Below are 70,779 nucleotides of genomic sequence, written 5' to 3' on the forward strand. Positions count from 1 at the left end.
CTTGCTATCCTGTTCCATTGATCCATATTTCTGTTTCTGTGCCAGTACCATACTGTCTTGTTTACTGTAGCTTTGTAGTACAGTCTGAAGTTAGGGAGCCTGATTCCTCCAGCTCCGTTTTTCTCTCTCAAGGTTGCTTTGGCTATTCGGGGTCTTTTCTGTTTCCTTACAAATTGTGAAATTTTTTGTTCTAGTTCTGCGAAAAATGCCAGTGGTAGTTTGATAGGGATTGCATTGAATCTGTAGATTGCTTTGGGTATTATAGTCATTTTCACAATGTTGATTCTTCCAATCTAAGAACATGGTATATCTCTCCATCTATTTGTATCATCTTTAATTTCTTTCATCAGTATCTTATAGTTTTCTGCATACAGGTCTTTTGTCTCCTTAGGTAGGTTTAATCCTAGGTATTTTATTCTTTTTGTTGCAGTGGTAAATGGGAGTGTTTTCTTAATTTCACTATCAGATTTTTCATCATTAGTGTATAGGAATGCCGAAGATTTCTGTGCATTAATTTTGTATCCTGCTACTTTACCAAATTCATTGATTAGCTCTAGTAGATTTCTGGAGGCATCTTTAGGATTCTCTATGTATAGTATCATGTCATCTGCAAACAGTAACAGCTTTACTTATTCTTTTCTGATTTGGATTCCTTTTATTTCTTTTTCTTCTCTGATTGCTGTGGCTAAAACTTCCAAAAGTATGTGGAGTAATAGTGGTGAGAGTGGGCAACCTTGTCTTGTTCCTGATCTTAGTGGAAATGGTTTCAGTTTTTCACCATTGAGGACAATGTTGGCTGTGGGTTTGTCATATATGGCCTTTATTATGTTGAGGAAAGTTCCCTCTATGCCTACTTTCTGGAGGGTTTTTATCATAAATGGGTGTTGAATTTTGTCGAAAGCTTTCCCTGCATCGATTGAGATGATCATATGGTTTTTCTCCTTCAATTTGTTAATGTGGTGTTTCACATTGATTGATTTGTGTATATTGAAGAATCCTTGCATTCCTGGGATAAACCCCACTTGATCATGGAGTATGATCCTTTTAATGTGCTGTTGGATTCTGTTTGCTAGTATTTTGTTGAGGATTTTTGCCTCTATGTTCATCAGTGATATTGGCCTGTAGTTTTCTTTCTTTGTGACATCTTTGTCTGGTTTTGGTATCAGGGTGATGGTTTCCTCGTAGAATGAGTTGGGGAGTGTTCCTCCCTCTGCTATATTTAGGAAGAGTTTGAGAAGGATAGGTGTTAGCTCTTCTCTAAATGTTTGATAGAATTCACCTGTGAAGCCATCGGGTCCTGGGCTTTTGTTTGTTGGAAGATTTTTTATCACAGTTTCAATTTCAGTGCTTGTTATTGGTCTATTCATATTTTCTTTTTCTTCCTGGTTCAGTCTCAGAAGGTTGTGCTTTTCTAAGAATTTGTCCATTTCTTCCCAGTTGGCCATTTTATTGGCATATTGTAGCTTGTAGTAATCTCTCATGATCCTTTGTATTTCTGCAGTGTCAGTTGTTACTTCTCCTTTTTCATTTCTATTTTTATTAATTTGAGTCTTCTCCCTTTTTTCTTGATGTGTATGGCTAATGGTTTTTCAATTTTGTTTATCTTCTCAAAGAACCAGCTTTTAGTTTTATTGATCTTTGCTATCGTTTCCTTCATTTCTTTTTCATTTATTTCTGATCTGATCTTTATGATTTATTTCCTCCTGCTAACTTTGGGGTTTTTTTGTTCTTCTTCCTCTAATTGCTTTAGGTGTAAGTTTAGGTTGTTTATTTGAGATGTTTCTTGTTTCTTAAGTTAGTATTGTATTGCTATAAACTTCACTCTTGCAACTGCTTTTGCTGCATCCCATAGGTTTTGGGTCGTCGTGTTTTCATTGTCATTTGTTTCTAGGTAATTTTTGGTTTCCTCTTTGATTTCTTCAGTGATCTCTTGGTTATTTAGTAGTGTATTGTTTAGTCTCCATGTTTTGTTTGTTTGTTTGTTTTTTTACAGATTTTTTCCTGTAATTGATATCTAGTCTCATAGTGTTGTGGTCGGAAAAAATACTTGATACAATTTCAAATTTCTTAAATTTACCAAGTATTGATTTGTGACCCAAAGTATGATCTATCCTGGAGAATGTTCTAGGAGCACTTGAGAAGAATGTGTATTCTGTTGTTTTTGGATGGAATGTCCTATAAATATCAATTAAGTCCATCTTGTTTAATGTATCATTTAAAGCTTGTGTTTCCTTACTTATTTTCATTTTGAATGATCTGTCCATTGGTGAAAGTGGGGTGTTAAAGTCCCCTACTATGATTGTGTTGCTGTCGATTTCCCCTTTTATGGCTGTTAGTATTTGCCTTATGTATTGATGTGTTCCTATGTTGGGTGCATAAATATTTACAATTGTTATATCTTCTTCTTGGATTGATCCCTTGATCATTATGTAGTGTCCTTCTTTGTCTCTTTTAATAGTCTTTGTTTTAAAGTCTATTTTGTCTGATATGAGAATTGCTACTCCAGCTTTCTTTTGATCTCCATTTGCATGGAATATCTTTTTTCCATCCCCTCACTTTCAGTCTGTATGTGTCCCTAGGTCTGAAGTGGGTCTCTTGTAGAAAGCATATATACGGGTCTTGTTTTTGTATCCATTCAGCCAGTCCATGTCTTTTGGTGGAAGCATTTAATCCATTTACATTTAAGGTAATTATCAATATGTATGTTCCTATTACATTTTCTTAATTGTTTTCAGTTTGTTATTGTAGGTCTTTTCCTTCTTTTCTGTTTCCTGTCTAGAGAATTTCCTTTAGCATTTGTTGTAAAACTGGTTTTGTGGTGCTGAATTCTCTTAGCTTTTGCTTGTCTGTAAAGGTTTTAATTTCTCCATCGAATCTGAATGAGATCCTTGCTGTGTAGAGTAATCTAGGTTGTAGGTTTTCCCCTTTCATCATTTTAAATATGTTCTGCCACTCCCTTCTGGCTTGCAGAGTTTCTGCTGAAAGATCAGCTGTTAACCTTATGGGGATTCCCTTGTATATTATTTGTTGCTTTTCCCTTGCTGCTTTTAATATTTTTTCTTTGTATTGAATTTTTGATTCTTTGATTAGTATGTGTCTTGGCGTGTTTCTCCTTGGATTTTTCCTGTATGGGACTCTCTGTGCTTCCTGGACTTGATTAACTATTTCCTTTCCCACATTAGGGAAGTTTTCAACTATAATCTCTTCAAATATTTTCTCAGTCCCTTTCTTTTACTCTTCTTCTTCTGGGACCCCTATAATTCGAATGTTGGGGCGTTTAATGTTGTTCCAGAGGTCTCTGAGACTGTCCTCAATTCTTTTCATTCGTTTTTCTTTATTCTGCTCTGTGTTAGTTATTTCCACTATTTTATCTTCCCAGTCACTTATCCGTTCTTCTGCCTCATTTATCCTGCTATTGATTCCTTCTAGAGGATTTTTAATTTCATTTATTGTGTTGTTCATCATTGTTTGTTTGCTCTTTAGTTCTTCTAGGTCCTTGTTAAACGTTTCTTGTGTTTTCTGTATTCTATTTCCAAGATTTTGGATCATCTTTACTATCATTACTCTGAATTCTTTTTCAGCTAGACTTCCTATTTCCTCTCCATTTGTTTAGTTTGGTGGGTTTTTACCTTGCTCTTTCGTCTGCTGTGTATTTCTCTGTCTTCTCATTTTGCTTAACTTATTGTGTATTCCTTTGCACAGACTGCAGGTTTGTAGTTCCTGTTGTTTTTTGTCTGCCCCCAGTGGGTAAGGTTGGTTCAGTGGGTTGTGTAGGCTTCCTATTGGAGGGGACTGGTGCCTGTGTTCTGGTGGATGAGGCTGGATCTTGTCTTTCTGGTGGGAGGACTATGTCTGGTGGTGTGTTTTGGGGTGTGTGTTAACTTATTATGATTTTAGCCAGTCTCTCTGCTAATGGGTGTGTTGGTGTTCCTTGCTGGTTGTTTGACATGGGTTGTCCAGCACTGGAGCTTGCTGGTCATTGAGTGGAGCTGTTTCTTAGTGTTGAGACGGAGATCTTTGGGGAACTCTCGGTGATTGATATTACATATGGCTGGGATGTCTCTGCTGGTCCAATGTCCTGAACTCAGCTCTCCCACCTCAGAGGCTCAGGCTTGACATCCTGCCAGAGCACCAAGTCCCTGTCAGCCACACGGCCAGGTACGTGGGGATTTCCTTGCCTTTTGGGAAGTCTGAGGTCTTCTGCCAGTGTTCAGTAAGTGTTCTGTAGGAGTTGTTCCACATATAGATATATTTTTGATGTATTTGTGGGGAGGTGACCTCCATATTTGAGTCCTCCGCCATCTTAAAGGTCCTCTCTTGAGCCACATTTTGATCTGGAATGTATCTCTTGCCGACATCTCCTCCCTTGGCATTGTCTTTTCAGAATGTGAGAAAATCCTTTCTGTCCAACAGTACCATACAGGACCTGACTGTGCTGCAAGATAACAGCAGAGCTGAACAAGGCCAACGTGAGGGAAGGAAGATGGCACTCTAGGTTTGGCACTTATTCATATAGGTATTGTCCCCATTTTATCCCTGAGGAATGGGAGCCACAGATTCATCAATTAATTCACCTGGTGTCCACAGGATTTGAACTCAGAACTGTATACTGTGAAGCACATACTCTTTCTCTTACAACAAAGTGTAAAAGGAAGTAAAAGAATAGAACTGGGAGACAAGAAAGAGGATTCAAGGAAGACTCTACTGCAGGAAAAAAAAAAAAAAAGGAAACCCCATAATCTAACTCTGCCATACAAAAATTTTATGACTGATATTGTATTGGCCAACAATGTTTTAACATACTTTTCCAACATCAAGTTTTTAGATAATAAATATTTTTAAATTTGCAGTACTTATTACTTTTAAGCAAAAATACTGAGTTCCAAAATTTGAAAGTTATAAATAGTAGTGTTCCCACATTAAGAAAAATGGTACTTGAAGAAGTGTGGTTGCAAAAGGAGCCATGTAAGAAATTATTAGTTGTGTCCCTCTCTTGGTACTTGATCACATGCTAACAAGTATTGGTTTACACCTTGTTTTGAGAAATATTAGGTTATTTGGAAGCAATGTCATGTCTCTTTCTTTTTGGTTGAATTATAATCCCATTATACATGTGGTATTTCTGCACAAATATGATATTGGATATACACTGGTAGAATTTAATAAAAAAGTTTTCCTCAAGGTTCTAGTTACTGAATGATAGGTAAACATGTTCTATGAATTCAACATTCAACCAATGTGGAAAGTTTTCTAGTATAAATCACTTTTTCCTCAAGAAAACCATAGGCCATCATTAAAACATCTTTGCTATTATTATTTTTGAAAAGGTATATGGTTATGTTTTTTTAAATGTTATCTAATTATATATGCTGACATTTTTAAAGGTGAAGTGATTTGATGTCTAGCATTTTCTTCAATATAATGTGGGAGCATTGAGAAAATATGATAGATAGGCCTCTAGTTTATAGCTGATAAACTGAGTGATAAACAAATGGAGGTTTATTATTTCATTCTCTCTACTTTTATAGAAGTTAAAATTTTTTTATAATAAAAAGTTACAGCACTAGAAGTAATACTGAGACCATTTTTACTGCTTACTCTATATGGTAAAAAATTTATCACCATGTTTGGGGACAAGCTTTTTCTCCAAGGAAATATTAAATATATTTTTAAGATTTTCTTTTACTTCTTCTTCATTCAGTGTGTTAAACTCTACCAAATCTGTATTGTCCTTATAATTGAATCTCCTGTAGGTGAGGGTGAAGCCCACTAAACAGTGAACACCTTCTGGAGTCTGCAAGGAACAAAATGACTTGCTTGTAAAGACAGATGCTGGAGATTCCTGAAGGTATATATTCACAGACTCAAAGTCTTCAATTGTTCGAGGTTCAAGAGTAAAAGAGTAGATTTTCCGATATTTATTCTTTTCCAGGAGCTCAGAATTAAGAAATTCTTGGTTTGGGATATACTGCTCTCTTCTGATTTGATCCAGGTACCAGATTCCTCTCTCTTCTGTCAAGCAGAAGATGCAAGGCACTTGGGGCTGATCCTTCCCAGAAATTAACTCTAGAGGCTGCCACATCTGGTAAGAGCGTCCAAATCCAGCATCAGCTATGTAGTTCCTGTCATTAATGGTCACCTTCAGCAGGAGGTGAATCATGGCATTGCTGTATTTGTTTGCTGAAGTGTTGTATACATACCCTCCCAATATCGTGGTCTCAAAACCAATTGTGGTCAGAGCCCAGTACAGAAGATGATTGACTTGGAGACACCACCCACCTCGGTTCCTCCTCACAATTTGATCAAAAGTGGCCTCTAAGCCCAATTCCATGGCTTCCCCACAATGGATGTTAAGGTTCTCAAAGGGAATGGCTCGGATCTGGTGCTGAAGAATGTCAGTTAATGTTTCCAAGTCCAATTTGTTCCTACAGTGCTTATAACCAATTCTTTCAAAATATGCTTCAATGTTCATGATTCCTTAAGGCAAGGAAAACAAAACAAAAACAAATAATTACTTTTGTACTTGGATTTCTTTGATTAGCCTAATGATAACAAATGTATTTTAAACATGTAAACACAAACAATGGTTATAAATATCTGTAATTATAAGTCTTTTTTGTGTGTGCTTTGGTGTATTAATGGCTTTCACATGCATAAGTTCACTTAATGGTGCGAGTAACCCTGAAAGAAAAATGTTATGACTTCTTCCATGTTTTGAGCATGAGAAGTTGGAAATCCAGATGAAGTGATGAGTAAAATGATAAACAGCTTACATGTGGTTTTCTTGGTGATGAATAAGGAGAGGTACAAGTTGCTATCAATTAAAATAGAGTTTACAAACAGTTTCTAATACAAACAGGAGAATTATATAATATAGTACTTTCATTCATGGTAGTTGACCAACTCAATATCCTCTTCAGCTGAACCTTACACAAATTTCCCCACTCAAAGATTCATATTCATTCACAAACTGATTTATTGATTTATTCAATAAATAGTTTACTGAAAATCTATTATGTATATGTTACTGACCTAGTGGTTGCTTATCTTAAAGAATCTTACATTTTAGTGGGGTCTGGTATGACACAGATAGTGAATTAAATGAATTTAAAAAACATGCAATTTCTTTTTTTTTTTTAAATGAATAGCCCAGTTTGCTTTTTTTTTTTAAAAAGAAATTCACGTTCTTTTATTTATTTATTTATTATTTATGACTGTATTGAGTCTTCGTTTCTGTGCGAGGGCTTTCTCTAGTTGTGACAAGTGCGGACCACTCTTCATTGCGGTGCGCGGGCCTCTCACCATCGCGGCCTCTCTTGTTGTGGAGCACAGGCTCCAGACGCGCAGGCTCAGTAATTGTGGCCCACGGGCCCAGTTGCTCTGTGGCATGTGGGATTTTCCCAGACCAGGGCTCGAACCCGTGTCCCCTGCATTGGCAGGCAGATTCTCAACCACTGCGCCACCAGGGAAGCCAAAAAACATGCAATTTCTTAGATAGTGATAAGTGTTCTGGGGAAAATAAAGCAAAGAAGGTAGATAAGATGTGCACGGAGAGATCTTCAGTTTCCAATAAGGTGGGCAGAGGAAGCTTCACTATGACTTTAAGGATGTGAGAGAATGAGCCATGTCCACAAGTGTGGGAGGATGATTTAGGAAGAAGGACCAGAGAGTTAAAAAAAAAAAAACCCTAAACTGGAACCTGCCTAGAGTCTCCAAAGAACACTCAAGGAAGACAGGATGAAGGGAGCAGAGGGAGTAAGTGGAAGCATGGATTGAGATGAGATCTGACCTTTTGTCTTTTACTCTGAGATGAGAAATCACTGTGAGAAGGGCAGTAGGGGAAGGCTGCAGTTTGGACAAAATGCACCATCATCAAATTGTTATGTCTGGCTTGTATGGAGAGTGAGCGGTACATATTGAGCTGAATGAATAGACATGTGACCCAGGTAGGCATAATTCAAAGTACATTTGCTCTAGGACCAGTGTTTTGCTCGTGGATGGCATGTGGTCCAAGTCAGTTCAGTAAGATTCTGTTGAGGAACTTTTGCTGAAACCTAAGTAGATGCTTCTACTGCAGGGCCAGAACCTGGTACGATATTTGCTCAAATCTACTAGGAGAACTTGCTGAAGAATAATATCAACAAAGAATGTATTGAGTTGAGGGATGAAAAGCAGGAAAAGGAAAGATGAGAAAAGACAAAAATCAAGTCTTAAGCTATATCTAGACTTTCTGGTAAGGTAAACCAGAAAAAAAAAAAAAAAAAAAAAGAAGCCCTTATTTTGTAAAATCTCATGTAGGAAATGTTTCTGTCCCCTGATACCAGAGTCATAATCCAGTGTGGACACTGATTGTAACAGTGGTGCATTACCATTGGTAAGATGACATGGCCTGAGGTGAGAGGCTACAAAAGGCCCTGCCCCTAGGTTAATGGTGATAAGTTATGTATTCCTGTTGTCCTTCTTAATGTCATTTCTTTCAGATTCACCTAATTCTCTTTTCTGATCAGTTATTCTTCCCATTTTGCTAGTGTTTCAACTTTTTCTATTCTTGATGTCTGCAATCTGATCTCTTCCAAATCTCTTAAGCTTATTTCATTTCTTCTCATCTTTACATGCATCAGTATCCTTTTTCAACATCTGCACAAGCCAAAAACTATACCACTCAGACACCGAGAGAACAACTTAGCCAGACCACCACAGACCCTCTTCTGCTTCTGTATCCAGAATCAGTGCTGGGTAAGTAAGGAGGGCAGGTGATGTGGAACAAAAGAAATATGATTTGGACCTGCCTGGCCATTTCATTTCTGGGTTAACCAACATCTTTTGATTTGGAAATTAATGTATATTTTGTAAAGCTATCTTTTGATTTTAAAGATTTTTCTTTGTTACTTCTGGAGGGGATATGGGGATACATGTGTACATATAGTTGATTCACTTTGTTATACAGCAGAAACTAACACAACAATGTAAGGCAATTATATGCCAATAAAGATGTTTAAAAAAGATATTATGTTAATTTAGAATTTAGTAACTTCAAGTTCATTGAGAAGAAGACAGTATAGGGGTCTGGATGCAAGCAACATGTTATAACCAAATTATACCTGCATATTCCATGACTAAATATAAGAGATTTTGTACTACTGAAGTTATGATAGAAGGTGAAATATGGAGGCACTAGAAAGTAGTTGTCAGGATAAAACTGGGTGAAAACACTGCAAAGTTTATATATTGACTTGTAATTTAGATGTGCACTGATATACCATTTCATTTTGCTTGATCATAAATATAAGAAAAGAGTAAAAGGAGGGAGCATGAACACAGGGAGCCAGCTGAGATGTCTCAGAAAAGCATACCTTTCTGAGGAAGTTCAATGTAGATTGAGTCTCAGTTTTAATTCAGAAGACTTAGGATAGTTCTTCCTAGTTCACACTGTAGAAATAAAAGAAAAAATAGTTTTAAATATATCATATTCTTCCTTGAAAACAAGGACAGTAGTTCTCATTGGGACATGAATATGAAGAATATTTTAAAATCACAAAACAGAAGGAGTAAAATGGCCTTTTGGGTTGCATAGAGAAGAGAGCTGAATGTACAATGATGGGACATGGGAGGAAAACTGGTGGGTTCTAAACCTGGAGACTGTGGAAGTCACCAGCAGGGGGCTCAGACACAACAGACCAGATGAATATTTGTCATACAATCAGCAAGGATGGGTGAACCCTTTCTCAGGTCCCTGATTGTTACTACAAGATTTACCAAACACAGAAAAGACAAGTATGTAATGGTAGCACCTGTCTTCCTTTAGGTGTAAAGTATAATTGGGGATATTGGGGCAGAAAAATAAGGCAATGTTCTTAATGTATGGTGTCACCAGAAAGGAGGAAGAACCATTCGTATGCAGAAGACCAGCCATCAAAATATCTCTTGTCTTCAGTCATCTTCCCTCATCTCCACTGGAAATATTGCAGAGTCCAAGGTCCACTCCAGCCAGACACCTCACCAGTCACATTTCATTCAAAAAACAAATAAAAGATGGAGACAGAACTATACATGCATGAATATGATGAAAAAACAGAATGCAAATATACTACGAGACTGGGATCAGAAGAAAAGGACATAATACACAAAAGATAGGGGAAAAAGACAACCAGCTCAAGAAGAAACATAAACTGAACAACGGAAAGATATTCTTCACAGGTACTTGAAGAGATAGAACATTTAAAATGGACTCATACCAAAAAGCCAAAAAATGAGGTGATAAAATAACACAGTGTTATCAAAAGAACTATTTATAACTTAGGAAACTAATTAAGAATAACAACAAAGATAATATATAAGTAATTATGAACAAAAGGGGAATATATATATAGCATAATATCAAATGACTTATGTAGAAGAAAAACTTAATACTCAATGGTTTTAATGAAGAGATAAAGCCATTAAAGAGTTAGAGAGAAGCTAATAGACATAAAACCAGACAATCCAATATAAAGATAATTGGTATTTCTGAAGAAAAAATAAAACTCTAAAAGGATAATAGAAAAAAAAATGTATATATTCTAATAGTGTTACCTCTCCATCAGTCGTGAAGATGTAAATCAAAATGAAAAACTAAGGAAGAGAAAGGCAGATTTGACTCCTTTTATTATAAGATAGAGTAGAAAAGTTATGAGAATTATGGTTGAAGTAATTTTAAAACATTTAAAAAGTGTGACAAGTGAAAGCCATTAGACCTATTGACCTCTGCCTCAGGTACAGAGGGTAAAGAACAGAGCATGTTCAGTGTACCTTGAGAGGGCACATGACACTGGTGAGGATTAGGCTATCTCTTGACTTTCTGGTAAGGTGAGCACCCCCTCCCCCAAAAGTCTGTATTTTGTAAAATCCCATGTAGAAAAAAATTTCTGTCCCCTGTTACCAGAGTTCTAATCTAGTATGGGCACTAATTGTAACAGTGGTGCATTACTATTGGTAAGATGACATGGCCTGAGGTGACATGGTACAAAGAATCCCACCCATAGGTTAATGGTGATAAGCTATGTATTTCTATTGTCTTTCTTTTTTGTTCAATTAGACAACATTTACTAAATGAGAAAACTACACTTAAAAAGTGCTTTAAAACAAAATGAAATTAGAAAAAAAAGACATGCGCATTTGAAAGAACTTTGCACTCTGCTGAAAACCAAATCTCTTGCAGTAATACAATATGCCGATTCTTAAAATATAAGTTAACAGAATTTTCAATTTAATATTTTCAAAGATGATATTAAGGTCAAGAATTTCACATCTACGGTAGCCCTTATAGAAGGGCATTTATAAGTATGATGTCCATCCCTATGAAGCTTACAAATTTGACAATGCTCAATAAAAGCTTTTGGAATCACATCCAAGTGTCTCATCTAATGAATCACAAATTTGTGTCCTGTAATTTCTCCTTCTAAAATCTTTATGTAGACTTTTCTATTTCCATCATTTGTTAATTTTTTAAAAAAATATTTTGTTTAAAAAAAAAAGGAAAAGAAATGCTGGAATAAACCCTAGATCATGTACAGAAATTATTGCTACTATAGTTCACTACAAAGCATGTCTATACAATATCACATGAATTTTGATCATGAAAAATCAGAATAAAAATCTTTAGTGACATAAGCCTTACAATCATATACAACATTCAAATGGTAATATTAGACAGTTGAGCACCCAATACCCATAGCTGACAAATGTCCTACTGACCAACATTCATTTAAATATATTCTTCATATAGAGGGAGGAAAAAAGAGATAGTGTCAGCTTTCTAAGCCTTGTCAAAAAAAGGATTCTCATGTTCTGTGGATCTAAAAACAAACAACAACAACAACAAACCCCCAAAACAAAACTGGTGCAGGTGAGGGTGTTATCAGAAAGTTAAGCATGCTGAAAGGTGTTTTGTAGGAATTAAAAACCTAATTCTTTCTTAATGTCATGAAGAAAACAATAGCAATGGTCAATAAAATTAAAATCTGGTTCTTTGAGAAGATAAACAAAATTGATAAAACTTTAGCCAGACTCAAGAAAAAAAGGGAGAAGACTCAAATCAACAAAATTAAGAATGAAAAATGAGAAATTACCACTGACACCACAGAAATACAAAGGATTGGAAGAGGCTACTACAAGCAATTATATGCCAATAAAATGGACAACCTGGAAGAAATGGACAAATTCTTAGAAAAGTACAACCTTCCAAGACTGAACCAGAAGAAATAGAAAATATGAACAGACCAATCACAAGTAAAGAAATTGAAACTGTGACTAAAAATCTTCCAACAAACAAAGGTCCAGAACCAGAAGGCTTCACAGGAGAATTCTATCAAACATTTAGAGAAGAGCTAACATCCATCCTTCTCAAACTCTTCCAAAAAAATTGCAGAGAGTGGAACACTTCCAAACTCATTCTACGAGGCCACTATCACCCTGACACCAATACCAGACAAAGATATCACAAAAAAGCTACAGACCAATATCACTGATGAATATAGACACAAAAATCCTCAATATTAGCAAACCAAATCTAACAACACATTAAAAGCATCATACACCGTGATCAAGTGGGATTTATCCGAGGGATGCAAGGATTCTTCAATATACACAAATCACACCATATTAACAACTTGAAGAATAAAAAACATATGATCATTTCAATAGATGCTGAAAAAGCTTTTGACAAAATTCAGCACTCATTTATGATAAAAACTCTCCAGAAAGTGAGCATACAGGGAAACTACCTCAACATAATAAAGATCATATATGACAAACCCACAGCAAACATTATTCTCAATGGTGAAAAACTGAAAGCATTTCCTCTAAGATCAGGGACAAGACAAGGGTGTCCACTCTCGCCACTATTATTCAACATAGTTTTGGAAGTCCTAGCCATGACAATCAGAGAAGAAAAAGAAATTAAAGTAATACAAATTGGAAAAGAAGTAAAATGCTTACTGTTTGCAGATGACATTCTACTATACATAGAAAATCCTAAAGATGCCACCAGAAAGCTTCTAGAGCTAATCAATGAATTTAGTAAAGTTGCAGGATACAAAATTAATACACAGAACTATCTTGCATACCTATACACTAACAATGAAAGATCAGAAAGAGAAATTAAGGAAACAATCCCATTTACCATTGTAACCAAAAGAATAAAATACCTAGGAATAAACCTACCTAAGGAGGCAAAAACCTGTACTCAGAAAACTATAAGATACTGATGAAAGAAATTAAAGATGACACAAACGGATGGAGAGATATACCATGTTCTTGGATTGAAGGAATCAATATTGTGAAAATGACTATACTACCCATAGCAATCTACAGATTCAATGCAATCCCTATCAAATTACCAATGGCATTTTTCACAGAATTAGAACAAACTATTTTACAATTTGTATGGAAACAAAAAGGACTCTGAATAGTCAAAGCAATCTTGAGAGAGAAAAACGGAGCTAGAGGAATCAGGCTCCTGGACTTCAGACTATACTACAAAGCTACAGTAATCAATACAGTATGGTACTGACACACAAACAGAAATATAGAGCAACGGAACAGGATAGCAAGCCCAGAGATAAACTCATGCACCTATGGTCACCTAATCTATGACAAAGGAGGCAAGAGTATACAATGGAGAAAAGGCAATCTCTTCAATAAGTGGTACTGGGAAAACTGGACAGCTACATGTAGAAGAATGAAATTAGAACACTCCCTAACACCATACACCGAAATAAACTCAAAATGGATTAAAGACGTATATATAAGGTCAGAAAGTATAAAACTCTTAGAGGAAAACATAGGCAGAACACTCCATGACATAAATCACAGCAAGATCCTTTTTGACCCACCTCCTAGAGTAATGGAAATAAAATCAAAAATAAACAAATGGGACCTAATTAAACTTAAAAACTTTTGCACAGCAAAGAAAACCATAAATGAGATAAAAAGACAACCCTCAGAATGGGAGAAAATATTTGCAAATGAAGCAACTGACATGGGATTAATCTCCAAAATATACAAAGAGCTCATGTACCTCAATATCCAAAAAAGAAACAACCCAGTCAAAAAATGGGCAGAAGACCTAAGTAGACATTTCTCCAAATAAGACATACAGATGGCCAAGAGGCACATGAAAAGATGCTCAACATCACTAATTTTTAGAGAAATGCAGATCAAAACTACAATGAGGTATCACCTCACAGTGGTCAGAATGGCCATCATCAAAAGAATCTATAAACAATAAATGCTGGAGAGGGTGTGGAGAAAAGGGACACTCTTGCACTGTTGGTGTGAATGTAAATTGATACAGACACTATGGAGAACAGTATCGAGGTTCCTTAAAAAACTAAAAATATAACTACCATATGACCCCGCAGTCCCACTACTGGGCATATACCCTGAGAAAACCATACTTCAAAAGACACAGGCACCCCAATGTTCATTGCAGCGTTATTTACCATAGCCAGGAGATGGAATTAACCTAAATGTCCATCGACAGATGAAGGGATAAAGATGTGGTACATATATACAATGGAGTATTACTCAGCCATAGAAAGGAACAAAATTGGGTCATTTGTAAAGATGTGGATGGACCTAGAGTCTGTCATACAGAGTGAAGTAAATCAGAAAGAGTAACCAAATATTACCTGAGTATTCTGTGATTAAACAGAAGAAATTGCTATGACTAAAGTTGTGATTCACAGTGAAATACTGGCAAAACTTAGAAAACAGTTGCCAGGAAAATAGCTAATTGAAAACACAACTAGCCTTATTTCTTGATATATAGCATTTCTGTGCAGATATGTCCTTTCCTTTCAGCTTCATGATTAATATTAGAGAAGACTCAAGGGATATATAAAGAACACACTTAGAGCATCTACTGAGAACTCCCAGAAAGGCACTTAAAACATTTCTAAGCAAATGGAAGCAAGTTGATGTTCAGTTTTAATTCAGAAGTCTCAGAAATTCCTTTCTCCTGGACCAAACTCTAGAAATAATAGAAGAGATAGTAAAATGTATATTGTGACTTCCTTTGAAAACAGAAAGATAGTTTAGTATTACATGAGTTGTGAAAAGTACCTAAAAATCACAAAAGAGAAGGGAAAGGACTGAAGAGTAAAGGGGGCATCTGAGTTGCATAGGGGAGGGTGTAGCAAGTGAAACCACAGGAAATGACAGCAACACTGATGGGTTCTGGGCCTGGAGGTTGTGGAAGCCAGCACAAGGGGCTCAGAAGGAACCAATCAGATGATTAGTTGCCATAGGATGAGTTAGGACGGGTGAATCATGTTCTATGTCCCTGATTGCTACTACAAGAATTACCAAACATAGCAAAGACCAATATGTAATGGTAGCACACGGTCTTCCTTTATGTGTGAAGTATAATTGGGGATATTGGGGTAGAAAAATAAGGCAGTGTTCTTAATGTATGGTGTCACTGGAAAGGAAGAAGAACCACTGATATACAGAAGATCAGCCATTAAAGTACCTCCTGTCATCAGTCATCTTCCCTCGTATTCACTGGAAAGATTGAGGAGTCCAAGCTCCACTCCAGCCAGACATCTCACCTAAACTATATTCAAGAAAGAAATCAAAGGTGGAGACAGAACTATATATAAGGAATAGTTTCCTTTTAATATAGAACAAAGAGTAGAAATGTTATGAGAATTTGGCTAAAGTAGTTTAAAAACATTTTTAAAGTGTGTTGTAATGGAAGCCATCAGACCTATAGACTTCTGCCTCAGGTACAGAGGGTAAAGAACAGAGCATGCTCAGGATACCTTGAGAGGGCACATGGTATTGGTGAGGATTCAGGACTGAGGCTAATGTGGGTAGAATGCTGTCTGTAAGCCACCCAGAAGCCTTTAGATGTCTTTGACCGCTTTTTCTGTGCCTCTGACTAGCATGGCTTCTGTGTCCTTGTGCTTAAGGAGCTGCATTGTGGACTCTTTGGAAGACTTCTTGGGGGTTCCTGGAGCTGCTTTGCCTTCCTATGTGAAAATTGGAAGTGCCAGGGACTTCATGTCCTGCCAGGGCAGCCCTGTATCAGTGACTTACTGGTGAGATGTTCTGAAAACCCAGCTGCCTTGCCTTCAGTCTGGAAAGACTTTGAGTTATAATTCACATTCAGGCTGACACTGGAGTTCTCCCAGGAGCACATCATAAGCCACTTGCACATGGTCCTGGCCTCAGCTTCTAAATCTGGGGAACCTGACAAGTCGTATCAGTGGTCATTTTGGAGAGCTGTGTGAAAGAAAGGTAAGATGTACAAGATGAGGCAACTTCCAGAGGGCCTTGAAAGTCAGGCAAAAGAGACTTCTTCTGTCACCAAATGAATGCTTGTTATTTTGTTGAATGGTCAATGTTCAATAGTCAACTGGCTGCTGTGATTTACCCCTAAGTGACATGGTACTTCAGTTACAAATTACCTTTTTGATGTAGCGCTGGAGAGCAGGTCAATATGAAGAACTCATTGTCCAGCTCCCAGTCTAGGGTCTCTACCTCTTTCATGAACAGCAGTGTTTTCCTATTTTATTTTATTTTATCTTATTTTATTTCATTTTTATTATTTTATTTTTTATTTTTCAACTAAAGAAACACTTATTCGTTCCCCAAATAAAGTTGTAAGCAAAAGCCTAAAATAGAAGAATTAAAAACAGGTTGATCCAGAGGTAGTTCACCCCTGAGATGCTGCCACCACAAGTACAGTTATGGACTGAGACGAAATCTTCTATACCTACTTCCTGCACTTCTGGCATGACTGAATAAAAGAGCCTTAAGGAGTGCTAGTGAGTGGCTTTTCTTTGTGTGTGTGTGTGTGTGTGTGTGTGTGTGTGTGTGTGTGTTGTGTTTGTGTTTTATTTCCTATCCTTTTCCTTCTTTTTCCTTTTCTCTATCTCAGTGAAGGACATGGCATCACACTGGATTGACACTACAACCCACCCTGACACCAGGGCAGGTGGGCATCTGCTTGATTTCTGGATGGAAAGGGAGCTGTTAGGCTAGCCCTGCTCAGAGGCCACTGGACAACAGGGCTTTATGTACTGAAGGCCTGCAGCTCAGCCAGGGCTCTGAGCTAAATCTTGCAGAGTCAGGCAGGTATTGTGAGGACTACTGAGCAGGCCCAGAGAGACAATCTAAAGGAACACAGCTGCTCAGCTGAAGATAGAAAAGCCAAACAAAATAGGTTTCTGGGACAGAAGTACTAGGAAGTTGATAGTTAAAAAAAAAAACAAAAACCTCCTTTTGAGGGAAGGAATGGAGTCCTCTGTTTTATGCTTCAGGAACTAAAATGAGGGCCCAGGGGAAGGGAGTGAAATGCTGATGTCACACTCAGGGCTACAAGCAGCATAAATACACGTTTGGACAGAGGTGGAACTTTCTGTACCTACCGCCAGCATATCTGTCATGACTGAACAGATTTTTAAAAATTGATGTGAAATTCACGTGACCTAAATAAACCATTTAAAGTGAACAATTCGGAGTCATTTGGTACATTCACAACTTTGTGCAACCACGACTTCTATCTAGTTCCAAAATATCTCACTACCCCTGGTAAAACCCCAGACTCATGAAGCAGTTATTCCCCATTTCCTCCAGCCTCTGGCAACCACCAGTCTACGTCCTGTCTCTATGTTCCGCTCCACCTTCGGCTGTTGTGAACAGTGCTGCTGAGAACATTTGTGGTCAAGTACTTTTTTCTGTATCTGTTCTCAATTCATTGGGTATATGCCTAGCAATAGAACTGGCCAAATGAATAGTAGAATTTTAAGAGGTGCTTCTAAGTGGCTTTTCATTCTATATGCTGTGATTTTCTTTTCCTCTCCTTCCCTTTCCCTTCCCTTCCCATCCCTTCCCTTTACTTACCTTTTTTTGGTGCCGAGGCTCACTGCAAGGACACCACAACCCAACCCACCCCCAGGGGCAAGTGGCCAGCCCAGTGATCTTCTGGATGAAAACAAGAGAAGTTGCCAGGCAAGCCGTGCCCACAGACCGTCCTTCACAGTGCTTAGTGCACAGAAGGCCAATGGAAAACAGCCAAAAAAAAAAAAGTTACACCCAGGCAGCAGGAAGTTCTGAATGTTTCTGTTTCTCTTTTTCCCCCCCTCTTGAGGAGCAGAAGCTCAGAGTTGTGGGTGAAATCTGCCTATTTTTAAAGTTGGCTCTGAACTATTTAAACCTATAAAGGGCAAACAAAATAAGCCTATGGGCAGGATGCAGCTATATACATAGTTGGCAGTTAACAACTTCCTTCTGAGTGAGAGGGGGCAGGGTCAGCCACTTTGTGGCTGAGGAACTAAACTGTGACTTGGGGGAAGGGAAAGGTCAGTTCATCAAAGAAGAGCCAACAGGCGTGTTGTTGTTGTGGGCGTCGGGCCAGGGCAAGGGAGCAAAGTCCAGAGGGGAGAGCCCACAGAGCCCTTGCTCTGGGGCTGTCAGCCGCCACAGGCTCCTCTTTCCTGTGGAATTCTGCACATTTGTGCGCAGGGAGTGGTGTCCTCAGCCTGCCTGACAGTGAAAGAGCTGGTTCTTGTCATTTATGGCTCCTGGAGACCTTCCCTTAGGGTCTGCCTTCCATCAAGATAAAACATCCTCAAGAATTCCCTTAAACTGTGCAGACAACGCAACACAGCCTCCCTGGAGTTTGGGGATGATCATTAGAGAATTTCTGATCAGCTAATTCAGGAGGAGCAGGAGTGACCATGAATTTGCTGACTGCAGGACTAACTGGGCCCTTTGGGACACACCCAGGTGGGGATAGAGAAGGTGGACATTGCTGTTTCAATTATCCAAGAGGGAAATCCTATCCCCTGAATCACGTGTTGTATGCATTAGCTATATTTTATATACTTTAATCCTCGCAACAAACTTTTAAAGTAAGCTCTCTTATTAGCTCCAATTTTCTGAGGGATAAACTGACTTTTAGAGATGCTTAAATGACCTGCCCAAGTCCTCACACCTGGGATGTCACACGGCTGTTACTCTAACCCTGAAACTGAGCAGGGCCTTGTGAGGCACCCAGGTATGGAGGCTTGGCCTCTTATTTTTGTCCCCCATTTCTTGTCGGCAACACTCCAGCCTCCTTGACCTTCCCTGAGTTCCAGAGGGCAGATTCGAACAGTTGCTAATCAAGGGAGGAGCAGCCAAGAAACCACCCGAAGCAAGATTAAAGGGACCAGAGAAGCTCATCAAGATTAGGGGACTGACCACCTGAGACCCTGCACACATCCTTATCTTGTCCACAACCCCACCCTTGGGAAGTATTGCTATAAAACTCCTTATCAAATCTTCTTGGGTTGGGACACATAGTTTTTCGAGGCAGGAGCTGTTGTGTCCCCCTTTGCCTGACAGAGTAATAAAGCTCTCTTTTTCTACTTCACCCAAAACTCTGTCTCCAAGATCTGATTTGGCACCGGCGTACAGAGAAGCTGAGCTTTCGGCATCAACCCCGACAGTTTGAATTGGGGTGTGTTATCTCCTCCATTATCCTGTACAGTAATTACAGCATAAGGACTCAAGTTATATGTCTACCAAACTTTCTGAACTGGCTTAGGACCTGACATTCGGGTCTGTGTAGTATCTAGTCTCCTGGACTCACATTTGAAATAGGATTAAGCCCCGATTTCAAAGCACAATGTGTCACTTACCGAGCTCCCCTGGGGCCCACAACCAGGAACCGGGCTGACTGCCATCCTCCCACTTCCTGGACAAGCCCAGGAAGAAACCTCACTGGTGTGCAAACTGCTCCACCCCTTGAATCTAGTTAGAATCACCAGGGAGCTCTGGGAAATGTAGTCTTGGGAACTTGGGTTGTCCTTGTGCACATCTTGTTCAAATGTACTCTGGTGAGACCTGGCACCAGGCTGAGAGTGGAGTGACCTTGTAATCCATACAGTTCCTACTCTTAGGGAGGCTGAATCCAGATATCCTAAGTGTAACGTGGGAGGTTAGGGTTTTAAGGGGATCCAGGAAAAGCAGGTTCATTAACCTAGAGGAGCAGAAGGAGATGGATATTTTAAATCACTCCCCCAGGTTATGACAGCATTTCCTCATGAATTTCCATGTGGCCCCTAAATTCCTATTTTTCTTCCCCATCTTCAGTCCCATTCACCACTCCACCCTGAGGCACTGTATAATGTGTCCTAAGTTTGTCCACATATAAGTTATGAGTGTGACATATATAATGTGCTTTTGTTTCTGCATGTATTTTTAATTTATGTTAATGATATAGGTCTATCACTCTTGCTGTTTCTAATGCACTTCCCTCTATACTTTATTTCTTTTTATAATTAAAAAAATTTTTTATTGGAGTATAGTTGTTTTATAATATTGTTTTCGTTTATACAATACAGCAAAGTGAATCAGTTATACATATACATATATCCCCTGTTTTTTGGATTTCCTTCTCATTTAGGTCACCACAGAGCACTGAGTAGAGTTCCCTGTGCTATACAGTAAGTTCTCATTAGTTATCTATTTTACACATAGTATCAATAGTGTATATATGTCAATTCCTATCTCCTAATTCATCCCACAACACCCGCCCCCATTTCTAAAACCATCTTCGTGACACAAGTGTTGCCTTGTGCTCTCTCTTTGGCACTAACAGTTCTAGTCCATGCCTCCTGTATTATGCTGCATGAACTTGGGATTCTCTACCTGAAGGCTTTCTCTTGGCCTGTGCTTTGGCCATACAGATGGACCTGCAACTAATGGCCCTGGAACACCACTCAGCCCGGAAAATGTGAGTGGGAGCATAAATGCCCCTGTGTTCCACCTACTCAGGTGGGGTTACTCTGGGGTCATGGCCAGCACTGCCTCCCTATGTTCTCCAGTGAGAGGAAGCTTCCATTGTCCTCTGAGGTAACCTGCCGATCATGTACCCTTCATTGAGTCTCAGAGAGCTGCTGCCTCACTTTTCTACTCCCATGGTGGTACTTCCTTAAATCACCTCCCAAGTAAGCTACTTGAATGCAAATCTTCATCTCAGGGTCTGGTTTTGGAGGAAACCAACCTAAAACCATTTAACCTACTGGTACCACTGGTGAAGGACACTTAGGTTGCTGCCAACTCCTGGTTACTACAAACACCACTGTAATCAGCACTTTCCTACTTGTGCCCTGTAGATGGACATGAGGACTTTGCTTGGATAGACATCAGGAATGGAATGTGCTAGAGGACAGGGCATCAGTGTACTTAATTTCATTGAGCATTTCTGTCCTCTTGTGTAGAAAGTTTCCTGCTTTCCTCATATCCTGGTTGATACTTTCGGTTAGCGACCTTCAAATGTCTGCCAATCTCATGTGTCTAAGGTGATAGCTCAGTGTAATTCTCATCTGCACTTCTCTGATTCCTAGTGAGTTTGAGCATCACTTCATATTCCTATTGACCCATCACATTTACTGGTGGTGAATTAAATGGCAAGGTGTCGAGGAAGCACTCTTCTGCCATAGTAGCCAGGGCAGAGCAGAGATGAAGGATGGATAGCAGAGGACATCTTGCTAGAAAAATATTGCTGGAGAAGGATATAATCTCAGAATGCAGGTCTGGGCCTGGGTCATTTTGACAGAAATTGTGGAAAGGCTTCATTCAATGGAGTAGGGCTATTGTCCCCTGATCCTGGGAAATGTGACACCTGGAATTAAGATCCAGATGGCAAGTTTGTAATTCTGAGATTGCTTCCATCATTCTAGCCAAAGTAACAGAGGCCCTTGAGGATCTCCAGCAAGAATTGTTTCAGAAACCTGAAGTCAGGAGGCTTGTGGCTAAGGGAGAGTAAGACCAGAGTCATGGATCCTGGGGTCTGAGGGCAGGGACACCAGAGGATGTAGGCCTGGGATCAGGGTGGCCATCTGAACTGCCAAGCCAAATTCTGACTACTTCCTAGACTTTCCATGTGGAAGGAGAGCAGAAGTGAGAAATACTGGAACTGTCACTGAGCATTCTCCTCACCATAAAGAGGTGAGTTAGGTGTAGTAATAAACTCCCTCTTTATTCCAGTATGTACAAGTTGGAAAAGTTTAAGCATTCTGCTTTTAAAAAAATAAATATACTTAATACAGTAGAATTAATTTGTATATGGTAAGTATTCTAACTTGTTCTAAAGTGTTTTCTTTCAAATATTAAAGCATGTAAAGAATTTCTTATTTCATTGCTAAAGAAAAACAAACAGACCTACATTTTTGCAAAGATAGGAAGTTTGAACTAAAACTCCCCCTCTTGATGATGGAATCTATGGAAGACAATTACCTCTAATTTAAGATTTTTTGTTGTTGAATAAATCTGTTTTAAAATTTGCTTGCCAAGACTTCTGGTTTCTGTTCCAACAGGTAAAAGTTATCAATTCTCTTTCTCTCTCTCTCTCTCTCTCTCTTTTTTTTTTTTTGCCGTGCCTCATGTGGGATCTTAGTTCCCTGACCAGGGATCGAACCCCCACCCCCTGCATTGGAAGTGTGGATTCTTAACCACTGGACCACCAGGGAAGCCCCAATCCTCTCATTCTTATTGCAAAATCAACAAGTCCTGAAAAATCAAACAGATCCATTAATGTATCAACATCATGAGGAAAAATGCTGCTTTAACCGAGCAAGACTCTATGAGGCCTTCCCAGAATAGACCCCCACCCATGTTCTCTTCCTGCCTTTTGTCTGTAGAAAAACTTTAGTCAGAGAATAAATTTAATCAGAGAAGCGAGAAAATGCAGAACGAAAGGAAAACAGTCAAGCAAGACAAAATAATAATACTTTAGCCATTAAACAATGTCAAGGATCTTTAGTTCTTCCTCAAGGACTATAGATAATATTCTCAGCCATGTCCTTTCAGTTGTTTTGCAGATACTGAAACCCCCACAAAGTGGAAGAAGTTAACTGTATGCTGCCCACAAGCATGTAGACCCCAGAACGGTTGGAACCAGAAGGCTGATGATGCTGATTCCCACTTACCTCACCACCAACCAATCAGAAGAAATTCCATGACCTGATCACACCCTGTGCCTTGAACACTATAAGACTCCTTGCTACCCCCTCGAGAGTGGGTCACACAGTCTTGAGGGCATTACCCACTGTGGCCACCTTTGCTTGGCAGAGAAATAAAGCTATTTCTTTCTACTTCACCCAAAACTCTGTCTCCAAGATTTAATCTGGCATCAGTGTACAGAGGCCAAATTTCAGCAACACTGCTAAAAAGTAGAGAGACAGACAGGTGCATACATAGAATCGGAGATTACTGGGAACTGAAGTTCAAGATTAGAAGCCCTAGCTGAAACCAATATTATTAAGAACACTTAAAAACTTCAATGAACTCCTGGAGACTCAGTGTAGATGAGCTTGAAAGTTACAAACTATGGGCTGTCTCAGTCTCATGGAGTCCTCCACACTTTTGTGGATTTTACCACCAGGATCCCCACCCAAGTTCTCATTGTAAAGACAACAGAATAATCTCTATGCACTTCTGATAGAAGGAGGAAAATGTAATCATTTTTTTTTTAAGTTATACAATTTTTATTTATTTATTTATTTATTTATGGCTGTGTTGGGTCTCTCTTTCTGTGCGAGGGCTTTCTCTAGTTGCGGCAAGCGGGGGCCACTCCTCATCGCGGTGCGCGGGCCTCTCACTATTGCGGCCTCTCTTGTTGTGGAGCACAGGCTCCAGACGCGCAGGCTCAGCAACCGTGGCTCACGGGCCCAGCTGCTCCGCGGCATGTGGGATCTTCCCAGACCAGGGCTCGAACCCGTGTGCCCTGCATTGGCAGACAGATTCTCAACCACTGCGCCACCAGGGAAGCCCCTGTAATCATTTTGAAATCAGGTCACAGAATTCTGTTCTCTCCCTTCCCTCCAGGGAAATTACTTTATAACAGCCTAGTCAAAGTAAGGTAAGGAAAATACCAAACTCCAATCATCTCCAGCATTTCTGCCTCACCTAAGGGGAGGAAAAGTTGAGATGAACTTTTGAAGGTCACACTTTGGGGCAAAACCCAGGCTTACTTAAAACTTGAGACTAATGATAGGATTATAAATATACTTATCTCCTCACCATCCCTTATAACCATATCAATAATTCTACTGTATATAACAGAGAATTCCAGATGAAAAGCTACAAGTTTCAGACACTATTTAATGAGGGATTTCCAGGCAATCCTGAGACAAGAAAGAGACCAAAACTAGCATAGTAAAGGAAATTGAAGACTTGGACATCTATAGCTACAGAAAACAGTAAACACAGCATAATTCCTAGTGAAATAAACATAAACCCTCACACTAAAGGCCTGCATACCTCAGTTCTTATTACGCAATACATCATGTTTAGCTTCCAACATAAAATTGCAAGGCATGCTAACATATGAAAAAACACAGTATGAAGAAATAAGGCAAGCATCAGAATAAGATTCAGCTATGGCAAGGATTTTGGAGTTATCAGACCAGGAATTTAAAATAACTATGATTAATATGCTAAACTTTCTAATGGAAAAGCAGACAACATGCAAGAATAGATGGGCATTGTAAGCATAGAAATTAAAACTCTAAGGAAGAATCAAAGGAAATGCTAGAGGGACTTCCCTTGTGGTGCAGTCGTTAAGAATCTGCCTGCCAATGAAGGGAACACAGGTTCAGTCCCTGGTCTGGGAAGATCCCCCATGCCACAGAGCAACTAAGCCCATGCACTACAACTACTGAGTCCTCGTGCTGCAACTACTGAAGGCCACGTGCCTAGAGCCCATGCTCCACAACAAGAGAAACCACCACAATGAGAAACCTGTGCACCACAACAAAGAGTAGCCCCGGCTCACCACAACTAGAGAAAGCTCACGTGTAAAAATGAAGACCCAACACAGCCAAAAATAAATAAATTAAATAAATAAATTTATAAAAAAAGGAAATGTTAGAAATAAAAATTTATAACAGAAATGAAGAATGTCTTTGATGGGCTTACCAGTAGACTGAACATGGCCAATTAAAGATTCAGTGTGCTTGAAGATATGTCAGTAGAAACTTCCCAAAATGCAAAAAGAAAACCAAGAAATAATAGAGAACATTCATGAACTGCAGGGCAATTGTAAAAGATACAGCATAAATGTAATTGGAATACCAGAAGAAGAAGGAAAGAGAAAGAAGAAAGAAAGAAAGAAAGAAAGAAAGAAAGAAAGAAAGAAAGAAAGAAAGAAGCAGAAGAAATATTTGAAGTAATAATGACTGAATATGTATTTTCCAAAATTAATGACAGACACTAAAACACAGATCCAGAAATCTCAGAGAATAACACACATAATAAATATCCAAAAATGGACACCTGCAGAAAAAACAGAGACAAAGAGAAAATCTTGAAAGAAGGTAGAGGGGAAAAAAAAAAACCACCTTACACACTAAAGATAAACAAGAATTATAGTGGACTTCTTTTCAGAAACCATGCAAAAAGTAAAGAAAAATATTTAATGCTTTGAAAGAATAAACCCACAAATCTAGAATTCTGTATCCAGCAAATACATCCATGAAAAGTGAAGGAGAATAAAGACGTGCCCAGAAAGACAAAAACTAAGAGTATTTGTCACCAGTAGACCTGGCCTGCAGAGACGTACTGTGTTTGTGGATTGGAAGACTCAACATAGTGTCAATTCTTCCCAGATTGATATATAAGTGTAATGCAATGCCTATCAATATTTCAGGAAGTATTTTTTGTTGTTCTTATTTTACTTTTATTTTATGTAGATACAGACAAGCTTATTCTAAAATTTATATGTAAATTAATGGGCCCTAGAATAGCTAAGACCAAGAAAAAAAAAAGTAAAGGGATGAAGAAATACCACTTTCTTAACATAAATCATGCTAACATAAATCAAAAGAAAGCTGAAGTGGTAATATTAGTATTAGACAAAGCCTGCTCAGAATAAGGAAAATTATCAGGAATACAAAAGAACATAATGATACAGGGGTCAATTCTTTAAGTAAAGCTGTGCATTTGCCTAACAACAAATCATCAATATATATGAAGGAAAAACTGATAAAACTGCAAGAAGAAATAGAGAATCTACTTATAGTTGGAGACATCAACTCCTTTCTATCAATAATTGACATATCCAGTAGACAAAAAATCAGTTGAACTGAGCCACACAATCAATTGGATCTAATTGCCATTAATAGACTATATCCAATAATAGCACAATACGCATTGTTCTGAAGCTCACATGGAATCATCCACCAAGAAAGACCACATTCTGGGCCATAAAATGTTCTTCATTAATTAAAAAAAAAAAGGAATCAATGTATGTTCTCAAACCATAATGAATTAAGTTAGAAATTAATAACAGAAAGACAGCTGGAAAATCTCAAAGCCTTTGGAGATTAAATGACGCACATTTCGATTATTTTTTTAAATTTTTGTTTCATATTGGAGTATAGTTGATTAACAATGTTGTGTTTGTGTCAGGTGTACAGCAAAATGATTCAGTTATACTGAATACATGTAGGTATTCTACATGTATCTATTCTTTTTCAAGTTCTTTTCCCATTTAGGTTATTACAGAATATTGAGCAGAGTTTCCTGTGCTATACAGTAGGTCCTTGTTGGTTATCTACTTTAAATATAGCAGCGTGTATATGTCAATCCCAAACTCCCAATCTATCCCTCCCCCCTACACTCCTCCCGCACATAACCATAAATTCATTCTCTAAGTCCGTGAGTCTGTTTCTGTTTTGTAAATAAGTTTATTTGTATCATAAATGACACACATTTAATAGCATGAGAACTAAACAAGAAATCTTAAGAAAAGAGGGAAATGAAATGGAAAATACAATCTATCAAAATTTGTGGAATGCACAGTGCTTAGAGAGAAATTTATAACATTAAATGTAGAAAAGAATAAAGATCTAAAACAATAACTTAAGTTTTAACCTTAGGAAACTAGAAAAAGAATAGCAATACAAACCTACAGAAAGCAGAAGAAAAAGCATAATAAAAATCAGGGCAGAAATCAATGAAATTGAAAACAGAAAAACAATAGAGAAAATAACAAAACCAAAAGCTAGCTCTTTGATAAAAATTAGCACTTATTTTATTTATAGTTCTTTATATCTCTGCAGCTATCAACATTATCTATCATTTCCTTCTTGAAACACACTTTTTTGTTTGTCTTCCTTAGCCCATCATCTCCTGATTTCCCTCCTAAATCGTTAGCTATTTCTTCTTTGTCTCCTTACCCAAAATTGCCTTCTCTCTTTCACTTTTAAAGAAAGGTTGTGGTACCTTAGTCTTGGGACACTTTCTCTTCTCAATGTACACATTTTTTCTTGGATGATCTCATTCATTACCATGACATTACATGCCACTCAAACACTATCTACGTTTCTCCAGAAATCAGAACCTGGGGCAAAGTGTTAAAAACAAGTATTAAGTAGTATAGTCATTTTCACAATGTTGATTCTTCCAATCCAAAAACATGGTATATCTCTCCATCTATTTATATCATCTTTAATTTCTTTCATCAGTGTCTTATAGTTTTCTGTATACAGGTCTTTTGTCTCCTTAGTTAGGTTTATTCCTAGGTATTTTATTCTTTTGGTTGCAATGATAAATGGGAGAGTTTCCTTAATTTCTCTTTAAGATTTTTCATCATTAGTGTATAGGAATGCAAGAGATTTCTGTGCATTAATTTTGTATCCTGCTATTTTACCAAATTCATTGATTAGCTCTAGTAGTTTTCTGGTAGTGTCTTTAGGATTCTTTATGTATAGTATCATGTTATCTGCAAACAGTGTCAACTTTACTTCTTCTTTTCCGATTTGGATTCCTTTTATTTCTTTTTCTTTTCTGATTTCTGTGGCTAAAACTTCCAAAATTATGTTGAATAATAGTGGTGAGAGTGGGCAACGTTGTCTTATTCCTGATCTTAGTGGAAATGGTTTCAGTTTTTCACCATTGAGGACAATGTTGGCTGTGGGTTTGTCATATATGGCCTTTATTATGTTGAGGTAAGTTCCCTCCATGCCTACTTTCTGGAGTGTTTTTATCATAAATGGGTGTTAAATATTTTTGAAAACTTTTTATCCATCTATTGAGATGATCATATGGTTTTTAAACTTCAATTTGTTAATATGGTTTATCACATTGATTGATTTGCATATATTGAAGAATTTTTGCATTCCTGGGATAAACCCCACTTGATCATGGTGTATGATCCTTTTAATGTGCTGTTGGATTCTGTTTGCTAGTATTTTGTTGAGGAGTTTTGCATCTATGTTCATCAGTGATACTGGCCTGTAGTTTTCTTTCTTTGTGACATCTTTGTCTGGTTTTGGTATCAGGATGATGGTGGCCTCGTTGAATGAGTTTGGGAGTGTTCTTCACTCTACTATATTTTGGAAGAGTTTGAGAAGGATAGGTGTTAGCTCTTCTCTAAATGTTTGATAGAATTCGCCTGTGAAGCCATCTGGTTCTAGGCTTTTGTTTGTTGGAAGATTTTTAATCAGAGTCTCAATTTCAGTGTTTGTGATTGGTCTGTTTATATTTTCTATTTCTTCGTGGTTCAGTCTCAGAAGGTTGTGCTTTTCCAAGAATTTGTCCATTTCTTCCAGGTTGTCCATTTTATTGGCATATAGTTGCTTGTAGTGATCTCTCATGATCCTTTGTATTTCTGCAGTGTCAGTTGTTACTTCTCCTTTTTCATTTCTAATTCTATTGATTTGAGTCTTCTCACTTTTTTTTGTGATGAGTCTGACTAATGGTTTATCAATTCTGTTTATCTTCTCAAAGAAGCAGCTTTTAGTTTTATTGATCTTTGTTATTGTTTTCTTTGTTTCTATTTCATTTATTTCTGATCTGATCTTTATGATTTCTTTCCTTCTGCTAACGTTGAGGATTTTTGTTCTTCTTCCTCTAATTGCTTTAGGTGTAAGGTTAGGGTGTTTATTTGAGATGTTTCTTGTTTCTGGAGGTAGGATTGAATTGGTATAAACTTCCCTCTTAGAACTGCTTTTGCTGCGTCCCATAGGTTTTGGGTCATCGTCATTGTCATTTGTTTCTAGGTATTTTTTGATTTCCATTTTGATTTCTTCAGTGATACCTTGGTTATTAAGTAGTGTATTGTTTAGCCTCCATGTATTTGTATATTTTTCAGAGTTTTTGCTCTAATTGATATCTAGACTCATAGTCTTACCTTGAGGCAAGTACACACGTCGAGTTTCCATTTAGCTCTAGAGCGTGACAGGATGAGCTCCCATCCATGCTTAGGAAGCACCCTGTTTATTAAGCAAAAACTCCATTTCTTCCTGGAGCCCTGACTATGGTTACTAGAGGCCGGTTAAAAACAATGATATTTAGGTAGCTTCAAGGCAGCATGAACGGAGCTTTCAAAATGGGAAAGCAAGGCTTGTGCTGTCAGGCCCCCATTTCCAGTGAACACGCAGCCTATATATATCCTTGTGATTTCTAACAAGTCAAAAGAGACTCTATCTACACACAGGTCTCTTCCCTGAAGCATCGTTTCTTCACAGGGTGTTCTGAAGGTACTGAACACCCTCACCCAAGGAAGGCTCTAAGTAGGCTATCGGGCCTTAGCCTCTTCTAAAATCCTGCAGTGTAACAGGAAGACCTGTGCTTTAGTAGCAGGAGGAATGCAAGCAGAATTTCTCCTGTAGGTATGGGGTCCTAGGGTATGAGTTTCTAGAAGGAAGGCGAAGCCGATTGTGTTTCTAAGTGCAGCTCCAATGAGGGCAATGAGGCAGACTTCCAAGGAATGTACGAAATGAGAAAACAGAATCCCTGGAGCTGTTGGAGCGCTGAGGATATCTACATTTCCCAAGGAAGGCTGCAGTGTGTTGCCCTACCCTCTGAATACAGAGAGTGACTGGGAAAGGGTACTGAGCCAGGATGTTTCTTAGAGGGCAGAGGATCCTGCTGATACTCACTGTATTTGTAGGCAAAAGTGTGCCTACACGAGGGTGCTACGTGTCTAGAAAAGTGAAGAAACGTTAAAGTAAAGCAGAACTGCGAATACGACCTAATGAAAACGGCTAAGCGCTTTCGCTTCAGCAGGGCTTTTCAGGCCTTAGCTTGAGGCAAGGACACACGTCAAGTTTCCATTTAGCTCTAGAGCAGGACAGGAGGAGCTCCCACCCATGCTACGGAAGCACCGTGTTTCCTTAGAGAAAACTCCTTTTCTTTCCAGAGAGCTGCCTACAGTGAATAGAGGCCAGTCGAAAAAAGTGTTATTTAGGTATCTTCAGTGCAGCACGCATAGAGCTTTTAAAATGGAAGAGCAAGGTTTGTGCCATCAGGTGTTCTTTTCCGGTGAACATGCAGCCGAACACCTTCTGATTTCTAACAAGTCAAAAGGGACTCTAGCTACACCCTGGCCCCTTGCTGAATCAACTTTTCTTCACAGGGTGTTCTGCATGTATCGAACTCCCTCATCCTTGGAGCATTCTATGTATGCTATCAGGCCTAAGCCTATTCTAAACTCCTGCAGTGTAACAGGAAAAACTGTGATTTGGTTCCTGTAGGAATGCAAGCCTCCTTCCTCCTGTAGGTATGGGGTCCTTGGGTAAGAGTTCCTAGAGGAAGGCGATGCAGATTGTGTTTCTTAGTGTAATTCCAATGGGGGCAATGAGGCAGACTTCCATGGCATGTAGGACGTAAGAGAAAAGAATCCCTGGATCTGCTGGAACTCTGAGGACATCTAGCTTTCACAAGGAAGGGTGCAGTGTGTGGCCCTACCCTCTGAATACATTGACTGACTGGGAAATGTTTCTGGGCCTGAATTTTTCTTGGAAGGGCAGAGGAGCCTGCTGGTACTCACTGTATTTGTAGGCAAAAGGGTGCCTACACGAGGGTGCCTAGTGTCTGGAAAAGTGAAGAAACGTTAAAGTAAAGCAGAACTGCGAATACGACCTAATGGAAACTGCTAAGCGCTTTCCTTCAGCAGGGCTTTTCAGGCCTTAGCTTGAGGCAAGGACTCACGTCAAGTTGCCCTGTAGCTCTAGAGCATGACAGGAGGAGCTCCCACACATGCTATGGAAGCACCGTGTTTCCTTACAGAAAACTCCATTTCTTTCCAGAGGGCTGGCAACAGTGACTAGAGACCAGTCAAAAACAGTGTTATTTAGGTATCTTCAGTGCAGCACGGATAGAGCTTTTAAAATGGGAAAACAAGTTTTGTGCCATCAGGTGTTCTTTTCCGGTGAACATGCATCCGAACACCTACTGATATCTAACAAATCAAAAGTGACTGTAGCTACACCCTGGTCCCTTGCAGAATCAACTTTTCTTCACTGGGTGTTCTACATGTAGGGAACACCCTTATCCTTGGAACGCTCTTTGTATGCCTTAGGGCCTAAGCCTGTTCTAAAGTCCTGCAGTGTAACAGGAAAAACGTTGCTTTGGTTCCAGTAGGAATGCAAGCCTCCTTTCTCCTGTAGGTATGGGGTCCTTGTTTAGGAGTCCCTAGAAGGAAGGAGAAGCAGATTGTGTTTCTTAGTGTAGCTCCAATGAGGGCAATGAGGCAGACTTTCATGGCATGTAGGCCGTGAGAGAACAGAATCCCTGGAGCTGTTGAAGAGCTGAGCCCATCTAGCTTCCTAAGGAAGGGTGCAGCGAGTTGCCCTACACTCTGAATACATAGAGCGACTAGGAAAGGCTTCTAGGTCTGGATGTTTCTTAGAAGGGCAATGGAGACTGCTGGTACTCACTGTATTTGTAGGAAAAAGGGTGCCTACAAGAGGGTGCCTAGTGTCTGGAAAAGTGAAGAAATGTTAAAGTAAAGCAGAACTGCGAATACGACATAATGGAAACTGATAAGCGTTTTCCTTCAGCAGGGCTTTTCAGGCTTTAGCTTGAGGCAAGGACTCACGTCAAGTTTCCCTGTAGCTCTAGAGCATGACAGGAGGAGCTCCCACCCATGCTATGGAAGCACCGTGTTTCCTTAGAGAAAACACCTTTTCTTTCCAGAGGGCTGCCTACAGTGTCTAGAGACCAGTCAAAAACAATGTTATGTAGGTATCTTCAGTGCAGCATGGATAGAGCTTTTAAAATGGGAAAGCAAGCTTTGTGCCATCAGGTGTTCTTTTCTGGTGAACATGCAGCCGAACACGTTCTGATTTCTCACAAGTCGAAAGGACTCTAGCTACACCCTGGTCCCTTGCTGAAACAAGTTTTCTTCACAGGGTGTTCTGCATGTATCGAACTCCCTCATCCTTGGAACGTTCTATGTATGCTATCGGGCCTAAGCCTATTCTAAAGTCCTGCAGTGTAACAGGAAAAACTGTGCTTTGGTTCCACTAGGAATGCAAGGCTCCTTTCTCCTGTAGGTATGGGGTCCTTGGGTAAGAGTTCCTACAGGAAGGCGAAGCAGATTGTTTTTCTTAGTGTAGCTCCAATGAGGGCAATGAGGCAGACTTTCATGGCATGTAGGCCGTGAGAGAACAGAATCCCTGGAGCTGTTGAAGAGCTGAGCCCATCTAGCTTCCTAAGGAAGGGTGCAGCGAGTTGCCGTACACTCTGAATAAATAGAGGGACTGGGAAAGGCTTCTAGGTCTGGATATTTCTTAGAAGGGCAAAGGAGACTGCTGGTACTCACTGTATTTGTAGGAAAAAGGGTGCCTACAAGAGGGTGCCTAGTGTCTGGAAAAGTGAAGAAACGTTAAAGTAAAGCAGAACTGCGAATACGACATAATGGAAACTGATAAGCGCTTTCGCTTCAGCAGGGCTTTTCAGGCTTTAGCTTGAGGCAAGGACTCACGTCAAGTTTCCCTGTAGCTCTAGAGCATGACAGGAGGAGCTCCCACCCATGCTATGGAAGCACCGTGTTTCCTTAGAGAAAACTGCTTTTCTTTCCAGAGGGCTGCCTACAGTGACTAGAGTGCAGTCAAAAACAGTGTTATGTAGGTATCTTCAGTGCAGCATGGATAGAGCTTTTAAAATGGGAAAGCAAGGTTTGTGCCATCAGGTCTTCTTTTCCGGTGAACATGCAGCCGAAACCCTTCTTTTTTCTAACAAGTCAAAAGATCTGATATGCTTAGAGCCGAATTAAACAAAGTGACGTCATTGCATCACCAAGCATTTGAAGTAGAAAGAGGCCTGAAAGAAGAATTGGCTGAACTGCAGAGTAAACTGGACTCAGAATTGAGTGCTCTTGAGAAACAAAAAGATGCTAAAATCACCCAAGAAGAAGAGAAATACGAAGCTATTTTCCAGAAACTTGAAAAAGACAAAGAGGAATGTGTCACGAGGCACGAACAGGACCGAGACCAGCTGATTCAGAGGCTTAATTGTGAAAAAGAGGCAGCTATTGAGACTGCCCGTAAAGAAATGAACTTGGAAAGAGAAGCTGTTGAGAAGGAGTTGTTAGAAAAATTTAAACATCTTAAGAGTCAAATAGCAAAAATCATACCATTGAATCTACCAAAGAAGATTCTTCAAGCCTAGTCGCTGAACTTCAAGAAAAGCTCCAGGAAGAAAAAGCTAAGTTTCTAGAACAACTTGAAGAACAGGAGAAAAGAAAAAACGAAGAAATGCAGAATGTGCGAACATCTTTGATTGCTGAACAACAGACCAATTTTAATACTGTTTTAACAAGAGAGAAAATGAGAAAAGAGAACATAATCAGTGATCTCAGTGACAAGCTAAAAAGCACGATGCAGCAGCAAGAGTGGGACAAAGATTTGATCGAGTCCCTGTCCGAGGACCACGCGCGCTTGCTGGAGGAGAAGAAGAGGTTGGAGGAGGAGGTCAGCCGGCTGCGGGGCGGCGGGCCTGTCCCCTCCCCGGGGGTGGCCACCGCCCCCGAGCTGTATGGGGCCTGTGCGCCCGAGCCCCCGGTGGAGGCCCCGGATGCCCTCGGCGAAGGCAGGCTGGACTCAGCACTGGAGACCAGCATGATGTCTGTCCGAGAAAACGTCCACATGCTCTCTGAAGAAAGGCAGAGGATAATGCTGTTGGAACGAACACTACAGTTGAAAGAAGAAGAAAACAAGCGGTTGAATCAGAGACTGATGTCTCAGAGCATGTCCTCCGTATCCTCAAGGCATTCGGAAAAGATAGCTATTAGAGATTTTCAGGTGGGAGATCTGGTCCTCATCATCCTGGACGAACGCCATGACAATTACGTGCTCTTCACCGTGAGTCCCACCTTGTACTTCCTGCACTCGGAGTCGCTGCCTGCCCTGGACCTCAAACCAGGTGAGGGGGCCTCAGGTGCATCTCGAAGACCATGGGTCCTTGGAAAAGTGATGGAGAAGGAGTACTGTCAGGCCAAAAAGGCACAAAACAGATTTAAAGTTCCTTTGGGGACAAAGTTTTACAGAGTGAAAGCTGTGTCATGGAATAAGAAAGTATAATTTATGGAAGAAATTGAGGCATTCTGTGACGTTTTTCTGATCTGTCCCAACAGTGCTCATTCATCACTCAAAAAACAGGCCATCTTTTTATATACAAGTCAACACGACAGCATACTTCTTTAGTGTATATAATTTACTTTTTACCTGGCTACATTTTAGGAACAATAAATTCATCAAAACCCTTGGCTGAGTTAAAAAAAAAAAAAAAAAAAAAAAAAGAGACTCTAGCTACACCATGGTCCCTTGCTGAATCAACTTTTCTTCACTGGGTGTTCTACATGTAGCGAACTCCCTTATCCTTGGAACGCTCTTTGTATGCCTTAGGGCCTAAGCCTGTTCTAAAGTCCTGCAGTGTAACAGGAAAAACTTTGCTTTGGTTCCAGTAGGAATGCAAGCCTCCTTTCTCCTGTAGGTATGGGGTCCTTGGGTAAGAGTTCCTAGAAGGAAGGCGAAGCAGATTGTGTTTCTAAGTGTAGCTCCAATGAGGGCAATGAGGCAGACTTCCATGGCATGTAGGACGTGAGAGAACAGAATCCCTGGAGGTGTTGAAGAGCTGAGCCCATCTAGCTTCCTAAGGAAGGGTGCAGCGAGTTGCCCTACACTCTGAATACATAGAGCGACTGGGAAAGGCTTCTAGGTTTGCATGTGTCTTAGAAGGGCAAAGGAGACTGCTGGTACTCACTGTATTTGTAGAAAAAAGGTGCCTACACGAGGGTGCCTAGTGTCTGGAAAAGTGAAGAAACGTTAAAGTAAAGCAGAACTGCGAATACGACATAATGGAAACTGCTACACGCTTTCGCTTCAGCTGGGCTTTTCAGGCCTTAGCTTGAGGCAAGGACTCACGTCAAATTTCCCTGTAGATCTAGAGCATGAATGGAGGAGCCCCCGCCCATGCTATGGAAACACCGTGTTTCCTTAGAGAAAACTCCTCTTCTTTCCAGAGGGCTGCCTACAGTGACTAGAGGCCAGTGAAAAACAGTGTTATTTAGGTATCTTCAGTGTAGCATGGATCGAGCTTTTAAAATGGGAAAGAAAGGTTTGTGCCATCAGGTGTTCTTTTCTGGTGAACATGCAGCCGAACACGTTCTGATTTCTCACAAGTCAAAAGGACTCTAGCTACACCCTGGTCCCTTGCTGAAACAACTTTAGGCCTTAGCTTGAGGCAAGGACTCACGTCAAGTTTCCCTGTAGCTCTAGAGCATGACAGGAGGAGCTCCCACCCATGCTATCGAAGCACCGTGTTTCCTTAGAGAAATCTGCTTTTCTTTCCAGAGGGCTGCCTACAGTGAATAGAGGCCAGTCGAAAAAAGTGTTGTTTAGGTACCTTCAGGGCAGCATCGATAGAGATTTAAAATGGGAAAGCAAGGCTTGTGCCATCAGGTCTTCTTTTCCGGTGAACATGCAGCCGAAACCCTTCTTTTTTCTAACAAGTCAAAAGATCTGATATGCTTAGAGCCGAATTAAACAAAGTGACGTCATTGCATCACCAAGCATTTGAAGTAGAAAGAGGCCTGAAAGAAGAATTGGCTGAACTGCAGAGTAAACTGGACTCAGAATTGAGTGCTCTTGAGAAACAAAAAGATGCTAAAATCACCCAAGAAGAAGAGAAATACGAAGCTATTTTCCAGAAACTTGAAAAAGACAAAGAGGAATGTGTCACGAGGCACGAACAGGACCGAGACCAGCTGATTCAGAGGCTTAATTGTGAAAAAGAGGCAGCTATTGAGACTGCCCGTAAAGAAATGAACTTGGAAAGAGAAGCTGTTGAGAAGGAGTTGTTAGAAAAATTTAAACATCTTAAGAGTCAAATAGCAAAAATCATACCATTGAATCTACCAAAGAAGATTCTTCAAGCCTAGTCGCTGAACTTCAAGAAAAGCTCCAGGAAGAAAAAGCTAAGTTTCTAGAACAACTTGAAGAACAGGAGAAAAGAAAAAACGAAGAAATGCAGAATGTGCGAACATCTTTGATTGCTGAACAACAGACCAATTTTAATACTGTTTTAACAAGAGAGAAAATGAGAAAAGAGAACATAATCAGTGATCTCAGTGACAAGCTAAAAAGCACGATGCAGCAGCAAGAGTGGGACAAAGATTTGATCGAGTCCCTGTCCGAGGACCACGCGCGCTTGCTGGAGGAGAAGAAGAGGTTGGAGGAGGAGGTCAGCCGGCTGCGGGGCGGCGGGCCTGTCCCCTCCCCGGGGGTGGCCACCGCCCCCGAGCTGTATGGGGCCTGTGCGCCCGAGCCCCCGGTGGAGGCCCCGGATGCCCTCGGCGAAGGCAGGCTGGACTCAGCACTGGAGACCAGCATGATGTCTGTCCGAGAAAACGTCCACATGCTCTCTGAAGAAAGGCAGAGGATAATGCTGTTGGAACGAACACTACAGTTGAAAGAAGAAGAAAACAAGCGGTTGAATCAGAGACTGATGTCTCAGAGCATGTCCTCCGTATCCTCAAGGCATTCGGAAAAGATAGCTATTAGAGATTTTCAGGTGGGAGATCTGGTCCTCATCATCCTGGACGAACGCCATGACAATTACGTGCTCTTCACCGTGAGTCCCACCTTGTACTTCCTGCACTCGGAGTCGCTGCCTGCCCTGGACCTCAAACCAGGTGAGGGGGCCTCAGGTGCATCTCGAAGACCATGGGTCCTTGGAAAAGTGATGGAGAAGGAGTACTGTCAGGCCAAAAAGGCACAAAACAGATTTAAAGTTCCTTTGGGGACAAAGTTTTACAGAGTGAAAGCTGTGTCATGGAATAAGAAAGTATAATTTATGGAAGAAATTGAGGCATTCTGTGACGTTTTTCTGATCTGTCCCAACAGTGCTCATTCATCACTCAAAAAACAGGCCATCTTTTTATATACAAGTCAACACGACAGCATACTTCTTTAGTGTATATAATTTACTTTTTACCTGGCTACATTTTAGGAACAATAAATTCATCAAAACCCTTGGCTGAGTTAAAAAAAAAAAAAAAAAAAAAAAAAGAGACTCTAGCTACACCATGGTCCCTTGCTGAATCAACTTTTCTTCACTGGGTGTTCTACATGTAGCGAACTCCCTTATCCTTGGAACGCTCTTTGTATGCCTTAGGGCCTAAGCCTGTTCTAAAGTCCTGCAGTGTAACAGGAAAAACTTTGCTTTGGTTCCAGTAGGAATGCAAGCCTCCTTTCTCCTGTAGGTATGGGGTCCTTGGGTAAGAGTTCCTAGAAGGAAGGCGAAGCAGATTGTGTTTCTAAGTGTAGCTCCAATGAGGGCAATGAGGCAGACTTCCATGGCATGTAGGACGTGAGAGAACAGAATCCCTGGAGGTGTTGAAGAGCTGAGCCCATCTAGCTTCCTAAGGAAGGGTGCAGCGAGTTGCCCTACACTCTGAATACATAGAGCGACTGGGAAAGGCTTCTAGGTTTGCATGTGTCTTAGAAGGGCAAAGGAGACTGCTGGTACTCACTGTATTTGTAGAAAAAAGGTGCCTACACGAGGGTGCCTAGTGTCTGGAAAAGTGAAGAAACGTTAAAGTAAAGCAGAACTGCGAATACGACATAATGGAAACTGCTACACGCTTTCGCTTCAGCTGGGCTTTTCAGGCCTTAGCTTGAGGCAAGGACTCACGTCAAATTTCCCTGTAGATCTAGAGCATGAATGGAGGAGCCCCCGCCCATGCTATGGAAACACCGTGTTTCCTTAGAGAAAACTCCTCTTCTTTCCAGAGGGCTGCCTACAGTGACTAGAGGCCAGTGAAAAACAGTGTTATTTAGGTATCTTCAGTGTAGCATGGATCGAGCTTTTAAAATGGGAAAGAAAGGTTTGTGCCATCAGGTGTTCTTTTCTGGTGAACATGCAGCCGAACACGTTCTGATTTCTCACAAGTCAAAAGGACTCTAGCTACACCCTGGTCCCTTGCTGAAACAACTTTAGGCCTTAGCTTGAGGCAAGGACTCACGTCAAGTTTCCCTGTAGCTCTAGAGCATGACAGGAGGAGCTCCCACCCATGCTATCGAAGCACCGTGTTTCCTTAGAGAAATCTGCTTTTCTTTCCAGAGGGCTGCCTACAGTGAATAGAGGCCAGTCGAAAAAAGTGTTGTTTAGGTACCTTCAGGGCAGCATCGATAGAGATTTAAAATGGGAAAGCAAGGCTTGTGCCATCAGGTCTTCTTTTCCGGTGAACATGCAGCCGAAACCCTTCTTTTTTCTAACAAGTCAAAAGATCTTCTCGCTACACCCTGGTCCATTGCAGAATCAACTTTTCTTCACTGGGTGTTCTACATGTAGCGAACTCCCTTATCCTTGGAACGCTCTTTGTATTCCTTAGGGCCTAAGCCTGTTCTAAAGTCCTGCAGTGTAACAGGAAAAACTTTGCTTTGGTTCCAGTAGGAATGCAAGCCTCCTTTCTCCTGTAGGTATGGGGTCCTTGGGTAAGAGTTCCTAGAAGGAAGGCGAAGCAGATTGTGTTTCTAAGTGTAGCTCCAATGAGGGCAATGAAGCAGACTTCCATGGCATGTAGGACGTGAGAGAACAGAATCCCTGGAGGTGTTGAAGAGCTGAGCCCATATAGGTTCCTAAGGAAGGGTGCAGCGAGTTGCCCTACACTCTGAATACATAGAGCGACTGGGAAAGGCTTCTAGGTCTGGATGTGTCTTAGAGGGGAAAGGAGACTGCTGGTACTCACTGTATTTGTAGGAAAAAGGGTGCCTACACGAGGGTGCCTAGTGTTTGGAAAAGTGAAGAAGCATTAAAGTAAAGCAGAACTGCAAATACGATATAATGGAAACTGATAAGCGCTATCGCTTCAGCAGGGCTTTTCAGGCTTTAGCTTGAGGAAAGGGATCACGTCAAGTTTCACTGTAGCTCTAGAGCGTGACAGGAGGAGCTCCCACCCATGCTATGGAAGCACCGTGTTTCCTTAGAGAAAACTCCTTTTCTTTCCAGTGGGCTGCCTACAGTGACTAGAGGCCAGTCAAAAACAGTGTTATGTAGGTATCTTCATTGCAGCATGGATAGAGTTTTTTATATGGGAAAGCAAGGTTTGTGCCATCAGGTGTTCTTTTCTGGTGAACATGCAGCCGAACACGTTCTGATTTCTCACAATCCAAAAGGACACTAGCTACACCCTGGTCTCTTGCTGAAACAAGTTTTCTTCACAGGGTGTTCTACATGTATTGAACTCCGTCATCCTTGGAACGTTCTATGTATGCTATCGGGCCTAACCCTATTCTAAAGTCCTGCAGTGTAACAGGAAAAACTGTGCTTTGGTTCCACTAGGAATGCAAGGCTCCTTTCTCCTGTAGGTATGGGGTCCTTGGGTAAGAGTTCCTAGAGGAAGGCGAAGCAGATTGTGTTTCTTACTGTACCTCCAATGGGGGCAATGAGGCAGACTTCCATGGCATGTAGGACGTGAGAGAACAGAATCCCTGGAACTGTTGGAGCGAGGAGGATATCTAGCTTTTCCAAGGAAGGTTGCAGTGTGTTGCCCTACACTCTGAATACATAGACTGACTGGGAAAGGCTTCTACGCCTGGATGTTTCTTAGAAAGGCAGAGGAGCCTGCTGGTAGTCACTGTATTTGTAGGCAAAAGTGTGCCTACATGAGGGTGCCTAGTGTCTGGAAAAATGAAGAAACGTTAAAGTAAAGCAGAACTGCGAATACGACCTAATGGAAACTGCTAAGCGCTTTCCCTTCAGCAGGCGTTTTCAGGCCTTAGCTTGAGGCAAGGACTCACATCAAGATTCCTTGTAGCTCTAGAGCGTGACAGGAGGAGCTCCCACCCATGCTATGGAAGCACCGTGTTTCCTTAGAGAAAACTCCTTTCTTTCCAGAGGGCTGCCTACAGTGAATAGAGGCCAGTCAAAAACAGTGTTATATAGGTATCTTCAGGGCAGCATGGATAGAGATTTAAAATGGGAAAGCAAGGCTTGTGCCATCAGGTCTTCTTTTCTGGTGAACATGCAGACGAAACCCTTCTGATTTCTAACAAGTCAAAAGAGACTCTAGCTATACCATGGTCCCTTGCTGAATCAACTTTTCTTCACAGGGTGTTCTGCATGTAGCGAACTCTCTCATCCTTGGAACGCTCTATGTAACCCTTCGGGCGTAAGCCTATTCTAAAATCCTGCCATGTAACAGGCAAAACTTTGCTTTGGTTCCAGTAGGAATGCATGCCTCCTTTCTCCTGTAGGTATGGGGTCCTTGAGTAAGAGTTCCTAGAAGGAAGGCGAAGCAGACTGTGTTTCGCAGTGTAGCTCCAATGAGGGCAATGTGGCAGACTTCCCTGGCATGTAGGACGTGAGAAAACAGAATCCATGGAGCTGTTGAAGAGCTGAGTCCATCTAGCTTCCTAAGGAATGGTGCAGCGAGTTGCCCTACACTCTGAAAACATAGAGTGACTGGGAAAGACTTCTAGGTCTGGATGTTTCTTAGAAGGGCGAAGGAGACTGCTGGTACTCACTCTATTTGTAGGAGAAAGGGTGCCTACAGGAGGGTGCCTAGTGTCTTGAAAACTGAAGAAACGTTAAAGTAAAGCAGAAATGTGAATACGACCTAATGGAAACTGCTACACGCTTTCGCTTCAACAGGGCTTTTCAGGCCTTAGCTTGAGGCAAGGACTCACGTCAAGTTTCCCTGTAGCTCTAGAGCGTGAATGGAGGAGCTCCCACACATGCTATGGAAGCTCCGTGTTTCCTTAGAGAAAACTCCATTTCTTTCCAGAGGGCTGCCTACAGTGACTAGAGGCCAGTCAAAAACAGTGTTATGTAGGTATCTTCATTGCAGCATGGATAGAGCTTTTAAAATGGGAAAGCAAGGTTTGTGCCATCAGGTGTTCTTTTCCGGTGAACATGCAGCCGAACACGATCTGATTTCACACAAGTCAAAAGGACTCTAGCTACACCCTGGTCCCTTGCTGAAACAAGTTTTCTTCACAGGGTGTTCTGCATGTATCGATCTCCCTCATCCTTGGGACGTTCTATGTATGCTATCGGGCTTAAGCCTAATCTAAAGTCCTGCAGTGTAACAGGAAAAATTATGCTTTGGTTACACTAGAAATGCAAGGGTCCTTTCTCCTGTAGGTATGGGGTCCTTGGGTAAGAGTTCCTAGAGGAAGGCGAAGCAGATTGTGTTTCTTACTGTACCTCCAATGAGGGCAATGAGGCAGACTTCCATGGCATGTAGGACGTGAGAGAACAGAATCCATGGAGCTGTTGGAGCGCTGAGGACATCTAGCTTTCCCAAGGACGGGTGCAGTGTGTTGCCCTACCCTCTGAATACATAGACTGATTGGGAAAGACTACTGAGCCTGGATGTTTCTCAGAAAGGCAGAGGAGCCGGCTGGTACTCACTGTATTTGTAGGCAAAAGAGTGCCTACACGAGGCTGCTACGTGTCTAGAAAAGTGAAGAAACGTTAAGTAAAGCAGAACTGCGAATACGACATAATGGAAACTGCTACACGCTTTCGCTTCACCAGGGCTTTTCAGGCCTTAGCTTGAGGCAAGGACTCACGTTAAATTTCCCTGTAGCTCTAGAGCATGAATGGAGGAGCTCCCACCCATGCTATCGAAGCACCGTGTTTCCTTAGAGAAAAATACTTTCTTTCCAGAGGGCGGCCTACAGTGAATAGAGGCCAGTCAAAAACAGTGTTATTTAGGTATCTTCAGGGCAGCATCGATAGAGACTTAAAAAGGGAAAGCAAGCCTTGTGCCATCAGGTCTTCTTTTCCGGTGAACATGCAGCCAAAACCCTTCTGATTTATAAGAAGTCAAAAGAGACTCTAGCCACACCCTGGTCCCTTTCTGAATCAACTTTTCTTCACAGGGTGTTCTGCATGTAGCGAACTCTCTAATCCTTGGAACGCTCTATGTAACCCTTCGGGCCTAAGCCTATTCTGAAGCCCTGCAGTGTAACAGGAGAAACTTTGCTTTGGTTCCAGTAGGAATGCAAGCCTCCTTTCTCCTGTAGGTATGGGGACCTTGGGTAAGAGATCGTAGAAGAAGGCGAAGCAGATTGTGTTTCTTAGTGTAGCACCAATGAGGGCAAATAGGCAGACTTCCCTGGCATGTAGGACGTGAGAGAACAGAATCCCTGGAGCCGTTGAAGAGCTGAGTCCATCTAGCTTCTTAAATAAGGGTACAGCGAGTTCCACTACACTCTAAATACATAGAGCGACTGGGAAAGGCTTCTAGGTTTGGATGTTTCTTAGAAGGGCAAGGAGACTGCTGGTACTCACTGTATTTTTAGGAAAAAGGATGCATACACGAGGGTGCCTAGTGTCTGGAAAAGTGAAGAAACTTTAAAGTAAAGCAGAACTGCGAATACGACATAATGGAAACTGATAAGCGCTTTCGCTTCAGCAGGGCTTTTCAGTCTTTAGCTTGAGGCAAGGATTCACGTCAAGTTTCCCTGTAGCTCTAGAGCATGACAGGAGAAGCTCCCACCCATGATATCGAAACAGCGTGTTTCTTTAGAGAAAGCTGCTTTTCTTTCCAGAGGGCTGGCTACAGTGACTAGAGGCCAGTCAAAAACAGTGTTATGTAGGTATCTTCAGTGCAGCATGGATAGAGCTTTTAATATGGGAAAGCAAGGTTACTGCCATCAGGTCTTCTTTTCCGGTGAACATGCAGCCGAAACCCTTCTGATTTCTCACAAGTCAAAAGAGACTCTAGCAACACCATGGTCCCTTGCTGAATCCACTTTACTTCACAGGGTGTTCTGCATGTAGCGAACTCTATGATCATTAGAACGCTCCATGTAACACTTCGGGCCTAAGCCTATTCTAAAGACCTGCAGTGTAACAGGAAAAACTTTGCATTGGTTCCTGTAGGAATGCAAGCCTCCTTTCTCCTGTAGGTATGGGGTCCTTGGGTAAGAGTTCCTAGAATGAAGGCGAAGCAGGTTGTTTTTCTTAGTGTAGCTCCAATGAGGGCAATGAGGCAGAATTTCATGAAATGTAGGACGTGAGAGAACAGAATCCCTGGAGCTGTTGAAGAGCTGAGTCCATCTACTTCCTAAGGAAGGGGACAGCGAGTTGCCCTACACTCTGAATACATAGAGTGACTGGGAAAGGCTTCTAGGTCTGGATGTTTCTTAGAAGGGGAGAGGAGCCTGCTGGTACTCACTGTATTTGTAGGCAAAAGGGTGCCTACACGGGGGTGCTAAGTGTCTAGAAAAGTGAAGAAACGTTAAAGTAAAGCAGAACTGCGAATACGACATAATGGAAACTGCTACACGATTTCGCTTCAGCAGGGCTTTTCAGGCCTTAGCTTGAGGCAAGGACTGACGTCAAATGTACCTGTAGCTCTAGAGCAGGAATGAAGGAGCTCCCACCCTAGCTATGGAAGCACCGCGTTTCCTTAGAGAAAACTGCTTTTCTTTCCAGAGGGCTGCCCACAGTGACTAGAGGCCAGGCAAAAACAGTGTATTTAGGTATCTTCAGTGCAGCATGGATAGAGCTTTTAAATTGGAGAGCAAGGTTTGTGGCATCAGGGGTTCTTTTCCGGTGAACATGCAGCCGAACACTTTCTGATTTCTAACAAGTCAAAAGGGACTCTAGCTACACCCTGGCCCCTTGCTGAATCAACTTTTCTTCACAGGGTGTCCTGCATGTATCGAAATCCCTCATCCTTGGAGCATTCTATGTCTGCTATCAGGCCTAAGCCTATTCTAAGGTCCTGCAGTGTAACAGGAAAAACTGTGATTTGGTTCCAGTAGGAATGCAAGCCTCCTTTCTCCTGTAGGTATGGGGTCTTTGGGTAAGAGTTCCTAGAGGAAGGCGAAGCAGATTGTGTTTCTTAGTGTAATTCCAATGGGGGCAATGAGGCAGACTACCATGGCATGTAGGACAGAGAGAACAGAATCCATGGAGCTGCTGGAGCGCTGAGGACATCTAGCTTTCCCAAGGAAGGGTGCAGTGTGTTGCCCTCCCCTCTGAATACATAGACTGACAGGGAAAGGCATCTACGCCTGGATGTTTCTTAGAAGGGCAGAGGAGCCTGCTGGTACTCACTGTATTTGTAGGCAAAAGGATGCCTACACGAGGCTGATACGTGTCTAGAAAAGTGAAGAAACGTTAACGTAAAGCAGAACTGCGAAAACGACCTAATGGAAACTGCTAAGCGCTTTCCCTTCAACAGGGCTTTTCAGGCCTTAGCTTGAGGCAAGGACTCACGTCAAGTTTCCCTGTAGCTCTAGAGCGTGACAGGAGGAGCTCCCACTCATGCTATCGAAGCACCGTGTTTCCTTAGAGAAAACTCCTTTTCTTTCCAGAGGGCTGCCTACAGTGACTAGAGGCCAGTCTAAAACTGTGCTATTTAGGTATCTTCAGTGCAGCATGGATAAAGCTTTTAAAATGGGAAAGTAAGTTTTGTGCAATCAGGTCTTCTTTTCCGGTGAACATGCTATCGAAACCGTTCCGATTTCTAACAAGTCAAAAGAGACTCTCGCTACACCATGGTCCCTTGCTGAATCAACTTTTCTTCGCAGGGTGTTCTGCATGTAGCGAACTCTCTCATCCTTGGAACGCTCTATGTAACCCTTCGGGCCTAAGCCTATTCTAAAGTCCTGCAGGGTAACAGGAAAAACTATGCTTTGGTTCCACTAGGAATGCAAGGCTCCTTTCTCCTATAGGTATGGGGTCCTTGGGTAAGAGTTCCTAGAGGAAGGCGAAGCAGATTGTGTTTCTTAGTGTAGCTCCAATGAGGGAAATGAGGCAGACTTCCATGGCATGTAGGACGTGAGAGAACAGAATCCATGGAGCTGTTGGAGCGCTGAAGACATCTAGCTTTCCCAAGGAAGGGTGCAGTGTGTTGCCCTACCTTCTGAATACATAGACTGACTGGGAAACACTACTGAGCCTACATGTTTCTTAGAAAGGCAGAGGAGCCTGCTGGTACTCACTGTATTTGTAAGCAAAAGTGTGCCTACACGAGGCTGATACGTGTCTAGAAAACTGAAGAAATGTTAAAGTAAAGTAGAACTGCCAAAACGACCTAATGGAAACTGTTAAGCGCTTTCCCTTCAACAGGGCTTTTGAGGCCTTAGCTTGAGGCAAGGACTCACGTCAAGTTTCCCTGTAGCTCTAGAGCGAGACAGGAGGAGCTCCCACCCAGGCTATCAAAGCACCGTGTTTCCTTAGAGAAAACTGCTTTTCTTTCCAGAGGGCTGCCTACGGTAACTAGAGGCTAGTCAAAAACAGTGTTATTTAGGTATCATCAGTGCAGCATGGATAAAGCTTTTAAAATGGGAAACTAAGGTTTGTGCAATCAGGTCTTCCTTTCCGGTGACCATGCTATCGAAACCCTTCTGATTTCTAACAAGTCAAAAGAGACTCTCGCTACACCATGGTCCCTTGTGGAATCAACTTTTCTTCACAGGGTGTTCTGCATGTAGCGAACTCTCTCATCCTTGGAACGCTCTATGTAACCCTTCGGGCCTAAGCCTATTCTAAAATCCTGCAGGGTAACAGGAAAAACTTTGCATTGGTTCCTGTAGGAATGCAAGCCTCCTTTCTCCTGTAGGTATGGGATCCTTGGGTAAGAGTTCCTAGAGGAAGGCGAAGCAGATTGTGTTTCCTAGTGTAGCTCCAATGAGGGTAATGAGGCAGACTTCCATGGGTTGTAGGACGTGAGAGAACAGAATCCCTGGAACTGTTGAAGAGCTGAGTCCATCTACTTCCTAAGGAAGGGGACAGCGAGTTGCCCTACACTCTGAACACATAGAGTGACTGGGAAAGGCTTCTAGGTCTGGATGTTTCTTAGAAGGGCCGAGGAACCTGCTGGTACTCACTGTATTTGTAGGAAAAAGAGTGCCTACACGAGGGTGCCTAGTGTCTGGAAAAGTGAAGAAACGTTAAAGTAAAGCAGAACTGCTAATACGACCTAATGAAAAGTGCTACCCCCTTTTGCTTCAGCAGGGCTTTTCAGGCCTTAGCTTGAGGCAAGGACTCACGTCAAATTTCCCTGTAGCTCTAGAGCATGAATGGAGGAGCTCCCACACATGCTATGGAAGCACCGTGTTTCCTTAGAGAAAACTCCATTTCTTTCCAGAGGGCTGCCAACAGTGACTCGAGGCCAGTCAAAAACAATGTTATTTAGGTATCTTCAGTGCAGCACGCATAGAGCTTTTAAAATGGGAGAGCAAGGTTTGTGGCATCAAGTGTTCTTTTCTGGTGAACATGCAGCCGAACACCTTCTGATTTCTAACAAGTCAAAAGGGACTCTAGCTACACCCTGGCCCCTTGCTGAATCAACTTTTCTTCCCAGGGTGTTCTGCATGTATCGAACTCCCTCATCGTTGGAACGTTCTATGTATGCCAACAGGCCTAAGCCTATTCTAAAGTCCTGCAGTGTAACAGGAAAAACTTTGCATTGGTTCCAGTAGGAATGCAAGCCTCCTTTCTCCTGTAGGTATGGGGTCTTTGGGTAAGAGTTCCTAGAGGAAGGCGAAGCAGATTGTGTGTCTTGGTGTAATTCCAATGGGGGCAAAGAGGCAGATTTCCGTGGCATGTAGGACTGAGAGAACAGAATCCATGGAGCTGCTGGAGCGCTGAGGACATCTAGCTTTCCCAAGGAAGGGTACAGTGTGTTGCCCTACCCTCTGAAAACATAAACTGACTGGGAAAGACTACTGAGCCTGGATGTTTCTTAGAAGGGCAGAGGAGCCTGCTGGTACTCACTGTATTTGTAGGCAAAAGGATGCCTACACGAGGCTGATACGTGTCTAGAAAAGTGAAGAAACGTTAAAGGAAAGCAGAACTGCGAGTACGACCTAATGGAAACTGCTAAGCGCTTTCCCTTCAACAGGGCTTTTCAGGCCTTAGCTTGAGGCAAGGACTCACGGCAAGTTTCCCTGTAGCTCTAGAGCGTGACAGGAGGAGCTCCCACCCATGCTATCGAAGCACCGTGTTTCCTTAGAGAAAACTGCTTTTCTTTCCAGAGGGCTGCCTACAGTGACTAGAGGCCAGTCTAAAACAGTGTTATTTAGGTATCTTCAGTGCAGCATGGATAAAGCTTTTAAAATGGGAAAGTAAGTTTTGGGCAATCAGGTCTTCTTTTCCGGTGAACATGCTATCGAAACCCTTCTGATTTCCAACAAGTCAAAAGAGACTCTAGCCACACCCTGGTCCCTTTCTGAATCAACTTTTCTTCACAGGGTGTTCTGCATGTAGCGAACTCTCTCATCCTTGGAACGCTCTATGTAACCCTTCGGGCCTAAGCCTATTCTAAAGTCCTGCAGGGTAACAGGACAAACTATGCTTTGGTTCCACTAGGAATGCAAGGCTCCTTTCTCCTATAGGTATGGGGTCCTTGGGTAAGAGTTCCTAGAGGAAGGCGAAGCAGATTGTGTTTCTTAGTGTAGCTCCAATGAGGGAAATGAGGCAGACTTCCATGGCATTTAGGACGTGAGAGAACAGAATCCGTTGAGCTGTTGGAGCGCTGAGGACATCTAGCTTTCCCAAGGAAGGGTGCAGTGTGTTGCCCTACCCTCTGAATACATAGACTGACTGGGAAAGACTACTGAGCCTGGATGTTTCTTAGAAAGGCAGAGGAGCCTGCTGGTACTCACTGTATTTGTAGGAAAAAGAGTGCCTACACGAGGGTACCTAGTGTCTGGAAAAGTGAAGAAACTTTAAAGTAAAGCAGAACTGCGAATACGACCTAATGGAAACTGCTACATGCTTTTGCTTCACCAAGGCTTTTCAGGCCTTATCTTGAGGCAAGGATTCACGTCAAATTTCCCTGTAGCTCTAGAGCATGAATGGAAGAGCTCCCACACATGCTATCGAAGCACCGTGTTTCCTTAGAGAAAACTCCATTTCTTTCCAGAGGGCTGCCAACAGTGACTAGAGGCCAGTCAAAAACAGTGTTATTTAGGTATCTTCAGTGCAGCACGCATAGAGCTTTTAAAATGGGAGAGCAACGTTTGTGGCATCGAGTGTTCTTTTCCGGTGAACATGCAGCCGAACACCTTCTGATTTCTAACAAGTCAAAAGGAACTCTAGCTACACCCTGTCCCCTTGCTGAATCAACTTTTCTTCGCCGGGTGTTCTGCATGTATCGAACTCCCTCATCCTTGGAACGTTCTATGTGTGCTATCGGGCTTAAGCCAATTCTAAATTCCTGCAGTGTAACAGGAAAAACTATGCTTTGGTTCCACTAGGAATGCAAGGCTCCTTTCTCCTATAGGTATGGGGTCCTTGGTTAAGAGTTCCTAGAGGAAGGTGAAGCAGATTGTGTTTCTTAGTGTAGTTCCAAAGAGGGAAATGAGGCAGACTTCCATGGCATGTGGGACGTGAGAGAACAGAATCCGTGGAGCTGTTGGAGCACTGAAGACATCTAGCTTTCCCAAGGAAGGGTGCAGTGTGTTGCCCTACCCTCTGAATACATAGACTGACTGGGAAAGACTACTGAGCCTGGATGTTTCTTAGAAAGGCAGAGGAGCCTGCTGGTACTCACTGTATTTGTAGGCAAAAGTGTCCCTACACGAGGCTGATACGTGTCTAGAAAAGTGAAGAAACGTTAAAGTAAAGCAGAACTGCGAGTACGACCTAATGGAAACTGCTAAGCGCTTTCCCTTCAACAGGGCTTTTCAGGCCTTAGCTGGAGGCAAGGACTCACATCAAGTTTCCCTGTAGCTCTAGAGCCTGACAGGAGGAGCTCCCACCCATGCTATCGAAGCACCGTGTTTCCTTAGAGAAAACTGCTTTTCTTTCCAGAGGGCTGCCTACAGTGACTAGAGGCAGTCTAAAACAGTGTTATTTAGGTATCTTCAGTGCAGCATGGATAAAGCATTTAAAATGGGAAAGTAAGTTTTGTGCAATCAGGTCTTCTTTTCCGGTGACCATGCTATCGAAACCCTTCTGATTTCCAACAAGTCAAAAGAGACTCTCGCTACACCATGGTCCCTTGCTGAATCAACTTTTCTTCACAGGGTGTTCTGCATGTAGCGAACTCTCTCATCCTTGGAACACTCTATGTAACCCTTCGGGCCTAAGCCTATTCTAAAGTCCTGCAAGGTAACAGGAAAATCTTTGCATTGGGACCTGTAGGAATGCAAGCCTCCTTTCTCCTGTAGGTATGGGGTCCTTGGGTAAGAGTTCCTAGAGGAAGGCGAAGCAGATTGTGTTTCTTAGTGTAGCTCCAATGAGGGCAATGAGGCAGACTTCCATGGCATGTAGGACGTGAGAGAACAGAATTCGTGGAGCTGTTGGAGCACTGAGGACATCTAGCTTTTCAAAGGAAGGGTGCAGTGTGTTGCCCTACCCTCTGAATACATAGACTGACTGGGAAAGACTACTGAGCCTGGATGTTTCTTAGAAAGGCAGAGGAGCCTGCTGGTACTCACTGTATTTGTAGGGAAAAGAGTGCCTACACGAGGGTGCCTAGTGTCTGGAAAAGTGAAGAAACGTTAAAGAAAAGCAGAACTGCGAATACGACCTAATGGAAACTGCTACACGCTTTCGCTTCACCAGGGCTTTTCAGGCCTTAGCTTGAGGCAAGGACTCACGTCAAGTTTCCCTGTAGCTCTAGAGCATGAATGGAGGAGCTCCCACACATGCTATGGAAGCACCGTGTTTCCTTAGAGAAAACTCCATTTCTCTCCAGAGGGCTGCCCACAGTGACTAGAGGCCAGTCAAAAACAGTGTTATTTAGGTATCTTCAGTGCAGCACGCATACAGCTTTTAAAATGGGAGAGCAAGGTTTGTGGCATCAGGTGTTTTTTCTGGTGAACATGCAGCCGAACACGTTCTGATTTCTCACAAGTCAAAAGGACCTTAGCTACACCCTGGTCCCTTGCTGAAACAAGTTTTCTTCACAGGGTGTTCTTCATGTATCGAACTCCCTCGTCCTTGGAACGTTCTATGTATGCTATCGGGCTTAAGCCAATTCTAAATTCCTGCAGTGTAACAGGAAAAACTATGCTTTGGTTCCACTAGGAATGCAAGGCTCCTTTCTCCTATAGGTATGGGGTCCTTGGGTAAGAGTTCCTAGAGGAGGGCGAAGCAGATTGTGTTTCTTAGTGTAGCTCCAATGAGGGCAATGAGGCAGACTTCCATGGCATGTAGGACTTTAGAGAACAGAATCCGTGGAGCTGTTGGAGCGCTGAGGACATCTAGCTTTCCCAAGGAAGGGTGCAGTGTGTTGCCCTACCCTCTGAATACATAGACTGACTGGGAAAGGCTTCTAGGTCTGGATGTTTCTTAGAAGGGCAAAGGAGACTGCTGGTACTCACTGTATTTGTAGGAAAAAGAGTGCCTACACGAGGCTGCCTAGTGTCTGGAAAAGTGAAAAACCTTAAAGTAAAGCAGAACTGCGAATACGACCTAATGGAAACTGCTACATGCTTTCGCTTCAGCAGGGCTTTTCAGGCTTTAGCTTGAGGCAAGGACTCTGGTCAAATTTCCCTGTAGCTCTAGAGCATGAATGGAGGAGCTCCCACACATGCTATGGAAGCACCGTGTTTCCTTAGAGAAAACTCCATTTCTCTCCAGAGGGCTGCCCACAGTGACTAGAGGCCAGTCAAAAACAGTGTTATTTAGGTATCTTCAGTGCAGCACGCATACAGCTTTTAAAATGGGAGAGCAAGGTTTGTGGCATCAGGTGTTCTTTTCCGGTGAACATGCAGCCGAACACCTTCTGATTTCTAACAAGTCAAAAGGGACTTTAGCTACACCCTGGCCCCTTGCTGAATCAACTTTTCTTCGCGGGGTGTTCTGCATGTATCGAACTCCCTCATCCTGGGAACGTTCTATGTTTGCCATCAGGCCTAAGCCTATTCTAAAGGCCTGCAGTGTAACAGGAAAATCTGTGATTTTGTTCCAGTAGGAATGCAAGCCTCCTTTCTCCTGTAGGTATGGGGTCCTTGGGTAAGAGTCCCTAGAAGGAAGGCGAAGCAGATTGTGTTTCTTAGTGTAGCTCCAAAGAGGGCAATGAGGCAGACTTCCATGGCATGTAGAATGTGAGAGAGCAGAATCCCTGGAGCTGTGGAAGAGCTGAGTCCGTCTAGCTTCCTAAGGAAGGGTGCAGCGAGTTGCCCTACCCTCTGAATACATAGAGTGACTGATAAAGACTTCTAGGCCTGGATGTTTCTTGGAAGGGAAAAGGAGACTGCTGGTACTCACTGTATTTGTAGGAAAAAGGATGCCTACACGAGGGTGCCTAGTGTCTGGAAAAGTGAAGAATCGTTAAAGTAAAGCAGAACGGCGAATACGACATAATGGAAACTGATAAGCGCTTTCGCTTCAGCAGGGCTTTTCAGGCTTTAGCTTGAGGCAAGGACTCACGTCAAGTTTCCCTGTAGCTCTAGAGCATGACAGGAGGAGCTCCCACCCATGCTATGGAAGCACCGTGTTTCCTTAGAGAAAACTCCTTTTCTTTCCAGAGGGCTGCCCACAGTGACTAGAGGCCAGTCAAAAACAGTGTTATGTAGGTATCTTCAGTGCAGCATGGATAGAGCTTTTAAAATGGGAAAGCAAGGTTTGTGCCATCAGGTGTTCTTTTATGGTGAACATGCAGCCGAACACGTTCTGATTTCTCACAAGTCAAAAGGACTCTAGCTACACCCTGGTCCCGTCTGAAACAAGTTTTCTTCACAGGGTGTTCTGCATGTATCGAACTCCCTCGTCCTTGGAACGTTCTATGTATGCTATCGAGCCTATGCCTATTCTAAAGTCCTGCAGTGTAACAGGAAAAACTGTGCTTTGGTTCCACTAGGAATGCAAGTCTCCTTTCTCCGGTAGGTATGGGGTCCTAGGGTAAGAGTTCCTAGAGGAAGGCGAAGCAGATTGTGTTTCTTAGTGTAGCTCCAATGAGGGCAATGAGGCAGACGTCCATGGCATGTAGGACGTGAGAGAACAGAATTCGTGGAGCTGTTGGAGCACTGAGGACATCTAGCTTTTCAAAGGAAGGGTGCAGTGTGTTGCCCTACCCTCTGAATACATAGACTGACTGGGAAAGACTACTGAGCCTGGATGTTTCTTAGAAAGGCAGAGGAGCCTGCTGGTACTCACTGTATTTGTAGGGAAAAGAGTGCCTACACGAGGGTGCCTAGTGTCTGGAAAAGTGAAGAAACGTTAAAGAAAAGCAGAACTGCGAATACGACCTAATGGAAACTGCTACACGCTTTCGCTTCACCAGGGCTTGTCAGGCCTTAGCTTGAGGCAAGGACTCACGTCAAGTTTCCCTGTAGCTCTAGAGCGAGACAGGAGGAGCTCCCACCCAGGCTATCGAAGCACCGTGTTTCCTTAGAGAAAACTGCTTTTCTTTCCAGAGGGCTGCCTACAGTAACTAGAGGCCAGTCAAAATCAGTGTTATTTAGGTATCTTCAGTGCAGCATGGATAAAGCTTTTAAAATGGGAAAGTAAGGTTTGTGCAATCAGGTCTTCCTTTCCGGTGACCATGCTATCGAAACCCTTCTGATTTCTAACAAGTCAAAAGAGACTCTCGCTACACCATGGTCCCTTGCGGAATCAACTTTTCTTCACAGGGTGTTCTGCATGTAGCGAACTCTCTCATCCTTGGAACGCTCTATGTAACCCTTCGGGCCTAAGCCTATTCTAAAGTCCTGCAGGGTAACAGGAAAAACTTTGCATTGGTTCCTGTAGGAATGCAAGCCTCCTTTCTCCTGTAGGTATGGGATCCTTGGGTAAGAGTTCCTAGAAGGAAGGCGAAGCAGATTGTGTTTCTTAGTGTAGCTCCAATGAGGGCAATGAGGCAGACTTCCATGGGTTGTAGGACGTGAGAGAACAGAATCCCTGGAACTGTTGAAGAGCTGAGTCCATCTAACTTCCTAAGGAAGGGGACAGCGAGTTGCCCTACACTCTGAACACATAGAGTGACTGGGAAAGGCTTCTAGGTCTGGATGTTTCTTAGAAGGGCAAAGGAGACTGCTGGTACTCACTGTATTTGTAGGAAAAAGAGTGCCTACACGAGGCTGCCTAGTGTCTGGAAAAGTGAAAAACCTTAAAGTAAAGCAGAACTGCGAATACGACCTAATGGAAACTGCTACATGCTTTCGCTTCAGCAGGGCTTTTCAGGCTTTAGCTTGAGGCAAGGACTCTGGTCAAATTTCCCTGTAGCTCTAGGGCATGAATGGAGGAGCTCCCACACATGCTATGGAAGCACCGTGTTTCCTTAGAGAAAACTCCATTTCTCTCCAGAGGGCTGCCCACAGTGACTAGAGGCCAGTCAAAAACAGTGTTATTTAGGTATCTTCAGTGCAGCACGCATACAGCTTTTAAAATGGGAGAGCAAGGTTTGTGGCATCAGGTGTTCTTTTCCGGTGAACATGCAGCCGAACACCTTCTGATTTCTAACAAGTCAAAAGGGACTTTAGCTACACCCTGGCCCCTTGCTGAATCAACTTTTCTTCGCGGGGTGTTCTGCATGTATCGAACTCCCTCATCCTGGGAACGTTCTATGTTTGCCATCAGGCCTAAGCCTATTCTAAAGTCCTGCAGTGTAACAGGAAAATCTGTGATTTTGTTCCAGTAGGAATGCAAGCCTCCTTTCTCCTGTAGGTATGGGGTCCTTGGGTAAGAGTCCCTAGAAGGAAGGCGAAGCAGATTGTGTTTCTTAGTGTAGCTCCAAAGAGGGCAATGAGGCAGACTTCCATGGCATGTAGAATGTGAGAGAACAGAATCCCTGGAGCTGTGGAAGAGCTGAGTCCGTCTAGCTTCCTAAGGAAGGGTGCAGCGAGTTGCCCTACCCTCTGAATACATAGAGTGACTGATAAAGACTTCTAGGCCTGGATGTTTCTTGGAAGGGAAAAGGAGACTGCTGGTACTCACTGTATTTGTAGGAAAAAGGATGCCTACACGAGGGTGCCTAGTGTCTGGAAAAGTGAAGAATCGTTAAAGTAAAGCAGAACGGCGAATACGACATAATGGAAACTGATAAGCGCTTTCGCTTCAGCAGGGCTTTTCAGGCTTTAGCTTGAGGCAAGGACTCACGTCAAGTTTCCCTGTAGCTCTAGAGCATGACAGGAGGAGCTCCCACCCATGCTATGGAAGCACCGTGTTTCCTTAGAGAAAACTCCTTTTCTTTCCAGAGGGCTGCCCACAGTGACTAGAGGCCAGTCAAAAACAGTGTTATGTAGGTATCTTCAGTGCAGCATGGATAGAGCTTTTAAAATGGGAAAGCAAGGTTTGTGCCATCAGGTGTTCTTTTATGGTGAACATGCAGCCGAACACGTTCTGATTTCTCACAAGTCAAAAGGACTCTAGCTACACCCTGGTCCCGTCTGAAACAAGTTTTCTTCACAGGGTGTTCTGCATGTATCGAACTCCCTCGTCCTTGGAACGTTCTATGTATGCTATCGAGCCTATGCCTATTCTAAAGTCCTGCAGTGTAACAGGAAAAACTGTGCTTTGGTTCCACTAGGAATGCAAGTCTCCTTTCTCCGGTAGGTATGGGGTCCTAGGGTAAGAGTTCCTAGAGGAAGGCGAAGCAGATTGTGTTTCTTAGTGTAGCTCCAATGAGGGCAATGAGGCAGACTTCCATGGCATGTAGGACGTGAGAGAACAGAATTCGTGGAGCTGTTGGAGCACTGAGGACATCTAGCTTTTCAAAGGAAGGGTGCAGTGTGTTGCCCTACCCTCTGAATACATAGACTGACTGGGAAAGACTACTGAGCCTGGATGTTTCTTAGAAAGGCAGAGGAGCCTGCTGGTACTCACTGTATTTGTAGGGAAAAGAGTGCCTACACGAGGGTGCCTAGTGTCTGGAAAAGTGAAGAAACGTTAAAGAAAAGCAGAACTGCGAATACGACCTAATGGAAACTGCTACACGCTTTCGCTTCACCAGGGCTTGTCAGGCCTTAGCTTGAGGCAAGGACTCATGTCAAGTTTCCCTGTAGCTCTAGAGCGAGACAGGAGGAGCTCCCACCCAGGCTATCGAAGCACCGTGTTTCCTTAGAGAAAACTGCTTTTCTTTCCAGAGGGCTGCCTACAGTAACTAGAGGCCAGTCAAAATCAGTGTTATTTAGGTATCTTCAGTGCAGCATGGATAAAGCTTTTAAAATGGGAAAGTAAGGTTTGTGCAATCAGGTCTTCCTTTCCGGTGACCATGCTATCGAAACCCTTCTGATTTCTAACAAGTCAAAAGAGACTCTCGCTACACCATGGTCCCTTGCGGAATCAACTTTTCTTCACAGGGTGTTCTGCATGTAGCGAACTCTCTCATCCTTGGAACGCTCTATGTAACCCTTCGGGCCTAAGCCTATTCTAAAGTCCTGCAGAGTAACAGGAAAAACTTTGCATTGGTTCCTGTAGGAATGCAAGGCTCCTTTCCCCTGTAGGTATGGGATCCTTGGGTAAGAGTTCCTAGAAGGAAGGCGAAGCAGATTGTGTTTCTTAGTGTAGCTCCAATGAGGGCAATGAGGCAGACTTCCATGGGTTGTAGGACGTGAGAGAACAGAATCCCTGGAACTGTTGAAGAGCTGAGTCCATCTAACTTCCTAAGGAAGGGGACAGCGAGTTGCCCTACACTCTGAACACATAGAGTGACTGGGAAAGGCTTCTAGGTCTGGATGTTTCTTAGAAGGGCAAAGGAGACTGCTGGTACTCACTGTATTTGTAGGAAAAAGAGTGCCTACACGAGGCTGCCTAGTGTCTGGAAAAGTGAAAAACCTTAAAGTAAAGCAGAACTGCGAATACGACCTAATGGAAACTGCTACATGCTTTCGCTTCAGCAGGGCTTTTCAGGCTTTAGCTTGAGGCAAGGACTCTGGTCAAATTTCCCTGTAGCTCTAGAGCATGAATGGAGGAGCTCCCACACATGCTATGGAAGCACCGTGTTTCCTTAGAGAAAACTCCATTTCTCTCCAGAGGGCTGCCCACAGTGACTAGAGGCCAGTCAAAAACAGTGTTATTTAGGTATCTTCAGTGCAGCACGCATACAGCTTTTAAAATGGGAGAGCAAGGTTTGTGGCATCAGGTGTTCTTTTCCGGTGAACATGCAGCCGAACACCTTCTGATTTCTAACAAGTCAAAAGGGACTTTAGCTACACCCTGGCCCCTTGCTGAGTCAACTTTTCTTCGCGGGGTGTTCTGCATGTATCGAACTCCCTCATCCTGGGAACGTTCTATGTTTGCCATCAGGCCTAAGCCTATTCTAAAGGCCTGCAGTGTAACAGGAAAATCTGTGATTTTGTTCCAGTAGGAATGCAAGCCTCCTTTCTCCTGTAGGTATGGGGTCCTTGGGTAAGAGTCCCTAGAAGGAAGGCGAAGCAGATTGTGTTTCTTAGTGTAGCTCCAAAGAGGGCAATGAGGCAGACTTCCATGGCATGTAGAATGTGAGAGAGCAGAATCCCTGGAGCTGTGGAAGAGCTGAGTCCGTCTAGCTTCCTAAGGAAGGGTGCAGCGAGTTGCCCTACCCTCTGAATACATAGAGTGACTGATAAAGACTTCTAGGCCTGGATGTTTCTTGGAAGGGAAAAGGAGACTGCTGGTACTCACTGTATTTGTAGGAAAAAGGATGCCTACACGAGGGTGCCTAGTGTCTGGAAAAGTGAAGAATCGTTAAAGTAAAGCAGAACGGCGAATACGACATAATGGAAACTGATAAGCGCTTTCGCTTCAGCAGGGCTTTTCAGGCTTTAGCTTGAGGCAAGGACTCACGTCAAGTTTCCCTGTAGCTCTAGAGCATGACAGGAGGAGCTCCCACCCATGCTATGGAAGCACCGTGTTTCCTTAGAGAAAACTCCTTTTCTTTCCAGAGGGCTGCCCACAGTGACTAGAGGCCAGTCAAAAACAGTGTTATGTAGGTATCTTCAGTGCAGCATGGATAGAGCTTTTAAAATGGGAAAGCAAGGTTTGTGCCATCAGGTGTTCTTTTATGGTGAACATGCAGCCGAACACGTTCTGATTTCTCACAAGTCAAAAGGACTCTAGCTACACCCTGGTCCCGTCTGAAACAAGTTTTCTTCACAGGGTGTTCTGCATGTATCGAACTCCCTCGTCCTTGGAACGTTCTATGTATGCTATCGAGCCTATGCCTATTCTAAAGTCCTGCAGTGTAACAGGAAAAACTGTGCTTTGGTTCCACTAGGAATGCAAGTCTCCTTTCTCCGGTAGGTATGGGGTCCTAGGGTAAGAGTTCCTAGAGGAAGGCGAAGCAGATTGTGTTTCTTAGTGTAGCTCCAATGAGGGCAATGAGGCAGACGTCCATGGCATGTAGGACTTTAGAGAACAGAATCCGTGGAGCTGTTGGAGCGCTGAGGACATCTAGCTTTCCCAAGGAAGGGTGCAGTGTGTTGCCCTACCCTCTGAATACATAGACTGACTGGGAAAGACTACTGAGCCTGGATGTTTCTTAGAAAGGCAGAGGAGCCTGCTGGTACTCACTGTATTTGTAGGCAAAAGTGTGCCTACAGGAGGCTGATACGTGTCTAGAAAAGTGAAGAAACGTTAAAGTAAATCAGAACTGCGAGTACGACCTGATGGAAACTGCTAAGCGCTTTCCCTTTATCAGGGCTTGTCAGGCCTTAGCTTGAGGCAAGGACTCACGTCAAGTTTCCCTGTAGCTCTAGAGCGAGACAGGAGGAGCTCCCACCCAGGCTATCGAAGCACCGTGTTTCCTTAGAGAAAACTGCTTTTCTTTCCAGAGGGCTGCCTACAGTAACTAGAGGCCAGTCAAAATCAGTGTTATTTAGGTATCTTCAGTGCAGCATGGATAAAGCTTTTAAAATGGGAAAGTAAGGTTTGTGCAATCAGGTCTTCCTTTCCGGTGACCATGCTATCGAAACCCTTCTGATTTCTAACAAGTCAAAAGAGACTCTCGCTACACCATGGTCCCTTGCGGAATCAACTTTTCTTCACAGGGTGTTCTGCATGTAGCGAACTCTCTCATCCTTGGAACGCTCTATGTAACCCTTCGGGCCTAAGCCTATTCTAAAGTCCTGCAGGGTAACAGGAAAAACTTTGCATTGGTTCCTGTAGGAATGCAAGCCTCCTTTCTCCTGTAGGTATGGGATCCTTGGGTAAGAGTTCCTAGAAGGAAGGCGAAGCAGATTGTGTTTCTTAGTGTAGCTCCAATGAGGGCAATGAGGCAGACTTCCATGGGTTGTAGGACGTGAGAGAACAGAATCCCTGGAACTGTTGAAGAGCTGAGTCCATCTAACTTCCTAAGGAAGGGGACAGCGAGTTGCCCTACACTCTGAACACATAGAGTGACTGGGAAAGGCTTCTAGGTCTGGATGTTTCTTAGAAGGGCAAAGGAGACTGCTGGTACTCACTGTATTTGTAGGAAAAAGAGTGCCTACACGAGGCTGCCTAGTGTCTGGAAAAGTGAAAAACCTTAAAGTAAAGCAGAACTGCGAATACGACCTAATGGAAACTGCTACATGCTTTCGCTTCAGCAGGGCTTTTCAGGCTTTAGCTTGAGGCAAGGACTCTGGTCAAATTTCCCTGTAGCTCTAGGGCATGAATGGAGGAGCTCCCACACATGCTATGGAAGCACCGTGTTTCCTTAGAGAAAACTCCATTTCTCTCCAGAGGGCTGCCCACAGTGACTAGAGGCCAGTCAAAAACAGTGTTATTTAGGTATCTTCAGTGCAGCACGCATACAGCTTTTAAAATGGGAGAGCAAGGTTTGTGGCATCAGGTGTTCTTTTCCGGTGAACATGCAGCCGAACACCTTCTGATTTCTAACAAGTCAAAAGGGACTTTAGCTACACCCTGGCCCCTTGCTGAATCAACTTTTCTTCGCGGGGTGTTCTGCATGTATCGAACTCCCTCATCCTGGGAACGTTCTATGTTTGCCATCAGGCCTAAGCCTATTCTAAAGTCCTGCAGTGTAACAGGAAAATCTGTGATTTTGTTCCAGTAGGAATGCAAGCCTCCTTTCTCCTGTAGGTATGGGGTCCTTGGGTAAGAGTCCCTAGAAGGAAGGCGAAGCAGATTGTGTTTCTTAGTGTAGCTCCAAAGAGGGCAATGAGGCAGACTTCCATGGCATGTAGAATGTGAGAGAACAGAATCCCTGGAGCTGTGGAAGAGCTGAGTCCGTCTAGCTTCCTAAGGAAGGGTGCAGCGAGTTGCCCTACCCTCTGAATACATAGAGTGACTGATAAAGACTTCTAGGCCTGGATGTTTCTTGGAAGGGAAAAGGAGACTGCTGGTACTCACTGTATTTGTAGGAAAAAGGATGCCTACACGAGGGTGCCTAGTGTCTGGAAAAGTGAAGAATCGTTAAAGTAAAGCAGAACGGCGAATACGACATAATGGAAACTGATAAGCGCTTTCGCTTCAGCAGGGCTTTTCAGGCTTTAGCTTGAGGCAAGGACTCACGTCAAGTTTCCCTGTAGCTCTAGAGCATGACAGGAGGAGCTCCCACCCATGCTATGGAAGCACCGTGTTTCCTTAGAGAAAACTCCTTTTCTTTCCAGAGGGCTGCCCACAGTGACTAGAGGCCAGTCAAAAACAGTGTTATGTAGGTATCTTCAGTGCAGCATGGATAGAGCTTTTAAAATGGGAAAGCAAGGTTTGTGCCATCAGGTGTTCTTTTATGGTGAACATGCAGCCGAACACGTTCTGATTTCTCACAAGTCAAAAGGACTCTAGCTACACCCTGGTCCCGTCTGAAACAAGTTTTCTTCACAGGGTGTTCTGCATGTATCGAACTCCCTCGTCCTTGGAACGTTCTATGTATGCTATCGAGCCTATGCCTATTCTAAAGTCCTGCAGTGTAACAGGAAAAACTGTGCTTTGGTTCCACTAGGAATGCAAGTCTCCTTTCTCCGGTAGGTATGGGGTCCTAGGGTAAGAGTTCCTAGAGGAAGGCGAAGCAGATTGTGTTTCTTAGTGTAGCTCCAATGAGGACAATGAGGCAGACTTCCATGGCATGTAGGACTTTAGAGAACAGAATCCGTGGAGCTGTTGGAGCGCTGAGGACATCTAGCTTTCCCAAGGAAGGGTGCAGTGTGTTGCCCTACCCTCTGAATACATAGACTGACTGGGAAAGACTACTGAGCCTGGATGTTTCTTAGAAAGGCAGAGGAGCCTGCTGGTACTCACTGTATTTGTAGGCAAAAGTGTGCCTACAGGAGGCTGATACGTGTCTAGAAAAGTGAAGAAACGTTAAAGTAAATCAGAACTGCGAGTACGACCTGATGGAAACTGCTAAGCGCTTTCCCTTTATCAGGGCTTGTCAGGCCTTAGCTTGAGGCAAGGACTCACGTCAAGTTTCCCTGTAGCTCTAGAGCGAGACAGGAGGAGCTCCCACCCAGGCTATCGAAGCACCGTGTTTCCTTAGAGAAAACTGCTTTTCTTTCCAGAGGGCTGCCTACAGTAACTAGAGGCCAGTCAAAATCAGTGTTATTTAGGTATCTTCAGTGCAGCATGGATAAAGCTTTTAAAATGGGAAAGTAAGGTTTGTGCAATCAGGTCTTCCTTTCCGGTGACCATGCTATCGAAACCCTTCTGATTTCTAACAAGTCAAAAGAGACTCTCGCTACACCATGGTCCCTTGCGGAATCAACTTTTCTTCACAGGGTGTTCTGCATGTAGCGAACTCTCTCATCCTTGGAACGCTCTATGTAACCCTTCGGGCCTAAGCCTATTCTAAAGTCCTGCAGGGTAACAGGAAAAACTTTGCATTGGTTCCTGTAGGAATGCAAGCCTCCTTTCTCCTGTAGGTATGGGATCCTTGGGTAAGAGTTCCTAGAAGGAAGGCGAAGCAGATTGTGTTTCTTAGTGTAGCTCCAATGAGGGCAATGAGGCAGACTTCCATGGGTTGTAGGACGTGAGAGAACAGAATCCCTGGAACTGTTGAAGAGCTGAGTCCATCTAACTTCCTAAGGAAGGGGACAGCGAGTTGCCCTACACTCTGAACACATAGAGTGACTGGGAAAGGCTTCTAGGTCTGGATGTTTCTTAGAAGGGCAAAGGAGACTGCTGGTACTCACTGTATTTGTAGGAAAAAGAGTGCCTACACGAGGCTGCCTAGTGTCTGGAAAAGTGAAAAACCTTAAAGTAAAGCAGAACTGCGAATACGACCTAATGGAAACTGCTACATGCTTTCGCTTCAGCAGGGCTTTTCAGGCTTTAGCTTGAGGCAAGGACTCTGGTCAAATTTCCCTGTAGCTCTAGGGCATGAATGGAGGAGCTCCCACACATGCTATGGAAGCACCGTGTTTCCTTAGAGAAAACTCCATTTCTCTCCAGAGGGCTGCCCACAGTGACTAGAGGCCAGTCAAAAACAGTGTTATTTAGGTATCTTCAGTGCAGCACGCATACAGCTTTTAAAATGGGAGAGCAAGGTTTGTGGCATCAGGTGTTCTTTTCCGGTGAACATGCAGCCGAACACCTTCTGATTTCTAACAAGTCAAAAGGGACTTTAGCTACACCCTGGCCCCTTGCTGAATCAACTTTTCTTCGCGGGGTGTTCTGCATGTATCGAACTCCCTCATCCTGGGAACGTTCTATGTTTGCCATCAGGCCTAAGCCTATTCTAAAGGCCTGCAGTGTAACAGGAAAATCTGTGATTTTGTTCCAGTAGGAATGCAAGCCTCCTTTCTCCTGTAGGTATGGGGTCCTTGGGTAAGAGTCCCTAGAAGGAAGGCGAAGCAGATTGTGTTTCTTAGTGTAGCTCCAAAGAGGGCAATGAGGCAGACTTCCATGGCATGTAGAATGTGAGAGAACAGAATCCCTGGAGCTGTGGAAGAGCTGAGTCCGTCTAGCTTCCTAAGGAAGGGTGCAGCGAGTGGCCCTACCCTCTGAATACATAGAGTGACTGATAAAGACTTCTAGGCCTGGATGTTTCTTGGAAGGGAAAAGGAGACTGCTGGTACTCACTGTATTTGTAGGAAAAAGGATGCCTACACGAGGGTGCCTAGTGTCTGGAAAAGTGAAGAATCGTTAAAGTAAAGCAGAACGGCGAATACGACATAATGGAAACTGATAAGCGCTTTCGCTTCAGCAGGGCTTTTCAGGCTTTAGCTTGAGGCAAGGACTCACGTCAAGTTTCCCTGTAGCTCTAGAGCATGACAGGAGGAGCTCCCACCCATGCTATGGAAGCACCGTGTTTCCTTAGAGAAAACTCCTTTTCTTTCCAGAGGGCTGCCCACAGTGACTAGAGGCCAGTCAAAAACAGTGTTATGTAGGTATCTTCAGTGCAGCATGGATAGAGCTTTTAAAATGGGAAAGCAAGGTTTGTGCCATCAGGTGTTCTTTTATGGTGAACATGCAGCCGAACACGTTCTGATTTCTCACAAGTCAAAAGGACTCTAGCTACACCCTGGTCCCGTCTGAAACAAGTTTTCTTCACAGGGTGTTCTGCATGTATCGAACTCCCTCGTCCTTGGAACGTTCTATGTATGCTATCGAGCCTATGCCTATTCTAAAGTCCTGCAGTGTAACAGGAAAAACTGTGCTTTGGTTCCACTAGGAATGCAAGTCTCCTTTCTCCGGTAGGTATGGGGTCCTAGGGTAAGAGTTCCTAGAGGAAGGCGAAGCAGATTGTGTTTCTTAGTGTAGCTCCAATGAGGACAATGAGGCAGACTTCCATGGCATGTAGGACTTTAGAGAACAGAATCCGTGGAGCTGTTGGAGCGCTGAGGACATCTAGCTTTCCCAAGGAAGGGTGCAGTGTGTTGCCCTACCCTCTGAATACATAGACTGACTGGGAAAGACTACTGAGCCTGGATGTTTCTTAGAAAGGCAGAGGAGCCTGCTGGTACTCACTGTATTTGTAGGCAAAAGTGTGCCTACAGGAGGCTGATACGTGTCTAGAAAAGTGAAGAAACGTTAAAGTAAATCAGAACTGCGAGTACGACCTGATGGAAACTGCTAAGCGCTTTCCCTTTATCAGGGCTTGTCAGGCCTTAGCTTGAGGCAAGGACTCACGTCAAGTTTCCCTGTAGCTCTAGAGCGAGACAGGAGGAGCTCCCACCCAGGCTATCGAAGCACCGTGTTTCCTTAGAGAAAACTGCTTTTCTTTCCAGAGGGCTGCCTACAGTAACTAGAGGCCAGTCAAAATCAGTGTTATTTAGGTATCTTCAGTGCAGCATGGATAAAGCTTTTAAAATGGGAAAGTAAGGTTTGTGCAATCAGGTCTTCCTTTCCGGTGACCATGCTATCGAAACCCTTCTGATTTCTAACAAGTCAAAAGAGACTCTCGCTACACCATGGTCCCTTGCGGAATCAACTTTTCTTCACAGGGTGTTCTGCATGTAGCGAACTCTCTCATCCTTGGAACGCTCTATGTAACCCTTCGGGCCTAAGCCTATTCTAAAGTCCTGCAGGGTAACAGGAAAAACTTTGCATTGGTTCCTGTAGGAATGCAAGCCTCCTTTCTCCTGTAGGTATGGGATCCTTGGGTAAGAGTTCCTAGAAGGAAGGCGAAGCAGATTGTGTTTCTTAGTGTAGCTCCAATGAGGGCAATGAGGCAGACTTCCATGGGTTGTAGGACGTGAGAGAACAGAATCCCTGGAACTGTTGAAGAGCTGAGTCCATCTAACTTCCTAAGGAAGGGGACAGCGAGTTGCCCTACACTCTGAACACATAGAGTGACTGGGAAAGGCTTCTAGGTCTGGATGTTTCTTAGAAGGGCAAAGGAGACTGCTGGTACTCACTGTATTTGTAGGAAAAAGAGTGCCTACACGAGGCTGCCTAGTGTCTGGAAAAGTGAAAAACCTTAAAGTAAAGCAGAACTGCGAATACGACCTAATGGAAACTGCTACATGCTTTCGCTTCAGCAGGGCTTTTCAGGCTTTAGCTTGAGGCAAGGACTCTGGTCAAATTTCCCTGTAGCTCTAGGGCATGAATGGAGGAGCTCCCACACATGCTATGGAAGCACCGTGTTTCCTTAGAGAAAACTCCATTTCTCTCCAGAGGGCTGCCCACAGTGACTAGAGGCCAGTCAAAAACAGTGTTATTTAGGTATCTTCAGTGCAGCACGCATACAGCTTTTAAAATGGGAGAGCAAGGTTTGTGGCATCAGGTGTTCTTTTCCGGTGAACATGCAGCCGAACACCTTCTGATTTCTAACAAGTCAAAAGGGACTTTAGCTACACCCTGGCCCCTTGCTGAATCAACTTTTCTTCGCGGGGTGTTCTGCATGTATCGAACTCCCTCATCCTGGGAACGTTCTATGTTTGCCATCAGGCCTAAGCCTATTCTAAAGGCCTGCAGTGTAACAGGAAAATCTGTGATTTTGTTCCAGTAGGAATGCAAGCCTCCTTTCTCCTGTAGGTATGGGGTCCTTGGGTAAGAGTCCCTAGAAGGAAGGCGAAGCAGATTGTGTTTCTTAGTGTAGCTCCAAAGAGGGCAATGAGGCAGACTTCCATGGCATGTAGAATGTGAGAGAACAGAATCCCTGGAGCTGTGGAAGAGCTGAGTCCGTCTAGCTTCCTAAGGAAGGGTGCAGCGAGTGGCCCTACCCTCTGAATACATAGAGTGACTGATAAAGACTTCTAGGCCTGGATGTTTCTTGGAAGGGAAAAGGAGACTGCTGGTACTCACTGTATTTGTAGGAAAAAGGATGCCTACACGAGGGTGCCTAGTGTCTGGAAAAGTGAAGAATCGTTAAAGTAAAGCAGAACGGCGAATACGACATAATGGAAACTGATAAGCGCTTTCGCTTCAGCAGGGCTTTTCAGGCTTTAGCTTGAGGCAAGGACTCACGTCAAGTTTCCCTGTAGCTCTAGAGCATGACAGGAGGAGCTCCCACCCATGCTATGGAAGCACCGTGTTTCCTTAGAGAAAACTCCTTTTCTTTCCAGAGGGCTGCCCACAGTGACTAGAGGCCAGTCAAAAACAGTGTTATGTAGGTATCTTCAGTGCAGCATGGATAGAGCTTTTAAAATGGGAAAGCAAGGTTTGTGCCATCAGGTGTTCTTTTATGGTGAACATGCAGCCGAACACGTTCTGATTTCTCACAAGTCAAAAGGACTCTAGCTACACCCTGGTCCCGTCTGAAACAAGTTTTCTTCACAGGGTGTTCTGCATGTATCGAACTCCCTCGTCCTTGGAACGTTCTATGTATGCTATCGAGCCTATGCCTATTCTAAAGTCCTGCAGTGTAACAGGAAAAACTGTGCTTTGGTTCCACTAGGAATGCAAGTCTCCTTTCTCCGGTAGGTATGGGGTCCTAGGGTAAGAGTTCCTAGAGGAAGGCGAAGCAGATTGTGTTTCTTAGTGTAGCTCCAATGAGGGCAATGAGGCAGACTTCCATGGCATGTAGGACGTGAGAGAACAGAATCCGTGGAGCTGTTGGAGCGCTGAGGACATCTAGCTTTCCCAAGGAAGGGTGCAGTGTGTTGCTCTACCCTCTGAATACATAGACTGACTGGGAAAGACTACTGAGCCTGGATGTTTCTTAGAAAGGCAGAGGAGCCTGCTGGTACTCACTGTATTTGTAGGCAAAAGTGTGCCTACAGGAGGCTGATACGTGTCTAGAAAAGTGAAGAAACGTTAAAGAAAAGCAGAACTGCGAATACGACCTAATGGAAACTGCTACACGCTTTCGCTTCACCAGGGCTTGTCAGGCCTTAGCTTGAGGCAAGGACTCACGTCAAGTTTCCCTGTAGCTCTAGAGCGAGACAGGAGGAGCTCCCACCCAGGCTATCGAAGCACCGTGTTTCCTTAGAGAAAACTGCTTTTCTTTCCAGAGGGCTGCCTACAGTAACTAGAGGCCAGTCAAAATCAGTGTTATTTAGGTATCTTCAGTGCAGCATGGATAAAGCTTTTAAAATGGGAAAGTAAGGTTTGTGCAATCAGGTCTTCCTTTCCGGTGACCATGCTATCGAAACCCTTCTGATTTCTAACAAGTCAAAAGAGACTCTCGCTACACCATGGTCCCTTGCGGAATCAACTTTTCTTCACAGGGTGTTCTGCATGTAGCGAACTCTCTCATCCTTGGAACGCTCTATGTAACCCTTCGGGCCTAAGCCTATTCTAAAGTCCTGCAGGGTAACAGGAAAAACTTTGCATTGGTTCCTGTAGGAATGCAAGCCTCCTTTCTCCTGTAGGTATGGGATCCTTGGGTAAGAGTTCCTAGAAGGAAGGCGAAGCAGATTGTGTTTCTTAGTGTAGCTCCAATGAGGGCAATGAGGCAGACTTCCATGGGTTGTAGGACGTGAGAGAACAGAATCCCTGGAACTGTTGAAGAGCTGAGTCCATCTAACTTCCTAAGGAAGGGGACAGCGAGTTGCCCTACACTCTGAACACATAGAGTGACTGGGAAAGGCTTCTAGGTCTGGATGTTTCTTAGAAGGGCAAAGGAGACTGCTGGTACTCACTGTATTTGTAGGAAAAAGAGTGCCTACACGAGGCTGCCTAGTGTCTGGAAAAGTGAAAAACCTTAAAGTAAAGCAGAACTGCGAATACGACCTAATGGAAACTGCTACATGCTTTCGCTTCAGCAGGGCTTTTCAGGCTTTAGCTTGAGGCAAGGACTCTGGTCAAATTTCCCTGTAGCTCTAGGGCATGAATGGAGGAGCTCCCACACATGCTATGGAAGCACCGTGTTTCCTTAGAGAAAACTCCATTTCTCTCCAGAGGGCTGCCCACAGTGACTAGAGGCCAGTCAAAAACAGTGTTATTTAGGTATCTTCAGTGCAGCACGCATACAGCTTTTAAAATGGGAGAGCAAGGTTTGTGGCATCAGGTGTTCTTTTCCGGTGAACATGCAGCCGAACACCTTCTGATTTCTAACAAGTCAAAAGGGACTTTAGCTACACCCTGGCCCCTTGCTGAATCAACTTTTCTTCGCGGGGTGTTCTGCATGTATCGAACTCCCTCATCCTGGGAACGTTCTATGTTTGCCATCAGGCCTAAGCCTATTCTAAAGTCCTGCAGTGTAACAGGAAAATCTGTGATTTTGTTCCAGTAGGAATGCAAGCCTCCTTTCTCCTGTAGGTATGGGGTCCTTGGGTAAGAGTCCCTAGAAGGAAGGCGAAGCAGATTGTGTTTCTTAGTGTAGCTCCAAAGAGGGCAATGAGGCAGACTTCCATGGCATGTAGAATGTGAGAGAGCAGAATCCCTGGAGCTGTGGAAGAGCTGAGTCCGTCTAGCTTCCTAAGGAAGGGTGCAGCGAGTTGCCCTACCCTCTGAATACATAGAGTGACTGATAAAGACTTCTAGGCCTGGATGTTTCTTGGAAGGGAAAAGGAGACTGCTGGTACTCACTGTATTTGTAGGAAAAAGGATGCCTACACGAGGGTGCCTAGTGTCTGGAAAAGTGAAGAATCGTTAAAGTAAAGCAGAACGGCGAATACGACATAATGGAAACTGATAAGCGCTTTCGCTTCAGCAGGGCTTTTCAGGCTTTAGCTTGAGGCAAGGACTCACGTCAAGTTTCCCTGTAGCTCTAGAGCATGACAGGAGGAGCTCCCACCCATGCTATGGAAGCACCGTGTTTCCTTAGAGAAAACTCCTTTTCTTTCCAGAGGGCTGCCCACAGTGACTAGAGGCCAGTCAAAAACAGTGTTATGTAGGTATCTTCAGTGCAGCATGGATAGAGCTTTTAAAATGGGAAAGCAAGGTTTGTGCCATCAGGTGTTCTTTTATGGTGAACATGCAGCCGAACACGTTCTGATTTCTCACAAGTCAAAAGGACTCTAGCTACACCCTGGTCCCGTCTGAAACAAGTTTTCTTCACAGGGTGTTCTGCATGTATCGAACTCCCTCGTCCTTGGAACGTTCTATGTATGCTATCGAGCCTATGCCTATTCTAAAGTCCTGCAGTGTAACAGGAAAAACTGTGCTTTGGTTCCACTAGGAATGCAAGTCTCCTTTCTCCGGTAGGTATGGGGTCCTAGGGTAAGGGTTCCTAGAGGAAGGCGAAGCAGATTGTGTTTCTTAGTGTAGCTCCAATGAGGGCAATGAGGCAGACTTCCATGGCATGTAGGACGTGAGAGAACAGAATTCGTGGAGCTGTTGGAGCACTGAGGACATCTAGCTTTTCAAAGGAAGGGTGCAGTGTGTTGCCCTACCCTCTGAATACATAGACTGACTGGGAAAGACTACTGAGCCTGGATGTTTCTTAGAAAGGCAGAGGAGCCTGCTGGTACTCACTGTATTTGTAGGGAAAAGAGTGCCTACACGAGGGTGCCTAGTGTCTGGAAAAGTGAAGAAACGTTAAAGAAAAGCAGAACTGCGAATACGACCTAATGGAAACTGCTACACGCTTTCGCTTCACCAGGGCTTGTCAGGCCTTAGCTTGAGGCAAGGACTCACGTCAAGTTTCCCTGTAGCTCTAGAGCGAGACAGGAGGAGCTCCCACCCAGGCTATCGAAGCACCGTGTTTCCTTAGAGAAAACTGCTTTTCTTTCCAGAGGGCTGCCTACAGTAACTAGAGGCCAGTCAAAATCAGTGTTATTTAGGTATCTTCAGTGCAGCATGGATAAAGCTTTTAAAATGGGAAAGTAAGGTTTGTGCAATCAGGTCTTCCTTTCCGGTGACCATGCTATCGAAACCCTTCTGATTTCTAACAAGTCAAAAGAGACTCTCGCTACACCATGGTCCCTTGCGGAATCAACTTTTCTTCACAGGGTGTTCTGCATGTAGCGAACTCTCTCATCCTTGGAACGCTCTATGTAACCCTTCGGGCCTAAGCCTATTCTAAAGTCCTGCAGGGTAACAGGAAAAACTTTGCATTGGTTCCTGTAGGAATGCAAGCCTCCTTTCTCCTGTAGGTATGGGATCCTTGGGTAAGAGTTCCTAGAAGGAAGGCGAAGCAGATTGTGTTTCTTAGTGTAGCTCCAATGAGGGCAATGAGGCAGACTTCCATGGGTTGTAGGACGTGAGAGAACAGAATCCCTGGAACTGTTGAAGAGCTGAGTCCATCTAACTTCCTAAGGAAGGGGACAGCGAGTTGCCCTACACTCTGAACACATAGAGTGACTGGGAAAGGCTTCTAGGTCTGGATGTTTCTTAGAAGGGCAAAGGAGACTGCTGGTACTCACTGTATTTGTAGGAAAAAGAGTGCCTACACGAGGCTGCCTAGTGTCTGGAAAAGTGAAAAACCTTAAAGTAAAGCAGAACTGCGAATACGACCTAATGGAAACTGCTACATGCTTTCGCTTCAGCAGGGCTTTTCAGGCTTTAGCTTGAGGCAAGGACTCTGGTCAAATTTCCCTGTAGCTCTAGGGCATGAATGGAGGAGCTCCCACACATGCTATGGAAGCACCGTGTTTCCTTAGAGAAAACTCCATTTCTCTCCAGAGGGCTGCCCACAGTGACTAGAGGCCAGTCAAAAACAGTGTTATTTAGGTATCTTCAGTGCAGCACGCATACAGCTTTTAAAATGGGAGAGCAAGGTTTGTGGCATCAGGTGTTCTTTTCCGGTGAACATGCAGCCGAACACCTTCTGATTTCTAACAAGTCAAAAGGGACTTTAGCTACACCCTGGCCCCTTGCTGAGTCAACTTTTCTTCGCGGGGTGTTCTGCATGTATCGAACTCCCTCATCCTGGGAACGTTCTATGTTTGCCATCAGGCCTAAGCCTATTCTAAAGTCCTGCAGTGTAACAGGAAAATCTGTGATTTTGTTCCAGTAGGAATGCAAGCCTCCTTTCTCCTGTAGGTATGGGGTCCTTGGGTAAGAGTCCCTAGAAGGAAGGCGAAGCAGATTGTGTTTCTTAGTGTAGCTCCAAAGAGGGCAATGAGGCAGACTTCCATGGCATGTAGAATGTGAGAGAGCAGAATCCCTGGAGCTGTGGAAGAGCTGAGTCCGTCTAGCTTCCTAAGGAAGGGTGCAGCGAGTGGCCCTACCCTCTGAATACATAGAGTGACTGATAAAGACTTCTAGGCCTGGATGTTTCTTGGAAGGGAAAAGGAGACTGCTGGTACTCACTGTATTTGTAGGAAAAAGGATGCCTACACGAGGGTGCCTAGTGTCTGGAAAAGTGAAGAATCGTTAAAGTAAAGCAGAACGGCGAATACGACATAATGGAAACTGATAAGCGCTTTCGCTTCAGCAGGGCTTTTCAGGCTTTAGCTTGAGGCAAGGACTCACGTCAAGTTTCCCTGTAGCTCTAGAGCATGACAGGAGGAGCTCCCACCCATGCTATGGAAGCACCGTGTTTCCTTAGAGAAAACTCCTTTTCTTTCCAGAGGGCTGCCCACAGTGACTAGAGGCCAGTCAAAAACAGTGTTATGTAGGTATCTTCAGTGCAGCATGGATAGAGCTTTTAAAATGGGAAAGCAAGGTTTGTGCCATCAGGTGTTCTTTTATGGTGAACATGCAGCCGAACACGTTCTGATTTCTCACAAGTCAAAAGGACTCTAGCTACACCCTGGTCCCGTCTGAAACAAGTTTTCTTCACAGGGTGTTCTGCATGTATCGAACTCCCTCGTCCTTGGAACGTTCTATGTATGCTATCGAGCCTATGCCTATTCTAAAGTCCTGCAGTGTAACAGGAAAAACTGTGCTTTGGTTCCACTAGGAATGCAAGTCTCCTTTCTCCGGTAGGTATGGGGTCCTAGGGTAAGAGTTCCTAGAGGAAGG

The 70,779-nt window shown here is 43.2% G+C and overlaps 3 protein-coding genes across 4 annotated transcripts; 2 read left to right on the top strand and 1 right to left on the bottom strand.

The window, feature by feature from the left end:
* Positions 1-5,511: 5,511 nt before the first annotated feature.
* LOC132356709 (arylamine N-acetyltransferase 1) lies at positions 5,512-19,730 on the bottom strand. Of its 2 annotated transcripts, XM_059909797.1 has the most exons (4): positions 19,671-19,730; positions 16,081-16,266; positions 9,354-9,429; positions 5,512-6,477 (listed from the first exon to the last, which is right to left on the bottom strand). In XM_059909797.1, the coding sequence occupies exon 4, from the start codon at positions 6,470-6,472 to the stop codon at positions 5,600-5,602; it is 873 nt and encodes a 290-aa protein (XP_059765780.1). In that variant the 5' UTR covers positions 6,473-6,477; positions 9,354-9,429; positions 16,081-16,266; positions 19,671-19,730; the 3' UTR covers positions 5,512-5,599. The 2 variants fall into 2 exon arrangements, with proteins under 2 accessions (XP_059765780.1, XP_059765781.1); XM_059909798.1 differs by lacking the exon at positions 16,081-16,266 and having other exon boundaries at positions 19,671-19,723.
* Positions 19,731-33,050: 13,320 nt separating this feature from the next.
* Positions 33,051-34,512, top strand: LOC132356523 (RB1-inducible coiled-coil protein 1-like). Its single transcript, XM_059909370.1, has one exon. The coding sequence runs from the start codon at positions 33,522-33,524 to the stop codon at positions 34,344-34,346; it is 825 nt and encodes a 274-aa protein (XP_059765353.1). The 5' UTR covers positions 33,051-33,521; the 3' UTR covers positions 34,347-34,512.
* Positions 34,513-35,985: 1,473 nt separating this feature from the next.
* LOC132356526 (RB1-inducible coiled-coil protein 1-like) lies at positions 35,986-37,288 on the top strand. Its single transcript, XM_059909372.1, has one exon. The coding sequence runs from the start codon at positions 36,292-36,294 to the stop codon at positions 37,114-37,116; it is 825 nt and encodes a 274-aa protein (XP_059765355.1). The 5' UTR covers positions 35,986-36,291; the 3' UTR covers positions 37,117-37,288.
* The last annotated feature ends 33,491 nt before the right edge of the window (positions 37,289-70,779 follow it).

The sequence above is a fragment of the Balaenoptera ricei genome, chromosome 21 (assembly GCF_028023285.1).
Source record: "Balaenoptera ricei isolate mBalRic1 chromosome 21, mBalRic1.hap2, whole genome shotgun sequence".
Classification (NCBI taxonomy): Eukaryota; Metazoa; Chordata; class Mammalia; order Artiodactyla; family Balaenopteridae; genus Balaenoptera; species Balaenoptera ricei.

Coding starts and splice junctions, on each gene's coding strand:
- LOC132356709 (XM_059909797.1), bottom strand. CDS start 6,472: ATGAACATTGAAGCATATTTTGAAAGAATTGGTTATAAGCACTGTAGG.
- LOC132356523 (XM_059909370.1), top strand. CDS start 33,522: ATGCAGAATGTGCGAACATCTTTGATTGCTGAACAACAGACCAATTTT.
- LOC132356526 (XM_059909372.1), top strand. CDS start 36,292: ATGCAGAATGTGCGAACATCTTTGATTGCTGAACAACAGACCAATTTT.